The sequence below is a fragment of the Musca vetustissima genome, unplaced genomic scaffold (assembly GCF_032173495.1).
Source record: "Musca vetustissima isolate MV318-11 ecotype Yass unplaced genomic scaffold, APGP_CSIRO_Mvet_v1 utg5251, whole genome shotgun sequence".
Lineage (NCBI taxonomy): Eukaryota > Metazoa > Arthropoda > Insecta > Diptera > Muscidae > Musca > Musca vetustissima.
The window spans coordinates 187,190-259,278 of NW_026885056.1; the positions used below are offsets into that span (position 1 = coordinate 187,190).

At 32.8% G+C, this 72,089-nt stretch overlaps 6 protein-coding genes across 6 annotated transcripts in view; 3 read left to right on the forward strand and 3 right to left on the reverse strand.

Annotated features, from left to right (window-relative positions):
- LOC133332155 (probable serine/threonine-protein kinase kinX) overlaps nucleotides 1–2,247 on the forward strand; it is a 19,123-nt gene extending 16,876 nt beyond the window's left edge. Inside the window, exons 10-11 of the mRNA XM_061540533.1 lie at nucleotides 1,999–2,114; nucleotides 2,191–2,247. Of these exons, the coding sequence (XP_061396517.1) occupies nucleotides 1,999–2,114; nucleotides 2,191–2,205 (131 nt within the window). The 3' untranslated portion in view covers nucleotides 2,206–2,247. The remainder of the gene's footprint in view (nucleotides 1–1,998; nucleotides 2,115–2,190) is intronic.
- Nucleotides 2,248–12,253: 10,006 nt separating this feature from the next.
- Nucleotides 12,254–14,619, forward strand: LOC133332156 (thioredoxin domain-containing protein). The gene is made up of 5 exons (XM_061540535.1): nucleotides 12,254–12,389; nucleotides 12,481–12,805; nucleotides 12,925–13,086; nucleotides 14,244–14,372; nucleotides 14,442–14,619. Exons 1-5 carry the CDS (start codon nucleotides 12,254–12,256, stop codon nucleotides 14,617–14,619), a joined length of 930 nt encoding a protein of 309 aa, XP_061396519.1.
- A 437-nt stretch (nucleotides 14,620–15,056) lies between these two features.
- On the reverse strand, nucleotides 15,057–20,825 carry LOC133332157 (juvenile hormone esterase-like). Its single transcript, XM_061540536.1, is given in 5 exon segments — nucleotides 15,057–15,243; nucleotides 15,303–15,601; nucleotides 19,463–20,342; nucleotides 20,417–20,565; nucleotides 20,622–20,825. Coding segments are annotated over 5 exon segments (1,719 nt in total).
- Nucleotides 20,826–23,795: 2,970 nt separating this feature from the next.
- On the forward strand, nucleotides 23,796–53,105 carry LOC133332158 (juvenile hormone esterase-like). The gene is made up of 6 exons (XM_061540537.1): nucleotides 23,796–23,822; nucleotides 45,939–46,139; nucleotides 48,246–48,389; nucleotides 48,459–49,349; nucleotides 52,568–52,866; nucleotides 52,928–53,105. Exons 1-6 carry the CDS (start codon nucleotides 23,796–23,798, stop codon nucleotides 53,103–53,105), a joined length of 1,740 nt encoding a protein of 579 aa, XP_061396521.1.
- A 432-nt stretch (nucleotides 53,106–53,537) lies between these two features.
- LOC133332159 (uncharacterized) lies at nucleotides 53,538–58,976 on the reverse strand. The gene is made up of 3 exons (XM_061540538.1): nucleotides 58,721–58,976; nucleotides 58,470–58,637; nucleotides 53,538–53,788 (listed from the first exon to the last, which is right to left on the reverse strand). Exons 1-3 carry the CDS (start codon nucleotides 58,974–58,976, stop codon nucleotides 53,538–53,540), a joined length of 675 nt encoding a protein of 224 aa, XP_061396522.1.
- Nucleotides 58,977–66,887: 7,911 nt separating this feature from the next.
- Nucleotides 66,888–72,089, reverse strand: part of LOC133332168 (leucine-rich repeat-containing protein 40) — a 9,703-nt gene continuing 4,501 nt past the window's right edge. Inside the window, exons 2-6 of the mRNA XM_061540548.1 lie at nucleotides 71,312–71,455; nucleotides 70,730–70,940; nucleotides 70,479–70,664; nucleotides 67,162–67,317; nucleotides 66,888–67,058 (exon numbers count right to left, since the gene is read on the reverse strand). Of these exons, the coding sequence (XP_061396532.1) occupies nucleotides 66,889–67,058; nucleotides 67,162–67,317; nucleotides 70,479–70,664; nucleotides 70,730–70,940; nucleotides 71,312–71,455 (867 nt within the window). The 3' untranslated portion in view covers nucleotide 66,888. The remainder of the gene's footprint in view (nucleotides 67,059–67,161; nucleotides 67,318–70,478; nucleotides 70,665–70,729; nucleotides 70,941–71,311; nucleotides 71,456–72,089) is intronic.

Below are 72,089 nucleotides of genomic sequence, written 5' to 3' on the forward strand. Positions count from 1 at the left end.
AAAAAAATCACTTTTATTTTTTCTTAAATCAACATCTTTTTTTATTAAACACCTACAAACGAAATAATAATTTGTAATTGTTGCCTTTTCATCCTTTTGTTTGATTTGCAATTGAAATATTTTCTTCCAACAATGTGTTTCATTCAAACAGCTGATTTCCTTATGTTTCACATACGAAAATAGAGCGCGTCCTATTCGGAAAAAAATACATATGTAATTGCATATCGTTTTGACACATTGAAATTTCCGTATGTTTCACATGACGAGTTCGATTTCCATATGCAAAAAAGTGACAGCACATATGTAAAATACATATCGTTTAAAAACACCATTACAAGGAAAATTTTGACATATAATCGAGACAAAAACAAAGGTTTTTGTTTGAAATTTTAGGGTTGTATTTTTGTTGAAAAATTATTAGGTTTCATAATTAAAAAAATTTAAAACTTTTTCGGGATGTTGTTTATTTGGTAAATGAGAATGAATTATGAAAATAGATTTGCCTGTTGCCTTAATTCTTACTAGTCAAATTTACTGAGTAAAGATTTTCATGTTTAATCAGCTGATTATTTAAATGAGAGATATATAGATTGTAGATCATGTGTTGCCTTGCTGAAAGTCGTTTTCCTCCAAGATAAGAAAATGTTTTATCCTAATATGTCAAAATCGCTATTAGAATACAAAACAAAATATTTATTGTGCCATGGTCCAAATGTTTGACATTATGCTTATGAAAAACAGCTGTAAGGCCTATTAATCAGGCAATTCAGGATATCAGCTGTTTCTCAAGTTTATGAAATTATGAAAATGTAAACATTTTTGACATTAGACTTGAGGAATAAAACAGCCGACTTTCGTTTGCTTTTTAATAAATCTTGAACAGCTGTTTTCTGCTTCTTGAGTTAAGTTGTAAAGTTTTCGAAGAGAGCGTCATTTTGCTTCTCTTCTCTTAAATTTAATGGAACGTTTTACTAGTTTTGTGGGTGCAGAAATGGTTCTATAGCATAAATTTGCTGAACTGGTACAAAAGTAAAGAGCGGGACTAAAATATTTATTCAAAAAACTGGTAGACCTGATTAACATTAGGCAAATTTACATATGACAATTCTCATGGTACAATTATAAAAGGTAACAGCAAATCCCAGCTGATTTGATTCCAACGTAATACTAGTGTCAATATGAATTTGACAAATTATGCTTTTAAAAATCACCCAACAGGAAAATTGGGAACGCATACAATTTGAAATTGTTCTTTATTAATGTGCTCCCACATTCAATTTACTCAATCTGCCTGCTGGGAAAGTTTGAGGAAGCAAATCTTTCTTGAAGGAATTACTCGCTATTCCAAGCATTGGCATATGTGTTACACATACATATGGCAATGGCTCAATTAAAGGAAAGATGTGGAAGCGATAGAAATATAAATTTGATAGATTTTCATTCATGTTTTTCAATTTTTATTTTGAGGATTCGAAAATATTCCATTTTCAAAATAAAAATAATTTGATGATAATTTGTTTGTTTGTTTACATTTTTCTGTCAAATCAGTTGACACTAGTAGAACTTACAACAACAAATTTCCATGTGGTTGTTGTATCGTTTTTTGTACAACAACACTTGCTGTTACCTTTTATTATTATACCATGGACAATTCTCAGCTTCTCACTAGAAAATTGAGTCAAATAAAATAACTAAAGGGGGGAACACATAAGAGGATTCAGGCCTGGCATATTACGTTGACTTTGTATGAAATGTCAATTTATAAAGGCATATCAGAGTCCAACTTAAATTTGGACGCCGTAACCCTTTATTCTTTTATAATAAATGAAGCTAACCTAACAAGCCAATCTTGAAGGCCTCTTATGTGTTTCCCCCTTAAATTTGGATGTCAAATTAGTTACATTTTTGTCATCATTTATACATAAAGAAATCATATTTTAAACAATTTAAATAAAAGCTAAAATAATTTATAATAAATCCTCATTATTTTTAATACAGAAATAAAACCAAAGTCTGGCGGCGGTGGTGGTGGTCCACAATCGTTTGAAGCTGGTGATGATGATGAGTTTTTTGAAGAAGAATTACGAAGAGCCAATAGAGAAATGATGCGAGAGGTATGATATCTATACAATAACAAAATCTATTTCTAAAATATCTTAATAATTGAAATATGTTTTTCTTTTTTTACAGTTTAATTACCATTAGAAATATCCTTAACCACTATGCATAGCTTTCAATCCATTTTATTTGTTCATATTTTTTCATATTGTCAAAATAGATTATTTATTTTTTGTGAATAGATTTTAAGTAAAATTACCTAAAACCAAAGATTTTTGTCATTTTCAATATGTTCATTTATATAGACAAATAATATTAAAAAAAAGATATAAAATGAAAAGAAAAACCGAAAACATAACCTCAAATTTTGGTCTTATGCCATGGTTTATATTATAACCTAAAATGTGTGGTATTTTTTGCTTTGCCATGAATGCCAAATGACAAGTAATAAATCACAACTTATGGAATAATGTAATTGTAGCTTGTGTGTTGCATTTAGTTATGTTTTTGTTATCAAACTTTCAAAAAATTAACTTGATATTTATTTAACTGCAATAAATTCTATATGAAAACACCCACACATTAAAATGTATAGAATTTATTTTACAATAAATAAATATCGACTTAATTTTTTTTATAATTTTTCTACTACTTTTCTTCTAAAAATTTATTTTTTTTCAAAAACCCTGCTGGAAACCTGCTATATAAAATATAAATTTATCTAAATTTGTTATCTTATATATCCGTTGTAAATTTTTTACTTTATTTACTAACTCTTAATTTAACAATAATAATGTAATTGAATAATGTACCAGACTGGACTGGATCTGCATAAAACAGAACAGAAGACTTGTCGAAAACTCTCTGATACAATATGATATTTAAGGTAGGTATTTGAAATATTATTCCGCTTATTGAAGAAACTTCAAAAGTTATTAACTTTCACTTTTTTTATTATATTTTCAGATACCTTATTCGGATTACATACAAATAAAAGCCTAAATATATTTTACTGCCTTTTAATTTCCTGCGCTTTTAAACAAAGGTATTTCACACACACACATAATTTCTATATTATTATATGTTATTTATAAATCAAAATATTTATATTTTCAGATCTATTGTCAAATTGAAGCATTTTTCGAGGAATTCAGCAGATTTATTTTTATTTTCATTGCTTATAATTTCCTAAGTTTTACTTATCTTATTTAATATTTAAACCAAAAAAAAAAACTGTATCTCAAAAAGGTATATCGAAGTATATTAAGAAAATGAAGAAGAAACAAATTAATTGTTAAATAATAATATAAAAAATCCCGACTTCTATTGTAGCAATGTACACATCATTATTATATTTTCACTTTTTTAATTAATAAATCAAGAAAGACATTTCAATAACAAAATTAGATCAAAACTTTTAATTTGAATTTTTTTTTAATTTACTGGTAAGTCCTTTCAAATATAGAAAATTGTACCAAATTTAATAGCAGTTATTACTTTTCGCGGACGTAAGTACGATTTTTCAAAACTTTCTCAATTATACACTCCAAGAGAAATTTTATTCATAAATCCGTTCACATAGATACAAATTGTACCATATTCAGTGTCATTTAGTATTTTTCGTACTTATAAGTTGGAATTTCCAACACTGTCTGAATCCTGTACTCTAACAGTCATTTTATTTTCCATTTCCACCCGTTCACTCAAATATAAATTGTGTAAAAGTTAGTACCATTTAGTACGCGGACTCCCGCTCACACAAACGAATAGTACCATATTTAGTACCATTTAGTGTTTTTCGTATCCTTAAGTGCGAAATTCCAATACTACCTTAATCCTGCAATTTTCATTTCAAATTTAAGTTTTCCATCACTATCCGTTCACACCAGAGATGGTCCGTCAGAAACAGTGACATAAATGACATACATTTCCGACGCAATTTTCATTTCAAATTTAATACATACGTCAGAAACAGTGACATAAATGACATACATTTCCGACGTATAATACAACGTCCCCCCCCCCCAAAACCATTAGGTATTTGACAAGATAGCTATTCCCATTAATCAATTCGAAAATTACGCATGTTTTACTCAAATCCATATAAAATGTCAAAATTTCTTCTCAAAAAAGTTCAGAATTTTTTATCAGCATTAGTAAGGAATAGTCAGATGTACGTAAAAATAATATATATTCTTGAAAATAACTGTATATGGTTATAATATTGAAGTAAATGACGTTTACTACATTTATTACATTTTATACAAGTATATGACGTTTTCGACGTTTACAACTTTTTGACAGTCGATAACCTAAAAATTCGTCAAACGGACCATCCCTGGTTCACACAAATCTAAATTGTACCAAATTTAGTACCATTTAATACACATAATAACGAATTTACAAAACTACCAACATATCTCAATCCAATCGTACTCCAACTGTAATTTTAATTCAAAATTTCAGGACTTTTTGGTACCATTTAGTACGTTTTGTTTTCTATAATTAGGAATTTCCTAAACAACCTCAATCCTACACTTCAACAGTAATTTTAATTTCAAAACTCTGGAATCCAGCTCTATCCGTTCACAAATAATCCAGATGTACAAAATATAGTACCATTTAGCACACATAATTAAGTGCTTCCACAACTCAATACTATATTCCAACAGCAACCATTATTCCAACATTTTTTATTTATTTAATGTTTTGTAATAAAAAGCCGAAAGGCCCAGTTCTCTCCGTTCGCCCAAATATAAAATGGTACCAAATCTAGTGCCGTTGAGTACATTTGGTACACATAAATACGAATTTCCAATGATGTCTCTGTAGCTCAATCTTCAAGAGTAATCTTAATTCCAAATTTCAGGTTTTTAGCTCTATCCGTTGAAGCAAAATCCAAATTGTACTAAATTTAGTACCATTATGTGCAAATTTCCTAAAATATCTCAATCCTACACTCCATCAATTATTTTAATTCCCAATTTGAAAACTCCAGCTGTATCTGTTCACCTAAATCCAACTTGAACCAAATTTAGTATCATTTAGTACTTTTCGAACACATAAGTACGATTTTTTTAAAGCTACCTCAATCCTATACTACAATAGTTCTAATTCCGATTTTCAGGCTTCCATCTCTATACATTCATTAATATGCAAATAGTACCAAATTTAGTACCATTTTGTATTTTTTATATACATAAGTACAAATTTCTTAAACCATTTCCATACATTAAACCCCCTTCCCAAACTGTATTCCATAAAAAATTTCAAGATTGTAGTTATATGTGTTCAATATATATACAATTGGAACTAAATTTAGTAATGTTTAGTACTTTTCGTACACTTATAGGATGAATTTCCAAGAAACATTTTGTACACCTTTCTAGCTTTCCATCAGTGACCCACATTCCAAATTTTAGAATTCTAGCTCACTTCCCGTTTGCTTATTACAAAGAGTACCATATTTAGGACATTTTGGTATTTTTTGTACCCTTCCAGTTCGAATTTCCAACCTCTTGACAGCCTTTATAATCCATAAAAACATAAATTTTAAATTTGTTAGTTATTTTTATTTATAGCAAAGTAAAAGACGATTGCAGAACATAATTATTTTATTAAATTTATCAACATCCAAGAAAAGCGGTCTCCGGTAATGTCCGCCAAACGCATTTCTGAAAATAAAAGCAAAATTCAATAATTAATATAAATTTTAAATAAATAATACTATGGTTTAAAAGTTTTTGTCAGACATCTAAGGAAGGAGATATAGTCGACACCATTTGTTCGGTAGCAATAAAAAGTCGTCATCATTAAAACGTCATACAAAAGGTTGAGGATTTTATCCTAAACTTACCTTGGAAAAAGCATATTCAGCAAGTTATAAATCGAATTTCTTGAAGTATAGACTGTTTGTTTTCCATGTGATGCCTGAAAATATAAAAGAAAATATCATTAGTATGCTGAAGAACTTAAAAAGTTTCAATAAAATTGTGAATTTTTATCAGACATCTAAGGAAGGAGAAATAGTCGACATCGTATGTTTGGTAACACAAAAAGTTATCATCATGAAAAATAAAGATGTCTTAATTTATTTAATTGGGATAAACCTACCTAAGGTAAGGGATGAGTTTTCATTGCCAACAACTCTACGTGAGGTCTATGATCCGAAATAACCAATTGTATCACTCGGCCAATAACTGTCACACCACAATCCATTGTGTAAAAACAGCTACGGCCATACCAATTTTTATAGGGAAGTATGTGGGTCCATGGTCACAGATTCGCTGACGTCAGTCAGAGAAATCAGTTATCTGTAAACAAACATAAAAAATAATTTATTATTAATCAGTTTTACTTTTCTTTGCTGTAGTACGTGTCGTATTAATATATATTGTTGTAATTATCAGTATTAGCTATATCAACAAAAAATAATGCTTTGGTGAAGCTTCAGAATGGTGCAAGGCCAATTGAATATCATCAGAGAGTTACAACAAAAATATTTTTTAAATACTATAATGGATAAAATAATGCTTACCTTATGACATCAGGATCCATTTTCATCATAATTTTTATTTCCAAATTACCAGTTTTCTAAAAGTATATAAAAAAAGACATATTCTTAGTAAATGAGATATAAAAAATGCTTATATTTATGTTATGAACTATTTTGTCAGGATTAGCAAATATCAACATTAGATACTTTGGTGAAGCTTCTGAGTGGTGCAAAGCCAATGGATAACTCATCATTTGAATTGAATATCAATCAACACATCAATGTATGTCTTGGAGTTTGAAAGTAAATTAAAATCTCAAATTGAGAGAATTAAATCTGCTTACCTAACTCCAATACATGCTTGAATATGTATATACATTTTAAAAATTTGAATATTTAACTTACCACGTGGCTTAAATCATTTTTCCATTCTCTCAACAGAGGTTAAATTCCCACCATTTTTGTTTCAGCTGCAATAACAAAGAAAACACACATTAGAATATTATAAAAATACAAAAAATTTAAAAAAAAACAAGTTTATTTTAAATTATCAGATTTTAATAACCAATCAGCACTGTTTATTCAGACTGGGGCGGTATAACTAAACATCATGTTAAATCTTGATATTTCTTTTTATTACAATTCTTTGTAAACTTACATTACACGTGGTCTCGTGCACTAGTAGATCCATTACAAGATGCAATTTTTATGAAGAATGCAGTCTAGATTGGAGAAATTCAACCTTCCAATACTAAATCACAAAGTTTAAGAAATGTTCGTAGCGGAAACGCCAGCCAGCTGATTTCATGGCACATTTCGTTCCACTGAACAGTAATTAGGAAGTGAACAGAAAGAAATAAGAAATAAATACAACTCTGGTTAGTGTTATGTGTATGACTGCGTTAGTGAACAACGTAACGTTGTGTAAACATGGCCCTTGTATACAAATTAAATCGATTTTTGCGAGTAAATTGGTAAAAAATGATTGAATATTGAAAATAAAGAAGAAAAATACGAATTTTAAATATATCTATTTTTAATGTAACTGATTGTTACATATAAAAAACAAATTCAATAAAACAACAATGCAGAGTATGGATCAAATTGGATATTCCATTTGCCTAATATTGGATTTATAAATATCGAACATGTTGACACATTTGGCCAGTTTTAGAACCTGCAAGAAAGTACAATTTTTTACTACGATAACATTTTTTCCTTTATGATATCGGAAAAATAGTAAAAATTAGTAGATTCTTGTAGTACGGGAACAAACCAATTGTGGGGCCGATCAGGACTTATTAGAGGTCTTTTAAGGTCTTCTGTTGAAAAAAAGTTCTATAAAGAATGTCTCCTCCGACCCTTCTATGGAAAGAAAATTCCTCCATATTTTCTATAGATAGAAGATCTGCTTTAGATTTTCTATGGATAGGTCTTCTGTAGAAAAAAGTTCTATAAAAAATGTCTCCTCCGACCCTTCTATGGAAAGAAGACCTCCTCCATATTTTCTATAGATAGAAGAGCTGCTTTAGATTTTCTATGGATAGGATAATTATTATTATTTGTTTTTGTTAATAGAATACCTCCCTCGGAAATTTTCTAGATTAAAGTTCTTCTATACACAGAAGATCAGCCTTCGGGTTATGGTCCCTTGCCAAAAGACAGTTTCTACAAATAAACAACCTTCGTCAGATATTCAATTCAATGGTTAGAAGACATTATTTTAGGTTTCCCTTCAGATCACATAAAGGTTTAATTCATTGATAGTCTCTTCTAGGCCTTGAATATAAAAAATGACTCCTCCAAGCCTTTTTAGATAGAAGACCTTCTTTAGATTTTGTATATATATGGATTGCTTAATTTATTCTATGGTTTGGTTAATTATATAGAATCATCTTTACATAGAAGACCTCCATTTGATATTTGCTAAATAAAAGCTCTCCAATAGACAGAAGACAACCACCATGTTTTCTTTAGATAAAATACCGCCTCTGTGTTTTCTAAAGTCAGAAGACAGTTTTTTCTAATGAAAAGATTATTTGAGTTTTCCCTCCAGACCAGAGGTCAGCAGAAATAATACTCATTTTAGGACTAAGATCCTGCAGATTTTCTGTAGAAAAATTCCTCCTGCAGGTATTAAATATATTGGCTCCTTTAAGCATTTTATAGAAAAAAGGCCGCCTCAAAATTGTCAATGGTTGAAAGATTTTCCTTGGTTTTGTAGGGTTCTAAGGCCCATATCTTTTGATCCACAACAGTTACAGCCACATATCGCACCATTTTGGAAAGGGCAAATTGGTCTTTGGTCTTGAGTCAGGTCAGGTTGGTCTTTGAGTCAGGATTGGAGAGGGACTATAATGGACCCATGTTCGACTTTTAGGAGGTCAAAAAAAAAAATTGGGGTCCAAAAACCAGTTTTTTGACTGTACCTCCAAAACGGTTTGAGAAAACCCCATCATATCACTCAATGGAAAGGTATTTTAATAACCATTAAAATGATACCTATATAACCGGGATCCCGTAACCAAACTTCCAGGTCAAATAACCGGGTAGTCCCCCAAGAAAAAAAAATATCCCCTTAATTAGGGTAAAAATTCCTACCTCTGGAAAAAAAATCAGAAAAATCTCATCGTTTTTACTAAACTAGAGTTAAGCCGAATTTTTTGCGAAAAATTTCGCACAAAATGTCATCACATTCTCCCACTGCCTGTAATCCAGAATACCTAATTTTTCCACAAAGCGGATTTTTTCGCTTTCGAACTTTATTCAAAATAAGGCGACAGCGAGAATGCGAAAAAAAATCACTGGTAAATGTTGTTCAGAATAAGTCGAAGGGGAAGAGCGAGTAGATTCACGTGGTATTGACATTCAGAATAAGGCTGCAAGTATTTAAAGGAAAATCGAAAGTCGATTTTGAGATTTCGTCAAAAATTAAAAGTCGACTTCGACTTTTAAATGAAAACACAATGTAAATAGTGAAAAACCGCGAAAAAGCCTTTCAATTTATAAACGTAAGAAGGGAATATATATTCAATACTTATTTCAATCAACTTAATAAAAATCTGGATACTATGAAGAGACTTTGAAGACCGCGAAAAAGAAAATCGGTTCAGATTTAAGATTTAAGGTAAATGGGGCACCAAAGTCCCTTCATATATTTCGATTTGCACGAAATTTGGCACTTTGGCAATTAGGTCCAGAATGATATGTGCTTAGTTTCGAGAAAATCGATTCAGATTTAATATAGCTCTCATATATAGTTTTGTCAGATTTTATGTAAAAGGTGCACCAAAGCCCCCTATTCTCGGTTTCATATTTTTTTTTATTCCGATCTACTCTTGAAGATATAGCCAATTGATTGAGTCAGCATCAAGTGACGGCAAGAGTGATTCTTAAACGCATTTCTCGAAGCAGCGTTTCGCGAATGGCGGGCACGATAACTCATAAACTAATAATCCAATCGGTTTGTTAGTACCCAATTATTAATAATAAAACATTTTTTATAATTTTGTTGTTGTTGTATAATTAATTTATTTATTGCCATAAACTTAATAATTTTGTGTGTTTTTATTTTTTTGGGAAGATTTTTTTTTGAAGCGGAAATAAAAATTTTGAAGTGACGGAGGATATTTTAGTCATAAGTAAAAAAAAAATAGATTGAAAACCAGTGAGCCGAGCAGTATAGTCGAACGGGGCCGACCATATGATACCCTACACAACTTCAACGAAAATTTGACTTCCTGTAGTTCTTTATTCTGAGCTTGAGCAATATTTCGCAATATTTGCAACCTCTTGACCGACTAGAGGTAAACAAATATTACAGATATTCAGTACAGCCCTTCTAAGTGCTTGTCCAGATTCCCTTCACCGTGGGTTGTGCTGTGCTATTCGGCCTGTGGCCTATAAATCGACTCGTAAAAACACAACAAAATAAGTTTTTGGTCCACTTCAGCCCAAAATTATTATCTGATCATCACCGAAAATTATAGGCGTTGTCCTTGACCATAACTGCAACCTCATGGAACATTTCAAAGCGATCACCGTGTGGTAATGGTTTACTAAATTATATTTGAATAACCTAAACACCTCTTAATACTTAAGTGTAACTCCCGCAGCCGAGTACATACGACAATATTGGTATTGGTATCAATTTAAAGGTCAACCACTCTATTCCGTATAGAACAAAAATTTTTAATTTTTCACACAAAAGTCAGGGTCCATTTGACACGCTAAATATTGACCGATCTTTATTTAAAACTGGCATGTTTATTCTTTGCCCTGATCCCATTCTCCGTGTAAAAATTCGCAATGTTGGGGTCAGAATTGCGGCCTCTGGAGCGACCAGAAAACCGACAAAAATAAAGTATTTGGTCCATTTCATCCCCTTAATATCAACTGATCTTTACCAAAAATCATAGGGATCTTCATTGGCCAGAAGAACAAATAATAATGGACAGACGGACGGCCACACATGTCTAGATCGATTCAGCTAGTCGAGATATGACGATCGGTATACTTAACGGTGGGTCTAGGACCAACACGTCGCGGCGTTACAAACTCTTGGGGCTGCACAGAGCTATAATACCCTGGCATACCCTAAAATCATTGTTGTTTTAGTATTCATGGGTCATTATTTGAATCCGCATCGTAATCTTCAGGCATCCACATCAATAAACATATTGCAAACAAATTAAAAATTTATAAACAATTTATAAAATTTGGAAAAGTTTCTCCAGTTCAACCATTAGAGACCAATCAGCCTTAATCAAATCATCACGGATGTAATCCTTGCAAGCATCGAGACCTTGGCCAACTTATCATCAGCTTCAAAATGACGGCCAAACATTTTTGGTGATCACCGGGTATGGGTTCAATTTTAACCCAAATATTTTTGATTCGATTGAGGTGACAATGCCAATATCGACAAACTCCTTGCTCGGCACACAAATCGGTGTACCAACTTTCACAATACCATTTTCGACCATTACACCCATGACAAAGGGGGTCACGACTGTTAAAGATGAACTGTGGCAGGGGAACACGGCAATTGATTTAAATTCTTCAAATAAAGCACGCAAAAAAATAATAATTTAATTTCATACAATCTCAAACTTCACTTTGGTTACCATATTTTTCAAAATAATTAACATTGCTGTTAAGTATTTTTTGGTGAGAGAACATCAAAAAGTGCATTTTCCCAAGGTAGATATACAAGGTAGCCGCATCGGCGAATTTCTACAACAAACATCGGTTGTTGTATTTTGATATGTCAAAAATATTTTGCCAAAACAAACAGATTGGCAAGATTTTTTACACAAATTCTTGTAGAAAATGTTTAAAAGTATTGCCAAAAAAGCTCTTCGAAATTCGGAGATTTTCATTCATAATTTTGTTTTTTAATTTTTTGGTTCAACATTACAACAACATTTTTGACATTTATTTGTCCAACAGCTGGGCCGATGCGGCTACCTTATTAAATATACCTTGCATTTTCCATTAAAATGTGTAGCCCTCTATAGCACAAATTTGACACTAATATTGGAAAATGCGTCTTGTCAAGTCTTTACGATTGTATGTCTTTGTTGTTGTGTCTTGGAGTTAGAAGTAGTTTGTTCTCCTCCGGGTCCATTTATCGGACACTTGCCCCAGATTTGTTTTAGCTGATCATCCATCCGTCCGTAACTACACAAACACAAAAAAATGTCTGTTCTACTTGGCAAATTATTGCCACTGCTCATTGTGGCCATGGTCTGTGGAGCTGCAGTCATTGAACAGGTGGACGACACCGATTTAATTCATATGCTTACCGGTGAAGATAACGTCATCGTTTTGTTTAGTGAGTATCAACAAGTGATGATGATGATGTGACCTTTCAACATTTACCGTTGTTGTTATTTTGTTGTTGTTGTTCTGTTCTTGTTGTATAGCAAAAAACAATTGCCCCAAATGCGATGAGCTGGAACAAACCTTGGAAAATGTTGAAAAAGAACTAAAGGAAAATGTTGGAGCCATAGTGGTGAAGGCTATGAATAGCCACATGGTCAACTTGTATGATCCGACAAAGGAGCCAGCTTTGATCTATTTTAGACGTGGCGTACCTCTACTCTATTACGGGGAAAATAATGCCGAAGATATTGTTCGAATGTTCAGTGAAAATCCTGAACCGGCCGTTAAAGAATTGGCTGATGATAATTTTGAACATTTGACTCAGGCTTCGACGGGTGCCACCACCGGGGATTGGCTTGTATTTTTGTAAGTTTTTTTTTGTTAAATATACACCTACGTGGTATTAGTATATCTGTGTGCATGTGTGTATGTTAAAGGGTGATGATGATTAACTATTTGTTAATGTTTATTTTTTCTTCTATTAGCTATTCTGCCGATTGTGTATTTTGCTTACGTTTACATGCTACATGGGAAGCTGTGGGAGCCCACCTAAAACATCGTCTTAATGTGGCTCGTATTAATCGTTTGGAAGCTGGTATTTCAACGGCAAAACGTTTTGGCATTGTCGAATCGCCAGAGTTTATATTGTAAGTAAAGAAGAAAACCAAAATTTATTTTCGATTTAAAAAATATTTGTTTATAGATCAGATTCAGAAGTGTAGATTTTTAAAGAAGATTTTTCGAAGCATTATCGGAGTCATAAGCGTTGATTTGTAGAGATTATTTTTGGAGGATTACTTTTTGAAGGATTATCAAAGACAGAGGCGTAGATTTTTAAAGAATATATTTCTTAAGGATTGTCATAGTCACAAGAGTAGATTTTTAAAGATTTTTTTTTGAAGGTTTATCAGAGTCAGATGTGTGGATTTTTAAAGAATATTTTTTAAAGATTGCCAGAATTAGAAGCGTAGATTTTTAAAGATTTTTTTTGAAGGTTTGCCAGAATTAGAATCGTGTTTTTTAAAGAATATTTTTCGAAGTATTATCCGACTCGGAAGCGTGGACTATCAGACTTAGAAATGTGGACTTTTTTTGAGGGATTATCAGAGTCAGAAGAGTGGATTTTTAAAGAATATTTTTTAAGGAATGTCAGAGTCAGAAACGTGGTTTTTTAAAGGTTATTTTTTGAAGGATTATCAGGGCCAGAAGCGTGGATTTTTTTTAAGGATTATCAGAGTCAGAATGTAGATTTTTAAAGAATATTTTTTTAAGAATTATCAGAGTCAGAAGCGTGGATTTTTAATGATTATTTTTTGAAGGATTATCAGAGCCAGAAGCGTGGATTTTTAATGATTATTTTTTGAAGGTCCTCAATTAGAAGACATTCTGTTCCTCTATGAGAAGACCTTCTAGTCTACAATAAGAAGACATTTTGGTATTCGACAAAATTAATTTTTTGACCTTTCGGTCTTCTTTATTAAGACGACATTTTAGTTTTCTATAAGAAAACCTTTTTGTCTTCCTTAAGAATGAGAACATCTTTTGTTTTTTTTATAAGAAGACCTTCTGGTTTTATATGAGAAGTCCCGCTGGTCTTCGATCAGAGTAACTTCTGATTTCCTATGAGAATATATTCTGGTTTATCTGCTGGTCTTCTATAAAAATACCTTTTGGTCTTCCATCAGAAGACCTTTATGTCCTCTATTAGAATACCTATTGATTTCTATGAGTAAATTTTCCATTGTAATAGGAGTATATATTTTTTATTCTTATAATAATATTTCCTTTTTTTCATTATTTTCAGACTACGCCAAGGCAAAGTATATCGTTATAAATCGAAACTGTATACTGCTCAGCAATTCATTGATTTCGCCACCAAGGACTTTGCCAAACAAACAAATCCTGAAGCAGTGCCACCCGAAGTTAATAACATGTGAGTATAAACTATTTAACAACAATATTAGAAAAAAAATAAATATTTTTTTCTCTCTCCCCTCCACAGGAATAATTTCATCACAGAACAATTAAAAACTATGGGTGACAATCAACAGATTGTATTTATTGTTGGCGGAGTTGTTGTGCTGGTTATTTTGGCTGCATTGCTCATCAAATGTAAGGCCTCAAAAAACCCAACACCAGCAACAGTTAAAAAGTCGAATAAAGCTAAAAAGGCAAAATAAACAAAACTGTTGCTGAAGACGAACAAACAAAAACAAATGATGAGTGGGTTGTCAAAACATGTACTTCCAAAAACCGTATGAATGAATGTGTGACACAAGAAAACAAAAATCATTCCATTTATAGACAATAGCTTTTAATGAAATCATTCCATGGCTTTTTTACATACATATGCATTTATGTATTATACGATATGTTGTCAATTAAAATAATGTTCTCATATATAAATAATTTGTATAAAAAGAGGTTGTATGATATTTAAAAACAATTTGTTTAATTAAAATATAAAGTTTTTGTATTTTTTGTAATATTTAATATCTTTTTCATTGTAATAAAATAGGATAAAAATTTAGTATTGATTTATATAAGGGATTTTCAATTGCGATAATTCAGTAGTTCAATATTGGAGGTATGTTTATTTAAACTCGTATATTCCAATTTATTTCCTTAGTTTATATTGGAAAATCTCTTCCAAAACTTTGATTCGTCTCACATTAAAATAATTATTAGTTTCCATAATATATGAATCCTTCCCATCATTATGGAAATATGTATAATCACATATTTTATCTTGCGAATCAAGTGGATAATTTTCTTTGTTACATTTTGGTGTTGAAGGTGAATTTCTGTTGAAGAGGTAATTTATGAAATACCTTCGATATTGGTTTAATTTTTTACTACTCACCGATTAACAGCAAAATCAACAAAATATCGCACAAATTCCTGACTCACGTTGGCATCTGTGGAATTTGCCGGATAGTCGGGAAAATATGCTGGCGATCGAAATAGGTATAATAATTCATCGGAATGAATGACACCATATTTTAAATTGCTTAAACCTCCTGAAAATATTGAGGCATAACTATAGGGTCCTTTGTAATTGAATATGTACAATTGTAGTGGATATTTCTGGGTATCGATGGTATTCGCAAATGTCAACGTATCGTGATAGAACGAATGCAGAAATACACGATCGGAAAATAACTGAAATGGGAGAAATAAGAAATTTAAATTTATTAAAAGGGAACATACGTGTCTTTTTGATATAGTTTTTGAAGGATTATCAGGGCCAGAGGCGTGGATTTTTAAAGAACATTTTTTGAAGCATTATCAGAGCCAAAGGCGTGGATTTTTAAAGAACATTTTTTGAAGCATTATCAGAGCCAAAGGCGTGGATTTTTAAAGAACATTTCTTAGAGAACCCTCACACCCATAGGCGTGGATTTTTAAAGAACATTTCTTAGAGAACCCTCACACCCATAGGCGTGGATTTTTAAAGAACATTTTTTGAAGCATTATCAGAGCCAAAGGCGTGGATTTTTAAAGAACATTTTTTGAAGGATTGTCTGTGTCAGAAGCGTGGATTTTTAAAGAATATTTTTTGGAGAATTATCAGAGCTAGAGGCGTGGATTTTTAAAGAATATTTTTTGGAGAATTATCAGAGCTAGAGGCGTGGATTTTTAAAGAATATTTTTTGGAGAATTATCAGAGCTAGAGGCGTGGATTTTTAAAGAATATTTTTTGGAGAATTATCAGAGCTAGAGGCGTGGATTTTTAAAGAATATTTTTTGGAGAATTATCAGAGCTAGAGGCGTGGATTTTTAAAGAATATTTTTTGGAGAATTATCAGAGCTAGAGGCGTGGATTTTTAAAGAATATTTTTTGGAGAATTATCAGAGCTAGAGGCGTGGATTTTTAAAGAATATTTTTTGGAGAATTATCAGAGCTAGAGGCGTGGATTTTTAAAGAATATTTTTTGGAGAATTATCAGAGCTAGAGGCGTGGATTTTTAAAGAATATTTTTTGGAGAATTATCAGAGCTAGAGGCGTGGATTTTTAAAGAATATTTTTTGGAGAATTATCAGAGCTAGAGGCGTGGATTTTTAAAGAATATTTTTTGGAGAATTATCAGAGCTAGAGGCGTGGATTTTTAAAGAATATTTTTTGGAGAATTATCAGAGCTAGAGGCGTGGATTTTTAAAGAATATTTTTTGGAGAATTATCAGAGCTAGAGGCGTGGATTTTTAAAGAATATTTTTTGGAGAATTATCAGAGCTAGAGGCGTGGATTTTTAAAGAATATTTTTTGGAAAATTATCAGAGCTAGAGGCGTGGATTTTTAAAGAATATTTTTTGGAGAATTATCAGAGCTAGAGGCGTGGATTTTTAAAGAATATTTTTTGGAGAATTATCAGAGCTAGAGGCGTGGATTTTTAAAGAATATTTTTTGGAGAATTATCAGAGCTAGAGGCGTGGATTTTTAAAGAATATTTTTTGGAGAATTATCAGAGCTAGATGCGTGGATTTTTAAAGAATATTTTTTGGAGAATTATCAGAGCTAGAGGCGTGGATTTTTAAAGAATATTTTTTGGAGAATTATCAGAGCTAGAGGCGTGGATTTTTAAAGAATATTTTTTGGAGAATTATCAGAGCTAGAGGCGTGGATTTTTAAAGAATATTTTTTGGAGAATTATCAGAGCTAGAGGCGTGGATTTTTAAAGAATATTTTTTGGAGAATTATCAGAGCTAGAGGCGTGGATTTTTAAAGAATATTTTTTGGAGAATTATCAGAGCTAGAGGCGTGGATTTTTAAAGAATATTTTTTGGAGAATTATCAGAGCTAGAGGCGTGGATTTTTAAAGAATATTTTTTGGAGAATTATCAGAGCTAGAGGCGTGGATTTTTAAAGAATATTTTTTGGAGAATTATCAGAGCTAGAGGCGTGGATTTTTAAAGAATATTTTTTGGAGAATTATCAGAGCTAGAGGCGTGGATTTTTAAAGAATATTTTTTGGAGAATTATCAGAGCTAGAGGCGTGGATTTTTAAAGAATATTTTTTGGAGAATTATCAGAGCTAGAGGCGTGGATTTTTAAAGAATATTTTTTGGAGAATTATCAGAGCTAGAGGCGTGGATTTTTAAAGAATATTTTTTGGAGAATTATCAGAGCTAGAGGCGTGGATTTTTAAAGAATATTTTTTGGAGAATTATCAGAGCTAGAGGCGTGGATTTTTAAAGAATATTTTTTGGAGAATTATCAGAGCTAGAGGCGTGGATTTTTAAAGAATATTTTTTGGAGAATTATCAGAGCTAGAGGCGTGGATTTTTAAATAATATTTTTTTGAGAAATATAAGAGCTAGAGGCGTGGATTTTTAAAGAATATTTTTTGGAGAATTATCAGAGCTAGAGGCGTGGATTTTTAAAGAATATTTTTTGGAGAATTATCAGAGCTAGAGGCGTGGATTTTTAAAGAATATTTTTTGGAGAATTATCAGAGCTAGAGGCGTGGATTTTTAAAGAATATTTTTTGGAGAATTATCAGAGCTAGAGGCGTGGATTTTTAAAGAATATTTTTTGGAGAATTATCAGAGCTAGAGGCGTGGATTTTTAAAGAATATTTTTTGGAGAATTATCAGAGCTAGAGGCGTGGATTTTTAAAGAATATTTTTTGGAGAATTATCAGAGCTAGAGGCGTGGATTTTTAAAGAATATTTTTTGGAGAATTATCAGAGCTAGAGGCGTGGATTTTTAAAGAATATTTTTTGGAGAATTATCAGAGCTAGAGGCGTGGATTTTTAAAGAATATTTTTTGGAGAATTATCAGAGCTAGAGGCGTGGATTTTTAAAGAATATTTTTTGGAGAATTATCAGAGCTAGAGGCGTGGATTTTTAAAGAATATTTTTTTAAGGATTATCTTTAAAGAATATTTTTTGAAGGATTATCAGAGTCAGAGGGGGGATCTTTAAAGAATGTGTTTTGAAGGATTATCAGATTCAGAAGCGTGGATTTTTAAAGAATATTTTTTGAAGGTTTATCAGAGCCAGAAGCGGGGATCTTTAACGAATATTTTTTGAAGGTTTATCAGAGTCAGAAGCGGGGATCTTTAACGAATATTTTTTGAAGGATTATCACAGTCAGGAGCGTTGATTTTTAATGAACATTTTTTGCGTATAATTTGAGTCGGAAGGTTCGATTAAAGAAAACATGTTTAGAGGTGTGATTTGATCTGAATCGTGAATATTTTATACATATTTTTTGAGGCATAAAATGAGTATGAATCTTGAATATTTCAAACCTATTTTTTAAGGTATAAAATGAGTATGAATCTTGAATATTTTAAATATATCTATTATACCTCAATAAATATGTTTTTTTAGAAGTAGGATATCTGGATTTTTTATTATTTTGTATTTTGAAGATTTATCAGAGCTAGAAGCTTTGAAACTTAAATATTTCAAACCTATTTTTTGAGGTATAAAATGAGTATAAATCTTGAATATTTCAAACATATTTATTGAGGTATAATAGAAGTAGGATATGTGGATTTTTTATTATTTTGGATTTTGAAGATTTATCAGAGCTAGAAGCTTTGATGAGAGAATGTCTTCTATGATAAGTTATTCTGCTCTTTTTGGGATATTAGTCTGATATTCTATGTGAAACCTTTCTTGCCTTTCTTTGAGATAACACTTTCATTTTCAATATCTGCAAGTCTTGTATGAGAAGTTCTTCTGATCTTCTTTGAGAAGGACTATTGGTCTGATTAATAAATAAAAATGCTTGTCTCCTGAGAAATGACCTTCTGATCTTCTATAAGATGACCTGCTGGTATTCCATTGACCTTCTAGACTTTAGTGAATCTTTTCATGAAAAGACCATCGGGTCTTCTTTGAGAAAAAATTTCGGTCTTCCATGAAAAAGCCCTATGGTCTTCTACGAGCAGATCTCATGGTATTCTATGAATTTTGATATTTTGTGAGAACACATTCTGGGTTTTAATTAGAAGAACTTCTGGGTTTTTTCTTATTTAATTTAATCAGTATATCATCTATTTCATACTTACATTCAGTGTCCCCTCCTTATTCAAAACGGCTTGACCTTGAAAATATTCCTCAATAATTTTATCCATGGCTGCATCAATTTGTTCACGCCCGAAACTCAAAGGAAATATAAGTAACCGTTCTAAGAGGTTTCTAAAATTTCGATTAAGCGACTTGCGTAAATTTTCGAAATTCCATATTGGAATAGAAAATACGGCACCTTCCTGTGGAACAAAACCGGCCATAAAGCGTGTTGGTTTATACTTAGCTTTATGCATAATTTCCAAAGGGTGTTCCGTGAGAAAAGCATCTGGAGATTTGAAATTTTCCACAACAATTGAAAATATGGTGTCACGATAAGTGTGCCAATATTTTAATTTATCAACAGCTTCCAATAGAGTACGGGCATCCAGGGAACGTAAAATGTCCAATATTTGTGTGGATTTTAGAGTATTTACATTGGAAATATTTAAATATTTCAGAATGTCCAAGGTAACCCGTAGTGGATCTTCCTGTAAGGTGGCTGCTATACTAGCTGTACCACTTTGTGCTATAATACTTTCAAATAATCCTTCGGAGTGAGGGCTAAGCATGTGCATGTGTGCGGCAATACCTCCTGCACTTTGTCAAAATAATGTTACACGTTTTGGATCACCGCCAAAGGCTTGAATATTTTCTTGTATCCATTTGAGAGCCAAGGTTTGATCTTTCAAACCAAAATTGCCGCTTATAACGGAATCATGTGTCGATAAAAATCCAAATATTCCTAGACGATGGGCTGGTATAACCAAAATCACTTCTTGGGTATCCATAAAATATTCCGGCCCATAGACATTGGGATTGGTGGTACCAGAATAAAAACCACCACCATGAAAATAAACCATAACAGGCAAAAGTTTGGATTTGCTGAGAGATGGCTGCAACAGAAATGTGGGTGTGTTATTTAAAATTATAGAGTCTTCCATGTAAGCATGCTACTTACCTTCGGCCGATAGATATTGAGATAAAGGCAATCCTCTTCTCCTGTCACATTCGAATTGGGCACTAAAACATTTTTCTGTATACAATCGGATTTTGGACTTGTGGCATTTAATATACCCTGCCATTTGGGATGGGGTTGGGGATGCTGTAATAAAAGATTTTGCTTTAATTGTATCCAATAAAAATTTTTAAATTACATACCGCAAATCGTAAATTTCCAATCGGTGGCCGGGCATATGGTATACCTAGAAATGCTTCAAAACTCGGAATTCTATAACCAGGCATTTGTGTGCCCAAAACACAGCCAGCATGTATGGAGCATACAGTTGGTTGGATTAGTTTTTCTGTGGCGTGTGTTGTGACCCAAAACAAATTTATCAGGAGTATACAAATTTTACAAGTCATTATTATGTTTTGAACCTCTTCGTACAATTATTTTCGAAATACTGAAACATGACTGAGATTTTCTTCGAAATAAATAACCACATTCACTGACTTAACTGATAAATGGATACGAACCTGTTTTATTTAGCTGGTAATTAAATAATTAACCTCATAAGATAAATAAATCCTAATTGCATTTTTTGAAATAATACAACAACAAATAATCAAACATTTATACACTTTTTTACAAAAAATTGTAATATTTTTTTAATGTATTTCAGAAGTAGTTTTTTATGTTACATGCATTGAAGAAATTCGAAGTGCGTTTAGACTATAAAATCCAATCGATTTCAAATATTTATCAACTCTATTTGAGATCGAGTGGATTTCGTAAATCTAAATGCACTTTAAGAGTGAATATAAAAAAAATCCAAGGAACAATATTTGACTTAAAAAATATTTTTATTGACCATGCATTTTTTTTAGAATATTTTCATTAAGGACTTCCTGACCTATAAGAGTGGCTATTTTAGGAATACTTTTCAAGGACTAAATATTTATTTAGTCCTGAACGATTGGAACAACTGGAACTAGCTGAACAAAATAATCGGGTCTAGTACCGATCGTTCCTTTTGCGAACAGTTCCTTTGAACTGTATCGTTTCGGAAAGATCAGCAGGTTGCATTACCAACTCTGTCCAACTGGGCATATGCGAATGGTCTTGGCGCAAACTGCACGAAGTGAGAAATGGTACTTTTCACTATAAAACGTAAGATCCTTAGCCCATTCTTTAGAAGCAAACTATCTTGGTGCAGTCCTTGACCATAAACTAACGTGGAAAATGAATGTTGAGGGACGCACTAAGAAAGGTCTAATAACCACTCTACTTCCGCAAGAACTCTATACGTAAGAGTTGGGCACTAAAACCAGAAATCATACACTCGCTGTATGCAACGGATGTACTCACCATTTTTACATATGGTTGCCTTGTAGGGTGGCAAGGGGTAAACATGAAGATACTGCCGGCTAAAATGAGTACCGACAGCGATCGGCGTCGATCCTGCCTACCAGAATCTTCAACCGCTCATAAAGACTTTAACGACATCAGAGTAGAGTTTCCTAGTAGGGAATCCTGGGCAAGTGGATTTTTACCTCTGACCGGTCTGTCGATTTTTACAGTCAGGTCGAAGATGGAGGAAGGTACTGGTGCAGGTGTTTACTGGAAGGAACTAGCCATTTACAACTCATATAAACATAACGATCATTGCAGCTTTTTCAGGAAGAAATACTGGCTATCACGAAAGCAGCTGATATAGTGAAAACATTTACTGCCGACAACATAGGACCGGTGACTATATATGTCGATAGTCAGGCGGCGCTTAAGCCACTCAGTATCCTTAGCTCGACTCCAGTTTGTGATTTTATAGAGAGGAGTATTCACATCAGTAACTGTATTCCCGCTCATAACGACATTAACGACATCAGAGCAGAGTTTCCTAGTAGGGAATCCTGGTCTGTCTATTTTTACAGACGGGTCGAAGATGGAGGTGCAGGCGTTTACTACAGGCGTTTACTACAATAAACTAGCCATTTACAACTCATATAAACTTAACGATCTTTGCAGCGTTTTTTCAGGAAGAAGTGGTGGCAATCACGAAAGCAGTTGAAATAGTCAAAATACTGCTGACAACATAGGACCCGTGACTACATATGTCGATAGCCAGGCAACCCTTAAGGCACACAAGTCTTGTACTATTCACTCAAAAGGGGTTCGTGATTGCAATGATGTTCTTCATGATATACGACGGATAGTTAAATGCTGTTGGGTTCCAGAACATAGCAACATAGAAGAGAATGATATATAGCTGATGAACTTGAACGAGGGGGTTCTACCGATCAAGTAGCCAATAGGAGGTTGCCACTGCTATAATAGGAGGCAAAAACCGCATGAACTACTGCGTGGTAGTCAGCAAAAGATGGTCAACCTCAGAACATGAATGCAGGATTTCAAAAACCATATGGCCAGAATTCTCTCGCCGTAGAACTTCTTCGCTATTGGCTCATAGTAAGAGGGAGATTAAAGTCGTTGTAGGAATCATAGCACGTCACTGCAGGATCGGATTTTTCACTTCCAAATGGGACATTAACGGAGTGGATTATTGCCGTCTATGTGAGGATGAGGAAGAGCTGCAAAACAATTGAATACATACTCTGTAGGTATACATAGCACAGACAGTTCGTCAAATATGGAATTGATAACCTATTACGAGGGCAGTTCGGAAAGTTCTTAGCCTAGCACAAAAAGCTCGGTATAAACAGAAAAAAGTGTTTTCAAAATGAAAAAATGTGTTCAAAAATGAAACACCTGTTTCTATTTTTTTACAATGGAAAATTTAGAAATGCTTGCTTTCATTGTAAAAAAATTGCAGATGCGTCTTTTTTGAACACCTGTTTCTATATGAAGGAGTTACCAGATCGAAGTAAAATTTAACATGTGTTCATAATAGAGAGAAGTTTCCAAAAAATTAACTTTTTTCTCTTTATACCGCGCTTTTTGTGCTAGGCCATGAACTTTCCGAACTGCTCTCCTTTTCTTCTCCGGAATAGACCCCAAGCAGTTCCTATGCTTTGTTAAGATTTTGACATGGGTAAAATAAGCAATTTTCCACACTATCTAAACTTTCACTATGATGTAATTTCATCGGAAGTTAACAGCTCGATATGGACTCCAGGAAATCTGTAGATCAACAGATGCACTAAAGTCCTAATCCAAAATCATCTTGCAATTTCGGAGTTTGAGAGGCCTTTTTCGAAGCAATGTCGTTCTATTCTGACACAACTAAGGTCTGGATAATTATTATCGAATGTACATTCCTTCATAATTGGAGCTGAGTTATAGAACTGCGGGGTATGAACAATCCAACCTTCAAGGCGGCGAGTCCGAGTTGGAAAATGAAAATGAAACCTATAAGAAGGATGAAAGAAGTGAACATGGATATTGCCAAGCCCTCGACTAAAGTAAGATAAGCAATAAACTGGGACACGATGTCGAAAACTGGAAAGGTTGAACCGACAAAAAAGAACGTACAGCATGCGGATGCTTAAAAAAGAATAATGTCTTCAGAAGAGCAGACATATGTCAAATCTGTGAAAAAGAGAAGAGTTTTTCGACATCTGGTACGAAAAGGGCTTATTATCAGTCAACTCAAAAGAAAATTGACATGATAATCCATCGAAGATATGGGATATGTTTTCATGGATTAGTGGAGCTTTTATTATTGATGTTTTGTGCGTATTTCTTCCAATCTACATACATGTTTACATAGTATATTTTCAAGGACAACCTTTTTAACTAAAAGCTTAGATTTTTTGGTATTGAACATTTTTTCAAGGCTGAAACTTTGAATCAAAAATACATATATAAGGACCAACAGATCTATATATTCAAGAATATTTTAAATAATAATTTTTTCATTAGATAAGAACATTCGCCGATAAAATCTATACGAAAGAAGAACCCACTTCATCATCGGGTATGGACTTTGTCCTTACCTTTTATCTATTCCGCTTACTAGCAATCATAAATTATAGATTTCCAAGAAAAAAAAAAGAAAACGAAAATCTAACATAATTACTTTTGGGTACTTAAGTAGCGCACTTCTAAATTTATTATTATCACAGCCCTCAAAACGAAAATAACTCGAACCACATATGTACATCCAATCAAAAGTACGCAATACAATCTACCACGATAACATCAAATAGAATTTTAGGCCTCCCAATAGCCCCTAACATGCGTATTCATAATTTGATTGTTTGTAATTATTTAATAACAATAATCGTCGAATCTTCGTTCCAAATGCCCACAATCGTAACTTTGCACTGCCTTTGTGTTTGGCCAAGACGTTTCTCTTCATTGTTTTCAAAATCATGGCATAATTTGTTGGCTTACTATATAGTAGATATTTATGGTAGGCATATAATTGATAAATCTAAAAAAATTAAACTTGAAATTTTGTCTATCCGATTTCTTGGAAACTATTTACAACCGCACTAATAAAAGCTCCGACATTTTCCGATATTGTGTGGAATTAATTTTGTTTGTTTGTCAAACAAACAAACAAAATTACCAGGGCACGTGTATTTAAATTAATCAATTTTTCCATTGGTAGTTATCGTGATTTGGTGTTAAATATCCGGACCGTTTAATTGACAGTTAACGTTTAATAAACAGAAGATATTGAAAACATCATACTACCATCACCTAAAAAATATTCTTAAAAAAAATTCACGCTTATGGACCACCTTGAAAAAAAAATTCTTTTAAAAATTCACGCTTTTGGAACACCTTGAAAAATTTTCTTTTAAAAATCCACGCTTATGGAACACCTTGAAAAAATATTCTGCAAAAACCACGCCTAGAGGTCTCTCAAATAATATTCTGTAAAAAGATCGGTGCATTTGGTAGACCCTTGAAAAAATATTTTTTAAAAAATCCACGCTGATGGAACACCTTGAAAAAATATTCTGCAAAAAACCACGAAAGAGGTCTCTCAAATAATATTCTGTAAAAAATCCGTGCCTTTGGTAGACCTGGAAAAATTTCTTTTAAAAATACACGCTTATGGACGACCTGGAAAAAATATTTTGTAAAAACCACGCCTAGAGGTCTCTCAAATAATATTCTGTAAAAAATCCGTGCCTTTGGTAGTCCTGGAAAAATTTCTTTTAAAAATCCACGCTTATGGACGACCTGGAAAAAATATTTTGTAAAAACCACGCCTAGAGGTCTCTCAAATAATATTCAGTAAAAAAATCGATGCCTTTGGTAGACCCTTGAAAAAATATTTTTAAAAAATCCACGCTTATGGAACACCTTGAAAAAATATTCTGCAAAAACCACGCCTAGAGGTCTCTCAAATAATATTCAGTAAAAAAATCGATGCCTTTGGTAGACCCTTGAAAAAATATTTTTAAAAAATCCACGCTTATGGAACACCTTGAAAAAATATTCTGCAAAAACCACGAATAGAGGTCTCTCAAATAATATTCTGTAAAAAATCCGTGCCTTTGGTAGACCCTTGAAAAAATATTCTTTAAAAAATCCACGCTTATGGACGACCTGGAAAAAAATATTCTTTAAAAAATCCACGCTTATGGACGACCTGGAAAAATATTCTTTAAAAAATCCACGCTTAGAGGTCCTCTGAAAGATCCTTTAAAAAATCCACGCTTAGAGGTCCTCCAAAAGATCCTTCTTTAAAAAATCCACGCTTAGACATGCTTAGAGGTTCTCCAAAAAATTATTCTTTAAAAAATCCACGCTTAGACATGCTTAGAGGTTCTCCAAAAAATTATTCTTTAAAAAATCCACGCTTAGACATGCTTAGAGGTTCTCCAAAAAATTATTCTTTAAAAAATCCACGCTTAGAGTTGCTTCAAAAAATTATTTTTTAAAAAATCCACGCTTAGACACGCTTAGAGGTCCTCCAAAATTTTTTTCTGTAAAAAATCCACTCTTAGACACGCTTAGAGGTCCTCCAGAAAATTATTCTTTAAAAAATCCACGCTTAGACACGCTTAGTGGTTCTGCAAAAAGTTATACTTTAAAAAATCCACTCTTAGAGTTGCTTCAAACAATTATTTTTTAAAAATTCCACGCTTAGAGGTCCTCCAAAAAATTATTTTTTAAAAAATCCACTCTTATAGGTCCTTCAAAAATGATTCGATTATATTTAAAAAAAAAAAATACATTTTGATCACTTAATTAATAACCCTATTATTTTTTCGTTAAGTATTAAAATAGAATAATAATTTATTTAAAATTATCTTTTTACAGGCCTATCTACCCCTCCCCTTTTTGAGTTGATCTGATTTCCGTTCGTAAAAAAAATTCAATGCAAATGAAATGCAGTACCAATTTGCAATTGGAGCTGAGCAGTTGATAATAATCGGTGTTCGCTTGAGTTTTTTTTAATATCTAGGTCAATTGTTAATTATGATCCGATTTTTTGCACAGCCTTCAATTTTTTTTGTGTATTGAAGTAATAAAAAAAAAAGAATTATTTTTGCATTCCACTTTCGATTTCGTTCGTTCATTCGTCCATTTATTGAGTTCAAAGCCAATTAATGCAAATATGGAAATACAAAAAAAGGAACGTTTAGCCAAGGGTCTCGTGAATTTGGAACGAAGCTGCTGTTGCTGTCTGTGGTATTGAAAAGATGCGCGTGTGACCTATATTTGTTGGTGGTGATTGATTGCAATTGGGATGAAGTGAGAATTATGTTAATGATGATGATCGGATGCAAGTAATAATTTTTTTTATTACTGCCGACCATGGGAAATAGGTTATGTGAGAATGGGGAAGGGGATGGATCTCAGATCTCTCCAAATGCAATCAATATTTTATAAATATGCTATTCAGGATCATAGAAATGTAGGCAGGGAAATAAAATTGATAATTATATATTAACGAGATTTAAATTATTTTAAATAAATGTTATTTTTCTACAACTAATTTGGAACCAAATTTGAAAAAAAACTAATATTGAATATAAAAAAAATCCAATATCCATTAAAAAACATCAAAATAATAACATGTGTTTGAAGGGAATATTTATTCAATCAAATTGTTTGCAATGGAAAGTGTTGAAGTTTTTGATCAAATATTGAGATAATTTTTTTTTTAATGTTTTTAAAAAACAAACACCTTGACGCTTTTTTAGTATCATTTCTCAATTTGCGATTAATTAATGTTTGATAAGTTTTGTCTGTGATGGCAAACAAAATTTGTTTTTTTTTTAAGTCAAACATCTGTTTGATAGATAATTAAACTTTATCAAAATTTGCAATTAATTAACGGTTAAGGTAGTTTTCCATTGTGATTAGATTGGCGATATAAAAAAGTAAAAAAATGCACTTTAATAGGTTATTCAAAAAAAAAAAAATTATTTAAAAAATCGAAGCTTTTTAGGTCCTGGGAAAATGTATTCATTAAAAAAATCGAAGCACACCATGCCTTGTATTGACCCTTGAAAAAATTTTCTTTAACAAATCCACGCCTTGTATTGACCCTTGAAAAAATTTTCTTTAACAAATCCACGCCTTGTATTGACCCTTGAAAAAATTTTCTTTAACAAATCCACGCCTTGTATTGACCCTTGAAAAAAATTTCTTTAACAAATCCAAGCCTTGAAAAAATTTTCTTTAACAAATCCACGCCTTGAAAAAATTTTCTTTAACAAATCCACGCCTTGTATTGATCCTTGAAAAAATTTTCTTTAACAAATCCACGCCTTGAAAAAATTTTCTTTAACAAATTGATCCTTGAAAAAATTTTCTTTAACAAATCCACGCCTTGAAAAAATTTTCTTTAACAAATCCACGCCTTGAAAAAATTTTCTTTAACAAATCCACGCCTTGAAAAAATTTTCTTTAACAAATCCACGCCTTGAAAAAATTTTCTTTAACAAATCCACGCCTTGAAAAAATTTTCTTTAACAAATCCACGCCTTGAAAAATTTTCTTTAACAAATCCACGCCTTGAAAAAATTTTCTTTAACAAATCCACGCCTTGAAAAAATTTTCTTTAACAAATCCACGCCTTGAAAAAATTTTCTTTAACAAATCCACGCCTTGAAAAAATTTTCTTTAACAAATCCACGCCTTGAAAAAATTTTGTTTAACAAATCCACGCCTTGAAAAAATTTTCTTTAACAAATCCACGCCTTGAAAAAATTTTCTTTAACAAATCCACGCCTTGAAAAAATTTTCTTTAACAAATCCACGCCTTGAAAAAATTTTCTTTAACAAATCCACGCCTTGAAAAAATTTTCTTTAACAAATCCACGCCTTGTATTGACCCTTGAAAATTTTTCTTTAACAAATCCACGCCTTGTATTGACCCTGAAAACATTTTCTTTAACAAATCCACGCCTTGTATTGACCCTTGAAAAATTTTTCTTTAAAAAATCCCACGCCTTGTATTGACCCTTGAAAAAATATTCTTTAAAAAATTCACGTCTTGGATAGATCTTGAAAAAAAATTCTTTAAAAAAATCCACGCCTCTGGTGGTCCTTGAAAAGTAATCTTTAAAAAAACACGCCTCTGGTGGACCTTGAAAATATATTCCAATATATACCACGCCTCTGGTTGACCTTGCTTTTACTCATCTTTAATACCTAACATTTCCCAAGTAGCTGCAGATACATAGAATCGCAGAGATTTACACACATAGACAATTCCTTGGCAGATTTTACTTTACCACCACCACAATCGCATTCAACACTAACACCACCACCATCACGATTAATATCCACAGTGTAAACTTATTGGCGACTTCGTCTAAAGTAAATGTTTAATAAATATTTCCCATCGAATCAGATCGTTCACAACGATGTTGCTGGTTATCTACGATGGATACGATACGATGTTATAAAAATCACAGCTTTTCAAAAGGGAAATTCAGTTATTTTGTAACGCCTGTTGTTAAAAGTCTTCTAGTAGTTCGGGTAATTTTTTTTACGAAGTAATATAAATCATCGATCAATATTATTCAAAAGTAGAAAAAATGTTTCTATTGTGTTGTATTTGTGTGTTGGTGGTTTTCATAATTTCATTAAATTTATGTATAATATATTTAAAAACAATATCGGAAAGAGGTTATTTGGATTTTTTTTTTAATTATGAAATACTAACTTCATTGGTTTATTACTAACAAATATAAGTATATTTAATGGGAAACCGATAGGTGTTCTATAGTAAGGTATAAAGGTCTTCAAAATATCATATATGGGATGCCATGCCTCTGTCATACCTTGAAAAATATTTCCTAAAAAATCCACTCCTCTGAAATGCTTAAAAATAATAATAATAATAACAATAATAATAATAATAATTCAAATTCAAGCCTCTGATCGACCTCGAAAAATATTCTCTAAAAAATCTACGCCTGGTAGACATCGAAAATATAATTTAATAATTATTATAGGTTCATTAAAAAACATCTGTGATACACTTGAAAAAATATTCTTTAAAATACTGAAAATCAAAAATTTTTCATTAAAAAAAACGTCTCTGATAGACCTTGAAAAAAGTCTTTAAAATAATTCACGCTTCTGATAGACCTTGAATAAATATTCTAAAAAAATCCAAGCCTCTGCTGGACCTTTAAAAATATTCTTTAAAAAAATCCATTGATATTCTTTAGAAATCCACGTGTCTAGACCACGGGGTCCTTAAAAAAATGGTTATTAGAAATCCACGCTTATAGAAATCCACGCTTATATGATTTTTAGAAATCCGCGCTTATACCACTGAAGGCACTCGACAAAAAAATATTCCGAAAGAATCAAATCTTTATGCTCTGAAAGTCATCGAAATATTCTTTAAAAATATTTTTTTTAAAAATCCTAGCTTTTAGTTCTGAAGGATCTTGAAAATTGTATTCTTTAAAAATCCAAGCTTTTAGTTCTGAAGGATCTTGAACATATTTTCTTTAAAAGTCCACGCTTTTAGCTCTGAAAGTCATCAAAAAATAATCTGAAGGTCCTCAAAAAAAAAAAAAACAATATTCTTTAAAAATCCACGCTTTAAGCCCTGAAGGTCCTCGAAAAAATATTCTTTAAAAATCCACGCTTTAAGCCCTGAAGGTCCTCGAAAAAATATTCTTTAAAAATCCACGCTTTAAGCCCTGAAGGTCCTCGAAAAAATATTCTTTAAAAATCCACGCTTTAAGCCCTGAAGGTCCTCGAAAAAATATTCTTTAAAAATCCACGCTTTAAGCCCTGAAGGTCCTCGAAAAAGTATTCTTTAAAAATCCACGCTTTAAGCCCTGAAGGTCCTCGAAAAAATATTCTTTAAAAATCCACGCTTTAAGCCCTGAAGGTCCTCGAAAAAATATTCTTTAAAAATCCACGCTTTAAGCCCTGAAGGTCCTCGAAAAAGTATTCTTTAAAAATCCACGCTTTAAGCCCTGAAGGTCCTCGAAAAAATATTCTTTAAAAATCCACGCTTTAAGCCCTGAAGGTCCTCGAAAAAATATTCTTTAAAAATCCACGCTTTAAGCCCTGAAGGTCCTCGAAAAAATATTCTTTAAAAATCCACGCTTTAAGCCCTGAAGGTCCTCGAAAAAATATTCTTTAAAAATCCACGCTTTAAGCCCTGAAGGTCCTCGAAAAAATATTCTTTAAAAATCCACGCTTTAAGCCCTGAAGGTCCTCGAAAAAATATTCTTTAAAAATCCACGCTTTAAGCCCTGAAGGTCCTCGAAAAAATATTCTTTAAAAATCCACGCTTACAGCCCTGAAGGTCCTCGAAAAAATATTCTTTAAAAATCCACGCTTACAGCCCTGAAGGTCCTCGAAAAAATGTTCTTTAAAACTCCACGCTTTAAGCCCTGAAGGTCCTCGAAAAAATATTCTTTAAAAATCCACGCTTTAAGCCCTGAAGGTTCTCGAAAAAATATTCTTTAAAAATCCACGCTTACAGCCCTGAAGGTCCTCGAAAAAATATTCTTTAAAAATCCACGCTTACAGCCCTGAAGGTCCTCGAAAAAATGTTCTTTAAAAATCCACGCTTTAAGCCCTGAAGGTCCTCGAAAAAATATTCTTTAAAACTCCACGCTTTAAGCCCTGAAGGTCCTCGAAAAAATATTCTTTAAAAATCCACGCTTTAAGCCCTGAAGATCCTCGAAAAAATATTCCTTAAAAATCCACGCTTTAAGCCCTGAAGGTCCTCGAAAAAATATTCTTTAAAAATCCACGCTTACAGCCCTGAAGGTCCTCGAAAAAATATTCTTTAAAAATCCACGCTTACAGCCCTGAAGGTCCTCGAAAAAATGTTCTTTAAAAATCCACGCTTTAAGCCCTGAAGGTCCTCGAAAAAATATTCTTTAAAAATCCACGCTTTAAGCCCTGAAGGTCCTCGAAAAAATATTCTTTAAAAATCCACGCTTTAAGCCCTGAAGATCCTCGAAAAAATATTCCTTAAAAATCCACGCTTTACGCCCTGAAGGTCCTCGAAAAAATATTCTTTAAAGATCCACGCTTACAGCCCTGAAGGTCCTCGAAAAAATATTCTTTAAAAATCCACGCTTACAGCCCTGAAGGTCCTCGAAAAAATGTTCTTTAAAAATCCACGCTTTAAGCCCTGAAGGTCCTCGAAAAAATATTCTTTAAAAACTCCACGCCTTGTAGCCCTGAAGGTCCTCGAAAAAATATTCTTTAAAAATCCACGCTTTAAGCCCTGAAGGTCCTCGAAAAAATATTCTTTAAAAATCCACGCTTACAGCCCTGAAGGTCCTCGAAAAAATATTCTTTAAAAATCCACGCTTATAGCTCAGGTGATCCCCGAAAATATATTGTGTAGAAAAATCACTTGAAAAATTTCTTTAAACTCCTTGTTTTTAGCATAGAAGGTCCTCGAAAAACAGTGTAAAAATCGACGCTTAAACCTCAGCTATACCTCGAAAAATCCACGCATATAACTCATGAGGTCTTCGTTAAAATATTCTTTAACGATTCTTAATTTTTGCTTATAGCTCTGTAGGTTCACTACAAAATGTTGCTTAAAATATTATTTCCCCCCACCCACTTTCTTTAATTCCACTTAACCTATAAATTTCAAATTTCCTGCTACTTGACCTTTGACCCCCGTCTCTATTTTTTAACACAAAGAATAACAAATATTTATTTTTAAATTGATGTTGACATTCTAAACCGTTATTTTAACTTGGTTATAATTTCCGATCTAATCGAAAATAAACAAATCAATAATGAATAAATTAAATAATCGTAAAGGTTGTCGGAAAAAACGATTATAAAATCCGATAATAACTGACATTTATTAATTATAAGATTTAAATGTATTCACCTTATCAATGACCGGACTAAGTGTTTTTGTTGGATTGTTGTTGTTATTATTTTTTGTTTTTGTTATTATTATTGGTTAGTTGTCAAATGATTTTGTTGTTATTTATGTCTGCCTTAATACGGCTCGTGGGCTTAATAGTTTTGTGGTTGTTGTTGTCGTTGTTGTTGTTGACGTTGTTGTTGTAAGACACACTTAGCACGTGCTTTCAATAGCTTGGATTCTAGCCAATTCCGAAAGCGAATATTGGTTAGCTGACTCGTGTCGCCGTTGTTGTTATTTAATAGATAATCTGGGTTAGTTAATTGTAATTGAATCGAGAGGAGGGAGGCTGGTGAGGTAGGGATTTTTGAAATGGATTGAAACGTAGTAATATTGCCGTTGAAGTATTAATTACAAAAAAATAATACAAATTGATGGCGCTAAATGTCATGAACATAACAAATTAATTAACAAAAACAACAATCAAAAGAACAACAACAACTTATAATAAAACAAAAAAGCAAGTTTTGTCGCCAAATCGGCTAGAAGAACTACATTTATAAGTGGCGGCATATCCAGTGTGGTTTTGAAAACAAATATTTAAAATAATAAAAGACTATCCCGGCCAAAAACTTGTGATTTTATAACGAATATTTATTGAAGCATCAGCAGAAGGGTGGATGCGTTAAGGAATATTTTTCAAGCATACCTGCGTTGAGTTATAAAAGTGCATGTTTTCAAGCATCTGCATAGCTTGTGTAATATTTTTCGATGAGTATGAGAGCCAGCATTTTGGATTTTTGTTTAAATATTTCTTAAAGTTTGTCGTACTTAGAGTTGCGGATTTTTATTTTGGAATATCTTCTCAACCATTGCCAATGCTTTAAGTTTGGATTTTTTAAAGGATATTTTAAGGACTATCCAAACGTCGAGGTTTTAAAGATTTTTTTTGGGAACTATGAATATGGGTTTTAAATAATAAGGGGTTTAAAGAATTATAAGGCCTAGAAGGGTGTAGGTTTTTTAAAGAACAATTTTATAGCTACACAACTATGTTGTCAGAGTATTAGAGCTTTGTGCAGCCCCAAGAGTTTGTGCCGCGAAATATTGGTCCTAGACCCACCTTTAAGTATACTGATCGTCATATCTTGATTAGCTGAGTCGAGATAAACGCGATACAGACCACAGTTATGTACCAAACCCAATGAAGACCCCTTTAGGGGTCGATTTTTCTGGTCGTTCCAGAGGCAGCAACTATGACCCAAACAGGTGTTTACGTCTTCATATATTATGTAGTAATCCATTATCACACTAGCGGGCAGAAATATAGCGCTGATCGCTTTGAAATTTTCCATGAGGATCTAGGTATGGTCAAGGACAACGCCTATAATTTTCGGTGATGATCAGATAGTAACATTGGGGTAAAGTGGATCGAAAACTTATTTTTTGTGTTTTTTCGAGTCGATCTATAGGCCACAATTGAAAGCCAAACATCACAACACACCCCACAGTGAAGGGAATCTGGACAAGTAATTAGAAGAGCTGTACTGAATATTAGTAAGATTTGTTGATATCTAGTCGGCCAAGAGGGTGAAAATATCGCGAAATATTGCCCAAGTTCAGAATGTAGTACCGCAGAAAGTTAGATTTTCGTGAAAGTTGGGTAGGGTATAATATGGTCGGCCTAGGATCTAGGTATGGTCAATGACAACGTCTATAATTTTCGGTGATGATCAGATAATAACATTGGGATGAAGTGAAGCGAAAACCTAATTTTTTGTGTTTTGTTCGAGTCGATCTTTTGGCCACAATGATAGCTGAACATCACAGCACAACCCACGGTGAAGGGAATCTGGACAAGTATTTAGAAGAGCTGTACTGAATATTAGTAATATTTGTTGACCTCTAGTCGGTCAAGAGGGTGCAAATATCGCGAAATATTGCCCAAGCTCAGAATGTAGTACCACAGAAAGCAGATATTCGTGGAAGTTGTATAGGGTATCATATGATCGTCCCCGTCCGACTATACTGCTCCGCTCACTGGTTTAAAACATTATTTGTTGATAATTGAAGATTCACTCAGTAGGCTTCAAAAAAAAAAAAAAAAAAAAAAATTATTCCTCAGGTGGTCCTCGAAAAAAAAATTTTAATTTCGAGCTTAGTGCTTAGGAGATCATTGAAAATATATTCCATAAAATCTGGAATTTTATCTTGGAGAATATGTTTTAATTCTCCACGCTGAAGCCTCAGAAAATATTTTTTAAAAATCCACGCTTATGAATCTGCAGATGTCTTAGAAAATATTCTTTAAAAATCCACGCTTACGAATCTGCAGATACCTTAGAAAATATTCTTTAAAAATCCACGCTTACGAATCTGCAGATGCCTTAGAAAATATTCTTTAAAAATCATAAATAAAAAAACTGATTCTGAAATATCCCTTAAAAATCAAGGCTAAACCTCAAGGGGGTCCTCTAAAAGCCATTTTTTTAATGCTCTGTTATAGCTCAGAAGGTCTTCGAAAAATATTCTTGAAAAACTCAACTTGTAAATCTGCAGATTACCCAGAAAATTTTATTTAAAAATCCACGTTTGTAGTTCAGGTGATCGTCGTAAAAATGTTCTTTAAAAAATCCTTGCTTTGAACTCAGGATGTCATCAAAAAATATTTTCTAAAAAATAGAGCAATCCTCGATTTTGTTTTCTTTTAAAATCCTTGCTTTGAGCTCAGGTTGTACTCGAAAAAATCACTCTTATAGACCAGGAAAAAATATTTTTCAAAAAAAAAAAAACAGGACAAGCGATCGTCGAAAATGTTTTGTTTTGAGATCAGTTCTTCCCCAAAAAATGCTCTTTAAAAAATAAAGAATTTCACCTCTGGTAATTCTCAAAAAAATATTCTTTACAAAAAAAAAAATCGTTAAAAATATTTTCTTTAAAAAATTTGCTTTGAGCTCAGGTAAACCCAAAAAAATATTCTTTTGATATCCACGTTTGTAGACAACGGAAGTATTCTTCAAATATCAAATGTCAATAGCTCCGGCGATCCTAAAAATATTATTTAAAAAATCCAAAATACCACCTCGAGTAATATCCTTTACAAATACTCGCCCTGAGCCCATTGTATAGGTCTGCAAAAAATATTCTTTAAAATATCCATGGTTGTATAGATCTAGAAAAAAATATTCTTCAAAAAATCCACGTCTTGTATAGGTCTGGAAAAAAATGTCTTTGAAAATCCATGCCTTGTATAGGTCTGACAACAATTTTCTTTGAAAATCCACATCCAAAATCTACGCCTTTTATAGGTTCGGAAAACGTTTTTTTTTTTTGAAGAATCCACTCATTGTATTGGTTTGGAAATAATATTCTTTGAAAAAAGCATCGAATTTATTGATTTTTGTTTTATGCTCCATATATGGTTGACATTTTGAAAAATAATTATTTCAAGGATAATCTAAGAGAACATATTTTAAAGTTTATTTTTTCAAGGACCGCGTAACTTTGATTTTTAATGAATATTTTTCAGTATCGCCCAGACATTGATTATTTTAAAGAATAATAAGCGCTGATTCTTTAACAAATATTTTTTTCAGTAACAAATAAAATGATGGTCTTCTATTTGTAGAAAACCATTAGAAGTTTTCTAGCTTTAGGGAATCTGCGGGCATACTCTACATATTAAAGAAATATATTACTATCCTTAATATATAATATTCCGATTAATTTTCAAGATGGTGTAGCTGGTGATCTAGTCGTTGTTTGCCAACATTTCCCAACGTTTGTGGTTAAAGTCTACACGAGTTAAGCTTTTGTTGTTGTCGTTGTTAATTTGTTAACATGAAATTGAAAACCATTTTAATTTGTTGCAATGCAATTTGATATCGACAACAAATTATTCGACGATATACAATGTATTGGTTACCACAAAACATCGATCGCATTGACCGATTATTTTATTCCGCAATTTACAATGTAAGCAATTATTTGGGAAAATATTTTATATAGAGACCCACAAAATGTTTCGGAGGGGGAAAATTGAGAGCCCAGAGAAATGTTACTAGACACATGTTACTGAGTAATTGACCCGATTCTGTCTGGCATGTTCAAATGGAATGTCGATATCTACGTGATTTTCTTGTCGATTTTTTGTTCTGCATTGTTAGCACTTTTTTTTGTAAAACGTTCTTATTTTTAAAATTCGTAGTTAATTTTAATTAAAATCAATGACAAATTCTGACGCCAGTCACTGAACAATTTATTGAATGAAAGAATAATAATTATTTAAAAAAATCCACGCCTATTTTATGCCTTGAAAAATATTTTTTAAAAAAATCCACGCCTATTTTATGCCTTGAAAAATATTTTTTAAAAAATCCACGCCTATTTTATGCCTTGAAAAATATTTTTTTAAAAAATCCACGCCTATTTTATGCCTTGAAAAATATTTTTTAAAAAATCCACGCCTATTTTATGCCTTGAAAAATATTTTTTAAAAAATCCACGCCTATTTTATGCCTTGAAAAATATTTTTTAAAAAAATCCACGCCTATTTTATGCCTTGAAAAATCCTTTTTTAAAAAATAATTTTTTATGCCAGAAAATTATAAAAAATCACGCCTATTTTATGCCTTGAAAAATATTTTTTAAAAAATCCACGCCATTTGTGGGTCCCTTGAAAAATATTTTTTAAAAAAATATTTTTCATAAAAATATTTTTTAAAAAATCCACGCCTATTTTAGTCCTTGAAATAAACGTCCCTTAAAAAAATCCTTAGTCCTTGAAAAAAATATTCTTTAAAAAAATCCACGCCTATTTTATATTTAGTAAATTTTTCTTTAAAAAATCCACGCCTATTTTATGCCTTGAAAAATATTTTTTAAAAAATCCACGTCTCTTGATCACCTTGAAAAATATTCTTTAAAAAATCCACGTCTCTTGATCACATTGAAAAATATTCTTTAAAAAATCCGCGTGAAAAAATATATTTTTAAAAAATCCACGCCTATTTTATACCTTGAAAAATATTTTTTAAAAAATCCACGCCTATTTTATACCTTGAAAAATATTTTTTAAAAAATCCACGCCTATTTTATGCCTTGAAAAATGTTTTTTGAAAAATCCACGCCTATTTTATGCTTTGAAAAATATTTTTCAAAAAATCCTCGCCTATTTTATGCCTTGAAAAATATTTTTTAAAAAATCCACGCCTATTTTATGCCTTGAAAAATATTTTTTAAAAAATCCACGCCACTTGATCACCTTGAAAAATATTCTTTAAAAAATCCGCGTGAAAAAAATATATTTTTTAAAAAAACACGCCTTGTATAGGCCTGGAAAAAACCACGCCTTGTATAGGCCTGGAAAAAATCCACGTTTTTTATAGGCCCGGAAAAAACCCACGCTTTTTATAGACCCGGAAAAAATCCACGCCTTTTATAGGCCTGGACAAAGTCCACGCGTAATATAGGCCCGGGAAAAAATCCACGCCTTTTATAGGCCTGGAAAAAATCCTATTTTGGGCCTGGAAAACATATTCTTTAAAAAATCCACGCCTATTTTAGACCTGGAAAATATTCTTTAGAGGTATTTCGCGTGCAAACAAAATATATTTTGTAAAAAACCACGCCTTGTATAGGCCTGGAAAAAATCCACGCCTTTTATAGGTCTGGAAAAAAATACACGCCTTTTATAGGCCTGGAAAAAGTCCACGCCTTGTATAGCCCGGGAAAAATCCACGCCTTTTATAGGCCTGGAAAAAATCCACGCCTTGTATAGGCCTGGTAAAAAATCCACGCCTTGTATAGGCCTGGAAAAAAATCCACGCCTTGTATAGGCCTGGAAAAAAATCCACGCCTATTTTAGGCCTTGGAAAATATATTTTTTAAAAAACCCACGCATGTGTGGGAGCACACAAAATGTTCTTCAAAAAAAATCCACACCTATTTTAGGACTAGAAAATATTCTTTAAAAAATTTTCTTCTTTTTTTTACGAAAAAAATTTGAATATTGAAAAAATATTCTCCCTGTTTTCTTTCTGTGTAGTAAATATTTGCAAAAAAATGTTTTTATTTTTTCACTAAAAAATTAAAAAAAAAACAAAAAGAAAAAACGCTGTTTTTGTCTCGTTGACAGATATTTTTTTGAACCGTTTATTTATGCTCTCTAACTGCTTAGCGAAAAAAGAGAGTTATTTATTTTTTTGTTGTTATTTGTCAAAAAGAAAACGGGACGACGATCGTTCGTCCAAATACTACGGTCGAAGAAAAGGTGTTGATCACTCTGTTAGTAGAAGTCGGCCGATATACTCGTGCTTATAGATCTCGTCCGAAGTCCGTTTGTTTGTCGTTAAGCTACGGCGTTTTGTTTTTTTGCGAACATTTTTGTCCCGTGCCGTTAATACGCTGTTTTTCTATTCACCCGAAATAAAAAGTTCGGTGTTAGGTGAAGTTAACAAAAATAAAAAAAAAAAAAAATATTTAACCGTCGGCAATTAAAAAAAAATATATTTGAAAACGCTTTAATATATTAATGTAAATAAAACGTGGGCCAAGTGATATATTTAAATAACGCCCGCCATACAATTGTAATATAAAAATATTATTAAAATTAATTTGAAAATAAGTTGTAAAGCGATAATTATTGCGGTAATGAAATTGTACAAAGTCAAATTCTAAAGGGATTTAAAAAATAATTGAATATATAATAAAAAAATAAATATATATAAGTGTTTTTGTAATTAAAATTGTTAAAAGGTGAGAATTTGCTATTAAAATTTAAAAAAAGAGTGATTTGAAATCTGAATCGACTAAAAAATAAAATCGGTTCTTTTTGAAGGCGCATATATTCAAATTCTACATAGATCGATCTCCTTTTAATTTGGAATAACAAAGACAAACATATACATATATTATTGGAAACAAATTTGAAATTAATGTGCACAAAAAAACTATTAGCAATATTTAGTGCAAAAGACCAATGTAAGTCCGTCGGATTTAACAAATAAATTTTTATGTAAATAATTAATATTTTTCTAAAGTCTAAAATGAAGAATAAATATCTTTTGAATCTGAGAAAAACTATATATTTTTCGAATATACAAAAAAAATATATTTTTTAATATAGAAAAAAAAAAATATATTTTTAAATGAGACTCAAGAATTTGATTTATTTTTTTTTCAAAACATTTACAAGCCTTGGATTAAAAAATATATTTTTTTATTTTAAAAATGTTTTGTAAAGGAACAAAAAATGATTTTTTAATATTATTTTGTGAATTTTATATTTTTTTTTCAACACAGCAACAATGTGTGGTTTTTGTGAAAATATATTTTTCGAAGTAAAAGGTTTGGATTTCGTAAAAAATATTTTTCAAGCACAAGACATGAATTTTCAAAAATATATATTTTTTTCATAGATTTTTGTGCGGATTTTTGTAAATTGTTTTATGAAGCAATGACAAGACCTTTCAAAGCAAACACAGATGTGACTTTGTAAAAAAAACTTTGGATTAAAAAAAATATTTTTCAAAGCATCCTCTAACAAGGGATGAAGTTAAAAAATAATTTTTTAAATAAATAAATATATAAATATTGGGAAAAAAGAAATCCATTATTTTTCGCCAAATGGCTGTACTGATAGATTTCTTGTAAAGTATCGATCAAACAATTTCAGATTTATGCTCGTTGGAAGGGTGACATTTTGCAGTAAAAAAAATATTGTGCTGTTTTTTGTTTGGTGCATTAAGTTGTGATTTACAGGATTTTTAAAATGGAAGTGAACAAAGAGAAAATTCGGTACATTTTACAATTTTTTTGATAAAGCCAAAAATGCAAGCCAAGCGGCTAAAATTGTGAATGGTGTTTATGGTTCCGATACTGTAACAGCCAATTATGTGCAATTTTGGTTTCGTAGATTCCGTTCAGGAATTTTTGATGTTAAAGATGCACCCCGCACAGGAAGGCGATCGTCGAAAATGTCGATAAATCGGAGAAATGAAGTTGACCGGCATGCCGTAACATGTCGTAACATCGCCCAGGAGCTAAAAATCGACCATAACTGTTTTAAATCATTTACAACAAAACGGATTTCTTTTTCCCCAACCTAATATATCGAAGCAACCTCAAGGAGTGGATTAATTTTTTTCAAAGCAAATAAAAAATATGTTTTTTTCAAGGCAACCGCAAGGAGTATATAAAAAAAAAACGGCATTCTTCACAGCAACCACAAGGAGTGTAATAAAAAAATATACAATTTTCAGAGCAACTTCATCGAGCAAAGCGTGGACTGTATAAAATTTTTTGTTTGTTTTCAATGTAACCACTCAACATAGTTTTTTAAAACAATATTTAAAAAATTCATGAATTTCTAATGCAAGCAGCCTGGTAAAAAAAATAAATATATTTTAAAGCAAAATATTTTTTTAACAAAAGTGGTGTATTTAAAAAAAAGTTAATTAACCTCAAAAAGGGCGCGGATTTTATGAAAATATTTTGTTCAAAGAAATTACAAGAATTCAAATTTTTAAAATATTTTTTCTTAAAGCAATCTCCACTAAATATTTAGTTAAAAAAAAACTTTTAAGGCGTGAAATTTAAAAACAATATTTTTTTACAAATGCCTGATATTTTTAAAATATTCTTTGTGAATTTTTGAAAAATATTATTATAGATGTTATTATCAATATAATATTATTTTTCCATGGACCCACAAGCCGCTGTTTTTACAAATTTAATATTTTATCAAAATATCCAGGAGTCAAAGTAAGCACAGAGACTTTTTTTAATATTTTTTTAAACAATCACAAGAGGATATCCATTTTTTCTCACATTTTCAACGATGACAGTTAATATTCTCATGACACATAAATATGACACACGTGCTGTCTGACTTTTTGATGATCAAATCTAGATCACTGTTTGAATTATTGAAAAACAAAACACTGAATTTATAATTTTCATGAATTGAATATTCCAAATAATGACGTCAATAGAATATATTAATTTGTCATAAAACAAAAATATAATTTTGAAATAAAAATTAAGTGATTTAAAAAGTTGTATTTCCTTGCACGGCTGGATTTTATTTAGGGTAGAAATGTTTGAAATATTTCCCAGAAGTTGTTATAGAAATTCTTAAAAATAGACCAAGTCTTTGATATTTTTAAAAATACACATTTTTATACAATTTTCTTAAGGGGAGTTTACCCGATTAAAAATAATCTCTCCTATCAATGATATTTTTTATTGATGTATTCTCAGTATTCGAAATAGTTTATGAGCACTGAGATTATCATCAGTCCATGCGGATTTTCGGTAGTCAAAGAAGAAGTTTTATGACCTGTAGATATTTTGCCTTTGTTCAAAAAATAACAACAAATACATTTGCGTATAACAGCATGTCCTAGCTGTGTGGTCGAACGATCTATTTGTTGATAACTCCAATGTGAGAAACACTGGGACTTATTTTAGATTTCCAAAATGATATTTCAATGAATGCGCAATAACATTTGGCCAATTCAAAATAGAAATAATGATTGATTATAAGTAGTACCGAAATTTTCAAGATTATTGATTTTTTTTGTGAATTTTCTATACAATGTTGAATTTTTGATAAGATAACCTAATACTTGCTAGTCCAAAATTAAAAAAATATATTCTAATAAAAAAATAAGCAAACTTGAAGAGATAATTGTTTCATATTTAAGGAAGTAAAATGACGGAATTTTGATTCCGATTATGCTGTTCGGGGGGTAGTGGTAATTTATGTTTGTCATCGAATCATCAAATAATATACCTTACAATGTTTTGAACACAACCAAAATCTATTTAAAATTTGTTTAATCCTTGTCCTGTATAGGTCCATGATAAATATTTAGGCCTTGAAAAATATTCTTTAAAATATCCAAGTCTATTTTATACCTTGAAAAAGTATTTTTAACAAATTCACGCCTGTTTTAGGCCGTGATACGTCTTAAAAAATATTCTTCACAAAATCCACGCCTATTTTAGGCCTTGATACGCCTTATAAAATATTCTTCACAAAATCCTCGTCTATTTTAGGCCTTGAAAAAATATTCTTTTATAAAATCCACGCCTATTTTAGGCCTTGAAAAAATATTCTTCACAAAATCCTCGTCTATTTTAGGCCTTGAAAAAATATTCTTTTATAAAATCCACGCCTGGTATAGGTCTGGAAATATTATTCCTTTAAAAATCCACGCCTGGTATAGGTCTGGAAATATTATTCCTTTAAAAATCCACGCCTGGTAAAGGTCTGGAAATATTATTCCTTTAAAAATCCACGCCTTTGGTAGACCCTTGAAAAAATATTCTTTAAAAAATCCACGCCTTTGGTAGACCCTAGAAAAAATATTCTTTAAAACATTCACGCCTTTGGTAGACCCTTAAGAAAATATTTTTTAAAAAATCCACGACTTTGGTAGAGACCCCTGAAAAAATATTCTTTAAAAAATCCACGCCTTTGGTAGACCCTTAAAAATTAGTCTTTAAAAAATCTACGCCTTTGGCCGACCCTTGAAAAAATATTCTTTGAAAAATCCTTTGGAAATATTATTCCTTTAAAAATCCACGCCTGGTAAAGGTCTGGAAATATTATTCCTTTAAAAATCCACGCCTGGTAAAGGTCTGGAAATATTATTCCTTTAAAAATCCACGCCTTTGGTAGACCCTTGAAAAAATATTCTTTAAAAAATCCACGCCTTTGGTAAACCCTAGAAAAAATATTCTTTAAAACATTCACGCCTTTGGTAGACCCTTGAGAAAATATTTTTTAAAAAATCCACGACTTTGGTAGAGACCCCTGAAAAAATATTCTTTAAAAAATCCACGCCTTTGGTAGACCCTTAAAAATTAGTCTTTAAAAAATCTACGCCTTTGGCCGACCCTTGAAAAAATATTCTTTTAAAAATCCTTTGGTAGACCCTTGAAAAAATATTCTTTTAAAAATCCACGCCTTTGGTAGACCCTTGAAAAAATATTCTTTAAAAAATCCACGCCCTTGATAAACCCTTGAAAAAATATTCTTTAAAAAATCCACGCCTTTGGTAGACCCTTGAAAAAATATTCTTTAAAAAATCCACGCCTTGTATAAGTCGTTTGAAAAAAGATTCTTTAAAAAAATCCATGCCTTGTATAGGTCCTTGAAAAAATATTCGTAAAAAAAACTCGCCTTGTATAGGTCGTTGACAAAATATTCTTAAAAAAATCCAGACCTTGTATAAGTCGTTTGAAAAAATATTCTTAATAAAATCCACGCCTTGTATAAGTCGTTTGAAAAAAGATTCTTTAAAAAAATCCATGCCTTGTATAGGTCCTTGAAAAAATATTCGTAAAAAAAACTCGCCTTGTATAGGTCGTTGACAAAATATTCTTAAAAAAATCCAGACCTTGTATAAGTCGTTTGAAAAAATATTCTTAATAAAATCCACGCCTTGTATAAGTCGTTTGAAAAAAGATTCTTTAAAAAAATCCATGCCTTGTATAGGTCCTTGAAAAAATATTCGTAAAAAAAACTCGCCTTGTATAGGTCGTTGACAAAATATTCTTTAAAAAATCCAGACCTTGTATAGGTCCTTGAAAAAATATTCTTTAAAAAATCGACGCCTTGTATAGGTTCTTCAAAAAATATTTTTTAAAAAATCCACGCCTTGTATAGATCCTTGAAAAAATTTTCTTTAAAAAATCTACGCCTTTGGTAGACCCTTGAAAAAAAATCCACGCCTTGTATAGGTCCTTCAAAAAATATTCTTTAAAAAAGGTCCTTAAAAAAGTATTCTTTAAAAAATCCACGCCTTTATAGGTCCTTGAAAAAATATTCGTAAAAAAACCTTGCCTTGTTATAGGTCGTTAAAAAAATATTCTTAAAAAAATCCACACCTTGTATAGGTCCTTAAAAAGTATTCTTTAAAAAATCCAAGCTTTTGGTAGACCCTTGAAAAAATATTCTTTAAAAAATCCACGCCTTTGGTAGACCCTTGAAAAAATATTCTTTAAAAAATCCACGCCTTCTATAGGCATTAAAAAATATTTTTAAAAAATCCACGCCTTTGTTAGACCCTTGAAAAAATATTCTTTAAAAAATCCACGCCTTTGGTAGACCCTTGAAAAAATATTCTTTAAAAAATCCACGCCTTCTATAGGCATTAAAAAATATTTTTAAAAAATCCACGCCTATTTTAGACCTTGAAAAAAAATATTTTTAAAAAATCCCCGCTTGTTTTAAATTCCCATTAACAATATTACGGCAATAGAAAAATCGTGTATGTTCGAAATTATCATGAAAATGAATATATATTTCAATTTTTCTCTCTATCCTCTCACTCTCATTAAATTCTAGCAAAGAGTCAAGCATAACCAATAACTGACCTATCACAAAATGAAAACACTGTTATTGGCTACTATCAGACCTCCAGTCAATTCACGATTTTGTGTTATCAATTATTAAAAAAAAAACGATCTTCACTTCGGCTAACACACGTTCGCTTGGCTAAATTTAGATCTGTTATCACAGTAGCTAAATTTGCTATGTGTGTGTGTGTGCGCGAGCCTAAAAGAATAAATTTAGCGCCATTCCAAAAATAGATATGACGCTCAGCAACGTTTTGGGGTCCATGGAACCGGATTTTCTCCATAGGTACGATTGCCGAAAAAACCAACTGGATTTGATTGTTTTTTAATAGATGTTGACATCATGCCTAACATAATGGCGTTTGGATGGGAGAAAAATCCCCGCCAATAAATATATCTGTCAAATCGAAACAAGAACAACTTATCGACCGACCAACCAACCAACCAACTTGTCCTACCAACCAATGATCGGCCACCGTTTGGATACAGCCATTAAATCGCAACAATGTTTGGACCCATTAAATTATTCACAAAGATAGATGGCGCTTAGAAATCGCTAATCTGTCCGGCGCATATAAATTAGCCAGCTCACATTTAATTATGTTGATTAGTTTTGAAATGTGTGTTGTATTGGCATTTTGTTGTTTTTATTGCTGTACTAATTAATTAAATGTGTTAAAAGTTCCATGGCAGAAGCAAATATAAATCAATTCGCTGGATTTTGCTGATTTTTAATTAATTAATAAATTTGTTGTTGTTGATATTTGTTGTTCGATTTTATTATTTATAGCATTGTTTTGTATTTTTATTTATTTTATTTTTAGATTTCGAACTTTCCCATAGAAACATGTTGTGTTTTTTCTTTAAATGTCTAATTGCTGCGATAACTCCTTTGGTGTTCACTGTGTCGCAGGTCATAACCTCATCACCACCGGCGATCCAGCAAAATGTTGAAGGAAGTTATGATTACCGGTTACCAGCTCAACCCAAGGTCTGTGCACCATTTGCCGGCTGTATGATAGGCACCGTGATGCCTGGTTATCGGATATCCAGTTTTGAGGCATTTATGGGAATACCATATGCCCTGCCACCGGTTGGGGATTTACGATTTAGTGTAAGTATTGAAAATCAACACCCAATTGAGCCTCCTTAAAAAATCCAAGTTTATTTTAGACCATGGAAAAAGAATTCTAAAATAATTCAAGTCTATTTTAGGCCTTGAAAAAATATTCCTTAACCAGGAAGGAAAGTACCTACTGAACCGTTTTTCACGAAACTTTGCGCACATCATTCTATACTCAATTCAGTACGCTATGTAAAATATCGTTCAAATCGAATGATATATGGGGACATTGGTACATCATTTACATAAAATCGGACGAAAATATATATGGGAGCTATATCTAAATCTGGACCGATTTTCACGAAATTTAACACACATCGTTTTAGACTCTATTCAGTACGCTATGCCAAATTTTGTGGAAATCGAATGATATATAGGGACTTTGGTACACTATTTACCTAAAATCGGACGAAAATATATATGAGAGCTATATCTAAATCTGTACCGATTTTCATGATACTTTCCACACATCATTCTAAGCTCAATTCAGTACGGTATGCCAAATTTCCTGCAAATCGAGCAATATATAGGGTCTTTGGTGCACCATTTACATAAAATCAGACGAAAATATATACGGGACCTATATCTAAATCTGAACCGATTTTCATGAAATTTAACACACATCGTTTTAGACTTAATTCAGTACGCTATGCCAAATTCCGTGCAAATAGAAGAATATATAGGGTCTTTGGTGGACCATTTACGTAAAATCGGACGAAAATATATATGGGAGCTATATCTAAATCTGGACCGATTTTCACGAAACTTTACACACATCATTCTTGGCTCAATTCAGTACGCTATGTCAAATTTCGTGCAAATCGAAGGATATATAGGGTCTTTAGAGCCTTATTTACATAAAATCGGACGAATATATATAAGGGAGCTATATCTAAATCTGAACCGATTTTCACGAAACTTTGCACACATCATTCTAGACTCAATTCAGTACGCTGTGCCGAATTTCGTGCAAATCGAAGGATATATAGGGTCTTTGGTGCACCATTTACTGAAAATCGGACGAAACTATATATGGAGCTATATCTAAATCTGAACCGATTTTCACAAAATTTAACACACATCGTTTTAGACTCAATTCAGTACGCTATGCCAAATTTTGTGGAAATCGAATGACATTGGTGCACTATTTACCTAAAATCGGACAAAAATATATATGGGAGCTATATCTAAATCTGGGCCGATTTTCACGAAACTTTGCACACATCCTTCTAGACTCAATTCAGAACGCTATGCCAAATTTCGTTCAAATCGAAGGATATATAGGGACTTTGGTGCACTATTTATCAAAAATCGGACGAAAATATATATGGGTGCTATATCTAAATCTGAACCGATTTTCATGATACTTTGTACACACCATTCTAGACTCAGTTCAGTACGCTGTGCCAAATTTCGTGCAAATCGAAGGATATATAGGGACATTGGTGCACCATTTACATAAAATCGGACGAAAATATATATGGGAGCTATATCTAAATCTGGACCGATATTCACGAAATTTAACACACATCGTTTTAGACTTAATTCAGTACGCTATGCCAAATTTCCTGCAAATCGAAGAATATATAGGGTCTTTGGTCCACCATTTACTGAAAATCGGACAAAACTATATATGGGAGCTACATCTAAATTTGAACCGATTTTCCCAAATTTCAATAGGGTTCGTCCCTGGGCCAAATATGTGACCTATGCCAACTTTCACCCAATTCGGGTCATATATGCGACCTGTACTTTGTTTACAACTAAACATGGATAGACAGATAGACGGACAGACGGACGGACGAACATGCATAAATCGACTTAGAAAGTGATTCTATGCATATTCTCAAAAGGAATCCATCTCGTTTCCTTTTGCTTGTTGAAAACATATGTACAAAGACATAATACCTGTACCACAGTGTGGTGAAGGCATCCACGCCTATTTTAGGCCTTAAAAAATATATTTTTTTAAACTCACGTCTATAAAACCCCATTAAAAACCATACCAGCCCTGAAAATTTGTCACTCTACTATGGTCTCTGAAAATCGTCTTTAACAAATTCAACCAATTGCTTCTTTCTTTTATTCTCCTTACAGCACCCCAAAGCCTATCCCCGTTCGAATGATGTAATTAATGCCACAGTGCCCAAATCGGATTGCATACAGAAAAATAGTCTAATCCCGAATCCCCAATCAAGTGGCACGGAAGATTGCCTTTACCTAAATGTGTACCGGCCCATTGTAAGTTGTAAACAGTTATTTAATAGCTATCCTCTCTCCTAACCCTCATTCCAAACAACTTTCTCCCAGAAACGCAACACTGCAGAAAAATTACCCGTTATGGTGTACATTCATCAGGGTGGTTGGTTTACCGGTTCGGTGAATCCAACAATTGTGGGTCCCGAATATTTTATGGATACGGAAGATGTGATTTTAGTAACCTTCAATTATCGTCTAGGTGTTTTTGGTTTCCTATCCACCGAGGACGCCATAGTGCCGGGAAATTTCGGCCTCAAAGATCAAACGCTGGCATTGAAATGGGTACAGCGGAATATCGCCGCCTTTGGTGGCAATCCCAAACAGGTAACACTGTTTGGACAAAGTGCTGGTGGGGTGTCGGCCCACATGCATATGTTGAGCAAACATTCAGAGGGCCTCTTTCATGGCGTGATATCAATGAGCGGAACGGCAAATGTACCCTTTGGCATAAAACAGAATTCATTGCGATTGGCCCAGGCCACAGCCAAACATTGTAACATCACAAATGCCGAGCATTTGAGTACGGCGAAGTTGTTGAAGGCCCTCCGATCGGTTGATGCTGAGACATTGTTGCAAGCAGCAGATGCCATTAAATATTGGGATGTTGATCCGTTGACGTTGTATCGGCCTGTGGTGGAAAATTTCGATAGCCCCGATGCATTTTTTACAGAAAATCCGGAAGAGATATTAAAGCGGGGTGATTATAAGGCAGTGCCATTTATAACTGGTGTTGTACCGGATGAGGGCGCGGTACGTGCTGTGGCCATACTTGAATCACAGGCTCTGCGAAAAACATTCAATGAAGATTTTGATAATTTATTGGAGGAGTTTTTGGAATTGCCAAAAAGTCTGGGTGGTCAGAGGCGGAAAGCTTCGATGGACAGCATTGTAAGAGAGTATTTTGAGGGGAAGCATGAGTTGTCGAATCGTGGTTTTATTGATGTAAGTATGCAGTTTTGAGTTTTATTTGAAATTGATTTAAATTAAAATTGAAAAAAAATATTCCTTGAAATTATCGCCTCTACACCATTAAAAATTTGTACCCTTGAAAATTTACGCTTCTAGACCACATTGATTGGTCTTTTACAATTTATTTTAATCATCAACTCTTCCTTAGACCTTCTCCCAATTTTGCTGTGGACCTCCATTGCGTATGAGTAATCGGTTGTTTTCAATGGTAGTGTATACGCACCAGTGAACGGGTAGTTAGTGCATTGGCATTTCACTAGACGTTAATTTTAATTTTAAAAAATATCTTTTAAGGGAACCCCCCCCCCATTCTCGATTTTAATTTTTCAAGATTTTCAATGGGCTAGTAAATCAATGCCTATGCTTGTTAAGGTTTGTAATTTTGCTCATATATATTTGAAGATTTAAAAAAGAAGAAAAATAATTTCCAAAAAAAAAAATGTAATTGCTTTGTTGTTGTTTTTTTATTAAAGAGAAGTTCATATTTTTGATGGCGGGCATGATAACTCCTCACTGGAACATCGGAATCCGAATATTCCAACGGTGTTCGAAAGAGTACATGTCTGGCTCTCGTATGAACTAGGATTACTGTCTTCGCTCTAAAATTAACAAAATGGCGGACCTTTGAAAAAAATATTTTTGGAAAATCGCCGATTTTTGACCAAAAACCAAGTTAAAAAAGAAAGAAATTCACCGATTGGCTTAATCCTAGTTCATACAATAGCTATACACTCACAGAGAAACGTGTAAAAATTTGGAATCGATTGGGTTATTAGTTTTTGAGTTATCGTGCCCGCCATTCGCAAAAGAGAAAAACGCGTTTAAAGTTTGAGAAGCCCTTCAGCCGTCACTTGATGCTGACACAATAAATCGACTATATCTTCAAGAGTTCTTGAGATTTTCACTTGAAATTTTGTAGGGACATTCTTGAAGTAGTGTAGATTCTAATTAAATAAAAAAATTTAATTTTGACGCCGAGAATGGGGGGGATGTCCCATTAAGTCGATTTATGCATGTCCGTCCGTCTATCTGTTCATGTTAAATTGTAAACAAAGTACAGGTCGCATTTTTGATTCGAATTAGATGAAATTTGGCACAAGTCACTTATTCGGCCCAAGGACGAACCCTATTGAAATTGGGAAAAATTGGTTAAGATTTAGATATAACTCCCACATATATTATACTTCGATTTTATGTAAATGGTGCACCAAAGTCCCTATATATCTTTCGATATGCACGAAATCTGACACAGCGTACGGAATTAAGTCTAGAATGATGTGTGTTAAGTTTCGTGAAAATCGGTTCAGATTTAGATATAGCTCCCATTAATTTATCGTTCGATTTTATGTAAATGGTGCACCAAAGTTCCTATATTTGCACGAAATTTGCACGATTTGCCATAGCGTACTGAATTGAGCCTAGAATGATGAGTGGGAAGTTTCGGGAAAATTGGTTAGTATTTCGATATAGCTCCCATATATATTTTGGTCCGATTTGAGGTAAATGGTGCACCAAAGTCCCTTTCTATCCTTCGATTGCCACGAACTTTGGCATAGAGTACTGAATTAAGTCTAGAACGATGTGTGTTAAATTTCGTGAAAATCGGTTCATATTTCGATATAGCTCCCATATATATTTTCGTCCGATTTTTTGTAAATGGTGCACCAAAGTGCCTTTCTATCCATCGATTGCCATGAAATTTGGCATAGTGTAAAGAATAAAGTCTAGAAGGATTTGTGTTAAATTTTGTGAAAATCGGTTCAGATTTAAATATAGCTCCCATATATATTCGTCCGATTTTAGGTAAATGGTGCATGAAAGTCCCTTTCTATCCTTCGATTGCCATGAAATTTGGCATAGCGTATTGAATTGAGCCTAGAATGGTGGGTGGTAAGTTTCGGGAAAATCGGTCCAGATTTAAATATAGCTCCCATATATATTTTCGTCCGATTTTAGATAAATGGTGCACCAAAGTCCCTATGTAACTTTCGATTTGCACGAAATTTGTCATAGCGTACTGAATTAAGTCTAGAAGGATGTGTGTTAAATTTCGTGAAAATCGGTCCAGATTTAAATATAGCTCCCATATATTTGTTTTCGTCCGATTTTAAATAAATGGTGCACCAAAATCCCTATGTAACCTTAGATTTGCTCGAAATTCGGCATAGAGTACTGAATGGATTCTAAAATGAGGTGCGGTAAGTTTCGGGAAAATCGGTACGAATTTCGATATAGCTCCCATATATATTTTTGTCCGATTTTTTGTAAATGGTGCACCAAAGTCCCTATATAACTTTCGATTTGTACGAAATTTGGCATAGACTAGAAGGATGTGTGTTTAATTTTGTGTAAATCGGTTCAGATTTAAATATAGCTCCCATATATATTTTCGTCCGATTTTAGGTAAATGGTGCATCAAAGTCCCTTTCTATCCATCGATTGCCACCAAATTTAGCATAGCGTACTGAATTGAGTCTAGGACGATCTGTGTTAAATTTCGTAAAAATCGGTTCATATTTCGATATAGCTCCCATATATATTTTTGACCGATTTTTTGTAAATGGTGCACCAAAGTTCCTCTATATCCTTCGATTTGCACAAAATTTGGCATAGAGTACTGAATGGAGTTTAGAATGATGTGTGGTAAGTTTCGAGAAAATCGGTTCGGATTTCGATATAGCTCCCACAAATACATATATATATATACATATATTCGACCGATTTTACCTAACACCAAACTCCTAATGTTTGTCCGATTAACACGAAATTTTGGTCAATGTATCAAATTGAGACTTGAATGATGGTATTGGGTTTTGTTGAAATTTGTGCGGGTGCAGCGATAGCTTCCATATGTATTTCGGCGCTTACCGAATGCGTTTATCAATTTTGCTATAAATGGTTGTCCATGAATTTGTCCCATGGTACGCGGACGACTCTAAATCTGCCCGAATGAAATTAAAGACATGAGTGTGTTCCTTCGAGGGAACATTGGCATGCAGTTGTAAGGATACATATGTATAATATACCCAAAGTGGTGAAGGGTATCATATAGTCGGCCCAGTCTGAAATCTATTTTTAAAGACTAATAAAAAAATCATTTAATCTTGTAATCTATATTTTTTATTTGTGCCTTTTTAATATGAAAATGTGATGATATGTAATAATAATAAAAAATTCTATTTATTTTTCAGGTCGTCACCGATCGTGGTTTCCATTATCCATTCTATAATACGATCAAGACCTATATCAGTACCGTTAATACTGCCAAATCTCCTCTGTATCTCTACTATTTCAATTATAAAGGACCCCACTCGTATAGCACCATCTATTCGGGAGGTATGACCAGCTACGATTATGGTGTGGTGCATTGTGATGATTTAATCTATTTATTCCGATCGCCATTGCTGTTTCCTGATTTCGAGAAAAATTCAACACATGCCAAAGTCAGCAGTGCTTTTGTTCGGCATTTTGTGGAATTTGCCAAGAATCGGTGAGTTTTCCTGGAAAAAAATCGGAAATTTATTTTTTTAATTTCAATATTTTTTTTACAGTAAACCTTACCCCTCCACGGAATGCAGTGCTGAGACCTTCCCCTATGATTCGGAAAATGCCATTTGTGATTATGTCGCATTTGAAAATGCGCCAAATAATTCGTTTCATATTAGCAAGCAGCAGAAGTTCAATGTTTCACGAATGCAGTTTTGGGATGAAATTTTACGAAGGGAGTAATCAAAACTTGGCAGGCGGGACGAGATGAGATGATTTGAAAAGCGAAGCAAGTGTTCAATATAGCTAAGACACCAAAAAAAAATGATATGTATACAAATTTATATTTCTTCCTTTCTCTCCGATGGTCCTTTGGATCAAGCCCCCTCCCGATAGATATTTGGAACCATAACCATACCAAATTTCGTTGTTACCTTTATTGTTTTTAATTTTTAGTAGAAATATATATTTTTTTTATATATTTTATATATTTAAGATTTTTTATACCTAATTTTTAGTTTGTATATAAATTTTTGATATGTATGTATGCATTTTATTACTTAAGACACACACACACACACCCATGTACTCATATACATAATAAATACTATATTAGTAAATCCATTAGATATTAAAATAGAATTAGAAAAAAGATTTGTGAAAAATATAGAATTTTCATTCAATATCCATTTCATCTAAACGTGAACGAACACGATTTTTTCGTTTATTTTTCTTGGTCGGCGGTGGTAGGAAATTCTCCAGAAATTCAATGGTGTTACGTATAGTTTCAGCACTTATATTTCCAATATGATCACGATCGAAATAGACAACGGGTACGGGAGCTTCAGTTGAGACGAGATGGGCGCACTGGCAGCGTTGTGGCGATACGGTGATCACTTCCAGATTTACCGGTGTGGTTGTGGGTGCTGAAAATTAGATGAGAATATTTGTGAAAATAATAATTCAAAATAATTTTTGAACATTTTTAAGCAACAACATAAGGCGTGGAATTAAAAAAAATATTTTTCAAGGACAAGACTTTATTTTTTCAAGGAACCACATAGGGGCGGATTTAAAAAAAAAATGTTCAAAAAGCAACATATGCGTAGATTTTTAAAAAATATTTTACCAAGAAGCCACATATGCGTGGATTAAAAAAAATACTTTTACCAAGAAGCCACATATGCGTGGATTTTTAAAAAAATATTTTTTAAAAAACCACATAGGCGTGGATTTTTTTAAAAAAAATATTTTTACCAAGAAGCCACATAGGCGTGGATTTTTTTAAAAAAAAATTTCACGAAACCACATAGGCGTGGATTTTTAAAAAAAATATTTTTTCACGAAGCCACATAGGCGTGGATTTTTTAAAAAATATTTTTTTCACGAAGCCACATAGGCGTGGATTTAAAAAAAATATATTTTTTCAAGAAGCCACATAGGCGTGGATTTAAAAAAATATTTTTTCAAGAAGCCACATAGACGTGGATTAAAAAAATATTTTTTCAAAAAGCCACATAGGTGTGGATTTTATAAAAGAATATTTTTTCAAGAAGCCACATAGGCGTGAATTTTTTAAAAAAAATATTTTTTTCACGAAGCCACATAGGCGTGGATTTAAAAAAAATATTTTTTCAAGAAGCCACATAGGCGTGGATTTTTTAAAAAATATTTTTTTCAAGAAGCCACATAGGCGTGGTATTTTAAAAAATATTTTTTTTTTTCAAGAAGCCACATAGGCGTGGATTTAAAAAAATATTTTTTCAAGAAGCCACATAGGCGTGGATTTAAAAAAATATTTTTTCAAGGAGCCACATAGGCGTGGATTTTTTTAAAAAATATTTTTTTTTCAAGAAGCCACATAGGCGTGGTATTTTAAAAAATATTTGTTTTCAAGAAGCCACATAGGCGTGGATTTAAAAAAATATTTTTTCAAGAAGCCACATAGGCGTGGATTTTTTAAAAAAATATTTTTTTTTTCAAGAAGCCACATAGACGTGGATTTAAAAAATACTTTTTTTCAAGAAGCCACATAGACGTGGATTTAAAAAAAAATATTTTTTTCAAGAAGCCACATAGGCGTGGATTTAAAAAAATATTTTTTTCAAGAAGCCACATAGGCGTGGATTTAAAAAAAATATTTTTTTCAAGAAGCCACATAGGCGTGGATTTAAAAAAATATTTTTTTCAAGAAGCCACATAGGCGTGGATTTTTTAAAAATATTTTTTTCAAGAAGCCACATAGGCGTGGTATTTTAAAAAATATTTTTTTTAAGAAGCCACATAGTCGTGGATTTTATAAAAGAATATTTTTTGAAGAAGCCACATAGACGTGGATTTTATAAAAGAATATTTTTTCCAGGCCTGAAATAGGTGTGGATTTTTTAAGAAATATTTTTTCAAAGCCTACATTTTTTTCAGGGTATATTTTTGAAGACCTAAAGTGGGCGTACGTTTTTCAGGGTATATTTTTGAAGACCTAAAATGGGCGTACGTTTTTCAGGGTATATTTTTGAAGGCCTAAAATAGGCGTGGTATAGAGTGTATACCACCTAGCCAAGATGAAGTCAGAATAACAATCAATCGGCTGAAGAATTATAACGCAGCAGGTGCCGATGGGTTACAAGCCGATCTATTCAAGACTGGTGGTCAGATGCTGGTCGGGAGCATGCACCAGCTGATTAGTACAATTTGGCTAGAAGAATACATGCCCAATGATTGGAACCTCAGCATCCTGTGTCCCGTGCACACAAAAGGAGACAAGACGATATGTGTCAACTATAGAGGAATTAGCCTTCTTCCCATCGCATATAAAGTGCTATCCAGCGTACTGTGTGAACGACTGAAGCCAATGGTCAATGACATTATTGGACCATACCAACGCGGCTTCAGACCTGGCAAATCCACCATTGTCCAGATTTTCACTCTGCGCCAAATCCTGGAAAAACCCCACGAAAAACACATCGACACATTCCACCTATTCGTCGACTATAAAGACGCATTTGACAGCCCTAGCCGTTCAGAGGTTATAAAGCCATGTCTGCGTTTGGCATTCCTGCAGGATAACTTTAACTGGCACAAGATCAGCAGTTAAAGTCGGAAAGGACCAATCGAAGCCCTTCAATACCGAACGAGGATTCAGACAAGGTAATAGTTTGTCGTGTGACATTTTTAACATCCTGCTGGAAAAGGTCATACGAGAGGCAAAAGTGAACAGAAATGGCACTCTGTACACCAAACAACACATGTTACTCGCCTACATCGATGACATCGACATAATGGGTCCAACATTGACAGCGGTAACAGGCACCTTTGAACAAATTGAGAAGGAGTCTGTCAAAGTGGGTCTGGCAGTAAACAACGAGAAGAACAAGCTGATGGTATCAACGCGCAAGACGTCCAACATTGAACCAACTGTGGAACTTGAGTACTACAGCTTCCAGGTAGTCAAAGATTTTATATACCTTGGGACCGCCATAAATAAAACGAATGACACCAGTTTTGAAATTCGGAGAAGGATAGTGATGGCCAACCGATGCTACTATGGTCTGAGCAAACAACTCAAAAGCAAGGCCACCTCCTGCCAGACCAAACTCACACTCTACACGACGCTGATACTACCCGTGCTGTTATACGGATCTGAGGCATGGGTACTTACGCAAGTTCTCCGAAAGATCTATGGGCCGATCTGCGTTGACGGTGAATATCCCCGTCGAATGAACCATGAATTGTATCAGCTATTCTCGGACATCGACATTGTTAGACGTATTGAGCTGCAGCGACTACGTTGGCTAGGTCATGTTGTGAGAATGGATGAAGATGTCGCAGCCTAGAAGGCATATAAAAGCGAACCAGCTAATGGTACACGCAGAAGGGAAATGCCACGAATAAGATGGAAAGATCAAGTCGAATACAATAACGCCGAAAATGGTCTTTCAAATTTGAAAAACTGCGCAAAAGACCGATGCACCTGGAAATCTTTTCTAAGCTCGGCTTATGCAACAAAAGTTCTGTCACAAGCTAGCTAAGTAAGTGAGTAAAATAGGCGTGGATTTTTTAGACAATATTTTTTTCAAGGCCTAAATTAGGCGTGGGTTTTACAAAAGAATATTTTTTCAAGGCCTAAAATAGGCGTGGATTTTACAAAAGAATATTTTTTCAAGACCTAAAATAGGCGTGGATTTTTTTAAAGAATATTTTTTTTCAAGGGTTTACCAAAGGCGTGGATTTTTTAAAGAATATTTTTTCAAGGGTCTACCAAAGGCGTGGATTTTTTAAAGAATATTTTTTCAAGGGTCTACCAAAGGCGTGGATTTTTTAAAGAATATTTTTTCAAGGGTCTACCAAAGGCGTGGATTTTTTAAGGAATATTTTTTCAAGGGTCTTCCAAGGGTCTACGAATATTTATTCGAGGGTCTACCAAAGGCGTGGATTTTTTAGCGAATATTTTTTCAAGGTATTTTTTAACGAATATTTTTTCAAGGGTCAACCAAAGGCGTGGATTTTTTAAAGAATATTTTTTCAAGGGTCTACCAAAGGCGTGGATTTTTTAAAGAATATTTTTTCAAGGGTCTACCAAAGGCGTGGATTTTTTAAAGAATATTTTTTCAAGGGTCTACCAAAGGCGTGGATTTTTTAAAGAATATTTTTTCGAAGGTCTACCAAAGGCGTGGATTTTTTAAAGAATATTTTTTCAAGGGTCTACCAAAGGCGTGGATTTTTTAAAGAATATTTTTTCAAGGGTCTACCAAAGGCGTGGATTTTTTAAAGAATATTTTTTCAAGGGTCTACCGAAGGCGTGGATTTTTTAAAGAATATTTTTTCAAGGGTCTACCAAAGGCGTGGATTTTTTAAAGAATATTTTTTCAAGGGTCTACCAAAGGCGTGGATTTTTTAAAGAATATTTTTTCAAGGGTCTTCCAAGGGTCTACGAATATTTATTCGAAGGTCTACCAAAGGCGTGGATTTTTTAGCGAATATTTTTTCAAGGTATTTTTTAACGAATATTTTTTCAAGGGTCAACCAAAGGCGTGGATTTTTTAAAGAATATTTTTTCAAGGGTCTACCAAAGGCGTGGATTTTTTAATGAATATTTTTTCAAGGGTCTACCAAAGTCGTGGATTTTTTAACGAATATTTTTTCAAGGGTCTACCAAAGGCGTGGATTTTTTCAGGAACCAAGAAAGGACTGATTTTTATAAGTATTTTTCCGAAGAGCAGAAAGGAGTGAATTTCTTAAAAAAAATATTTTTCTACGGACCAAAACGAGGCGTGGGTTTTTTTAAAGAATATTTTTCTAAGGCCTAATTTTACTTAAGATTTGTGGATCCTTAGGTTGACCCTGACAACGATAGAACTTCACTACTTCAACCTTAGATAAATCCACTCTATCATATGGTCGACCCCTTGAGTAGCATAACGGCGGCGAAGTTTTCGTAGAGTGAGCATTAATTCCTTGTTTTTCTTTTTTTCTGGACTATCGACATTTTTTTCAAATATTTTTTTTCAATTTTTTTTCGAATCTCCACATTAACATCTTACAAATACCTTATACTAAACACACAACACCGAATTACAATAAGAAACAAAACTTCAAATGACTACTTACAAAATATCGGACGAAAACATTCTTTAATTTGTATCCATTTCTGACAGAACTGTTTTATCGAACTATCGTTTTGATTGAAAAATGTCCGCGCGGCAGCATTGACCTGAGTTTGCATAAATGGCGGTATAAACGGCCATTTGCCTTTGGCAGCAAAAAAGCAAATTATATCTAAACGAAGACATAAACGATAGTAGACGGCAGTGACCAATTTGTTCCGTTATCTCTCCCGCGATGCAACGAGAGATACTTACATGGAATATTGAAAATCTTCAAAAATCCCTTATGTTGATCCAAACGCTTCAGGGCATATATATTTCGCCTCTCCTCCTGGGGTCGCTTGAGGGCACTTTGACTACGATTACGACTGTGACGCATTGTTGTCAACGCAAAGGGTATCTCTTCGATGCGTACGCTGTTCATGTAGGCCTCCGTATAGAGTAGTTCATCCAAAACGGCCAGCAGATAGAGGGGAACAATTAGCCACAGGAGTTTTGCTTTTAAAATCATTTTCGTTTTTCGAATATCCGTTCCGTGTTTTTTTTCAATTCTAAACAGGTTAAGGACTTCCAGTGAACTAAATGTCGATTTCATTTCATTTTCATCAACTACATTTTTCCTGTGGGATAGCACCAAATTCGTCGGGATTCCATGTTCGGTTCGTTTATGTGCAAGTGCACGCAACCGTTTGTTTATGTGGGTATGTATACATGTTTGTCGGGATAGTGTATCGGGATACGTGTAATATGGAATTGACACATTACAACATGTTAGGGAATGGTGGACAGAGGCGTGGCAGAGATGGGAGAATTGGATTCGAAAAAATATTTTTGAATTTGAAAAAAAAAATATATTTTTTTGGAGGACTTTTTTAAGGAGTGTATTTATACCCTACGCAACTATGTTGTCAGGATATTTTAGCTTTGCGCAGCCCCAAGAGTTTGTAACGCCGCGAAATATTGGTCCTTTAAGTATACCGACTAGCTGAGTCGATCTAGACATGTGTGTCCGTCCGTCTGTTCATTATAATTTGTAAGCACGATACAGGCCACAGTTATGGACCAATCTTCATGAAATTTTGCATGTAGGATGGGTTCTGGCCAATGAAGACCCCTATTGTTTTTGGTAAAGGTCGGTTAATATTTAGCGAGTCAAATGGACCAAATACTTAATTTTTGTCGGTTCTTCTCGTCCTTCCAGAGGCCCAAACATCACGATTTTTTACATGGAGATGCAGATCGCGTCAAAGAATAAACATGCCTGTTTTGATAAAGATTGGTACATATTTAGTGGGTCAAGTGGTCCCTGACCCTGAAAAATTACAAAAATTATAGCTTTGCGCAGCCCCATGAGTTTGTAACGCCGCGAAATATTGGTCCTTTAAGTATACCGACTAGCTGAGTCGATCTAGACATGTGTGTCCGTCCGTCTGTCCCTGAAGGACATAGACCCAAGAAGTTGATAGTATATCCAAGAGGAGTGGTTGACATTTTAATTGATACCAATTATATATTGTCGTACGTACTCGGATGTGGAAGTTACACTGATCGCTTTAAAATTTTTTATGAGGATCCAGGTATGGTCAAGGACAACGCCTATAATTTTCGGTGTTGATCAGATAATAATATTGGGATGAAGTGGACCGACAACTTATTTTTTGTGTTTTTTTCGAGTCGATTTATAGGCCACAATTGAAAGTCGAACATCAAAACACAACCCACGGTGAAGGGAGCCTGGACAAGTAATTAGAAGGGCTGTGCTGAATATTAGTCAAATTCGTAAAAATGTCTATGTAAGGAAGAGGTGCCGTTGAACTCTAATCGGCAAGAGGTTGCAACTATCACGAAATATTGGCCAGGCTCAGAATAAACATCTGCAAAAAGTCCCATGGTAGTTGTGTAGGGTATCGTATGGTCGGCCCGGTCCGACTATACTGCTCACTGGTTTTATAAAAAAGTTTTGAATAAATTTGCTGGTGTGGATTTAAAAGTGAGTGTGGATTGTTGTAGGTGTGTAGGCGTGATATAAGGCTGGGTTTTTGGAAATTCGAACTAGAAGGGTACGAAAAGTACTAAAATTTACTTTATATGGAATACAGGCTGGGACGTGGTGTTGATGTATGGAAATGGTTTAAGAAATTCATATTTAAGTGTATAAAATACAAAATGGTACTAAATTCGGTAACTATTTGCATTTAGTTGAGTGTATAGAGATGGAATCCTTAAAATCGGTATTAGGACTATTATTGGAGTACAGGATTGATGTAGCTTTAAAAAAATCGTACTTATGTGTACGAAAAGTACTAAATGGTACTAAATTTGATGTAAATTGGATTTAGGTGAACAGATAAAGCTGGAGTCTTCAAATTGAGAATTAAAATAACTGTTGGAGTGTAGTTTGGAAAATTCGTAGTTACGTAGGCACGAAAAGTACTATATGGTACTAAATTTAGTGCAATTTGGACTTTGCTTGAAAGGAAGGGGCTGAAAACCTGAAATTTGGAATTAAGATTACTGTTGAAGATTCAGATGTAGAGACATTTTTGAAAATTCGTATTTATGTGTACGAAAAGTACTAAACGGCACTAGATTTGGTACAATTTGGATTTGGGTGAATGTGCAAAGAGCTGGATACCTAAAATTTGGAATAGTAGTTGCTGTTAGAAAAATAATTGAGATATGGAAGCATAGGACTTATATGTACTAAATGGTACTATATTTGGTACAAGTTCATTATGTGTGAACGGATAGAGCTGGACACCAGAATTTTGGAATTAAAATTACTGTTGGAAATTTGGAATGCGAATTAAGGTTGAGAAGTAGGGTCGATATGAGCAGATGGTTTTAAAAACGTGTACTCATATTTACAAAAAGTACTATATGGTACTATATTTGGTAAGATTTGAATTTGGAGCTACAAATGGGGGGCTGGAATCCTGATCCGGGGTGTAATATAGTGATATGTAGGAAATAAGGAAATAAAACTGGATTGACGAATTGAAGTATGTTGGTAGTTGGGGAAATTCGTACTTATGTGTACTTATGAATCCTGAAATTTGTATTTAGGATCACTGTTGGGGTGTAGGATTGGGGGATACGTAGGAATTTTAGAAATTACTACTAACGTGTTCTAAATGTTACGACACTTGGTACAATTCGAAATTAAGAATGGAGGTATGTGGTAGTTTGGGAAATTTGTACTTATGTGTACTAAATTTGGTACACTTTAAATTTTGGTTGAATCAATAGAGCTAGAATCTTGAAATTGGGAGTTAGGATCACTGTTGACGTGTAGGATTGGGATATGTAGGAAATTCTGAAAATTGGTACTAAATGGTACAAAATTTGAATTTGGGTGAAACGATAGAGCTGGAATCTTGAATTTTGGAGTTATAATCACTGTTGGGCTATGTAACGTTTTGAAATTCGTACTTATGTGTACTAAACTTGGTACAATTTGAATTTTTGGTGGACCAATTTTTACTAACGTGTACCAAATTTGGTACAATTTGGATTTAGATGAATCGGAAGAGGTGGAACACTGAAATTTAGACATAAGATTACTACTGCATTGCAGAATGAACGTATGTTGGTAGTTTGGGAAATTCGTACTTATGTATACTAAATTTGGTACAATTCGAATTTAAGGTGAACCATAGAGCTGGAATCCTGAAATTTGGATTAAGGTTCACTGTTGGATTGTAGGATTGGGATATGTAGGTAGATTTGGAAATATGTACTAAAGTGTACTAAATTTAGTACAATTTGAATTCGATAGTGCTGGAAACCTGTAAATTTGGAGTTAGGGTCACTGTTGGGGTGCAGAATTGGGGTATATATGAAATTCTGAAAATTGGTACTAAAGCAATCAATCTCCTTAAATTCGTATTTTTAAGTGTATAAAAACATCTATAACATGATCATGCTGAATATTCTTTTTCGATCATGGTGACACCTACCGTTCAATAGCAGAACCAATATTTCTACTTTTAAACGTTTTTACGGCAAATCTAACAATGGTTTGGAACTTTACTAAAACCTATGAACATGATATATTTGAATTGAAGTCAATATACGAACCACTATTTTAAATAAGTGATGTCAAGTTTACCATTTTACCCATATTATTCCCTTAAACTTTTAAGAGTTCCCCGCAATTTTAAATAATGCTGATTATTAAAAAAAAGTGTTAATCAGTCGGAGATAAGTCCCATCTTCCAACATTATGCAAGCATGGTTGTGCAATGATTTGTTCAAATCAGATAGTCCGTTCTCATGATATTATAGAATTAATTTTGAGCAAAATATTGACAATTTAGTGGGGGTGGTTGACAAGAAGAAGGAGCCGACCGATGGGGTCCCATCTTGGAACGTGATTAAATTTAAAAAAAAAAAAATATGATGTGATCTAATCGGTTACTCGGTTATCTTGCACACCAGCCAGACAGACGACTCTAAATTGCCTGAAAGGAATATGATCCAAAGAAACTTAGGGTTTAACAATAATATTTCAATGAGGTTGATTGCATAAAAAACGAGTAGCAAATTGTTTCGAAATGCGAAAATAAAATATGAAAGAGAAATAGAATTCAAAAATAGTAATAGCGGAGCAGTATAGTCGGACGGAGTCGACTATAAGAAACCCTAAACAACTACCACGGAACTCTAATTTTTTGCGAATGTATATTTCGAACCTAGGCAATATTCCGTGATATTTTCGCTCTCTTGCTCGATTAGTGGTCTTTAGCAGCTCTTCCCTACACTGGCATATTTTCCAAATATTATCAATATTAAGTACAGCTCTTCTAATTATTTGTCCAGATTCCCTTCACCGTGGGTTGCGCTGTGATGTTCCGCTTATAACTGCGATTCAAAAAATACAAAAAATTAAAATTTCGGTCCATTTCATCCCAACATTATCTGATCATGATTGGCGTTGTCCTTGTCCATAACTGGAACTTCGTAGATAATTTCAAAGCGATCAGCGCTAAATTTCCGCTCTTTAGCATGGGTAATGGTTACTAAGTAACATCTCAATACATCTGTAAATATGTAAGTGTAACTCCCACATCCGAGCACATACAGCATTATAATTGATATAAAATTAAAAGGTCAACTAATCCTCTTCGATATATTATCAAAGTTTCGGGTTTATGTCCTTCAGGAATAAATATATACGACATAGAATCCAAATTATTTTTCACACGAATGTCAGGATCCATTTGTCCCACTAAATATTGTACTATCTTTATCAAAACAGTCATGCTTATTCCTTACCCGTTCTCCATGGAAAATTTCAAGCCATAATTGCGGCCTCTGTAGATACCAGAAAAACTTTAAATATTTGGTCCAGCTCATCCCCGAAATATTAACCGATCTGTCCTACGTGCAGAATTGCATTAAAATTGGTACATAACTGTGTTTACAAATTATAATGAACAGACGGACGGACACACATGGGTAGATTGACTCAGCTAGTCGAAATATGACGATTGCTATACTCAAAGTGGGTCTAGGTGCAACATTTACAAACTTTTGGGGCTGCACAAAGCTGTAATACCCTGACAACATAGTTCTGCTGCATCTGCACCAATTAAAAAAACGTCATTCTTGTCTCAATTTTATAGGTTTCGTGTAAACCGGTACAACATTTACCTAAAATCCATCGAAAATACAAATGGGAGCTATATCTAAATGTGAACCGATATTCAGGAAATTTAGCACACATCATTCTACACTCAATTCGGTACCCTGTGCCAAATTTCGTGCAAATCGAAAGATATATATGGACTTTGATGCACCATTAACCTAAAATCGGACGAAACTATATATGGAAGCTATATCTAAATCTGAACCGATTTTTACGAAAGTTAGCACACATCACTCTAGACTTAATTCCGTACGCTGTGTCAAATTTCGTGCAAATCGAAAGATATCTAGGGACTTTGCTACATAATTCCTATAAAATCGGACGAAAATATATATGGGAGCTATATCTAAATCTGAACCGATTTTCACGAAACTTAGCACACATCATTATACACTCAATTCAGTACCCTATGCCAAATTTTGTGCAAATCGAAATATATATAGGGTCTTTGATGCACCATTTACATAAAATCGGACGGAACTATATATGGGAGCTATATCTACATCTGCACCGATTTTCACGAAAATTAGCACACATCATTTTAGACTTAGTTCCGTACGTTGTGCCATATTTCGTGCAAATCTAAAGATATTTAGAGTCTTTGGTGCACCGTTTACATCAAATCGGATGCAAATATATATGGGAGCTATATCTGAATCTGAACCGACTTTCACGAAACTTTGCACACATAATTTTAAACTTAATTCCGTACGCTGTGTTAAATTTCGTGCAAATCGAAGGATATTTAGGGACTTTGTTTACAACATTTACATAAAATCGGACGAAATTATATATGGGAGCTATATCTATATCTGACCCGATTTCCACGAAACTTAGTGCACATTATTCTAGCATTAATTCAGTACGCAGTGTCAAATTTGGAGCAAATCGAAAGATATATATAGGGACTTTGATGCACCATTTACCTAAAATCGGACGAAACTATATATGGGAGCTATATCTAAATCTAAACCAATTTTCACGAAACTTTGACTTAATTCCGTATGTTGTGCCAAATTTCGTGCAAATCAAAATATATTTAGGAACTTTTGTGCACCATTTACCTTAAATCGGAAGAAAATATATATGGGAGCTATATCTAAATCTGAACCGATTTTTTCCCAAATAGGGTTCGTCCTTGGGCCAAACAAATGAGCTGTACCAAATTTCATCCAAATCGGATTATAAATGCGACCTGTCCTTTGTTTGCAAGTTAACACCAGCAGATGGGCGGACAGACGGACGGACTTGCATAAATCGACTCAGAAAGTGATTATATGCATATTCTCAAAGGGAACCATGGGTCTATCTCGTTTCCTTTTGCCTGTTACAAACATATGTACAAAGACATAATACCCTGTACAACAGTGTGGTGAAGGGTATAAAAATACTCTCATATGACTCATGGTATGTCTTAAACAAATATTTTTTTAATATTTTTTTTGTTAAATTTTTTTTATTAAAGTCTACGATTCTTTAAAAAGAATTCTTATTGAAGTCCCTGAATAAATATGTTGGTCGTAAAAAATCTCTAAAAAAATCTTCGTTTATACTGTTAACCCCCTCCCCTCTATCCTCCGCCTCTGTATTCTGGAATATTCCGGTATATTCTGTTCGGTTATTAAATTGGCATAATGCATTAAGGACATTGAACTGTTTATGACACATTGACTTCGCTATGGACATGCCATCAACGACATGTCCACCCAGCGCTCGCTCATACATAGCGTCCCACTTCAATCCAACCCTCCAATAAAATAAAAAATAGAATACAAAAAGGAAAGTTTTAGAAAAAAATTAAATATATTCAGTTGTATTTTATTAAGTCGTTTTCTTTTCAGTTTTCTAACAAAACAAAATTAAAATTAAAAAAAAATAGTAGTTGTGGTGGTTGCAATTGTGGTGGGGGGATTTCACTAAACTTACAAAAAATGGATAAATTAAAATATTAATGTATGTATATGTATATGTTTGTAGGTATGTGTAGTAGTAATAATAGTAGTTTGGTTTTCTCACATTTTGAACTACAAAAAAATAAAATTAAAACTAATAAAAAAATTGCAGTTACTTAAAAAAATATGTTTGTATAACTTAGTTTAGATAAGGCACCTTTGCGATTGGCTTTTTTTTCTTGGCTTGCATTTCATCAAGTTATATAATACAAAGACACAATTTAAAATAAAATTAGCTTAATTATAAATTAATTAATAAAAATTATTGTCATATTTATTATTATGGTTTTTGCTACAGGGTGTTCCAATAAATACCTACTATTTTTTAATTATGCATTTAGTTGTGTTAAACTTATTTTGTAACACCCTGTATTTGTCTGGCACTTGGTATATATATTTTTTTTAATACTACAAACAAATATTACTAATTATTACTATACAAAAAATTGGTACAGTCTACCCAGAAAATGTTTGCAAAAATAAAAATAATTTCCAAGAAAAAAAAAATTATTTACACAAAAAAAAAATTCAGTTTTGTCTTACAAAATAATTTATGTAAACTAAAAAAAAAATGATTCCATGCAAACATTTTCTTAACAGACTGTCAGTCAGCAAAAACGAAAAAACAGAAAATAAATTAAAAAATATTTTTTTTTTACAACTAAAAACTATTTATAAATATATTTGAGGCACTTATTGTCTGGAGGCACATGTCCTTGATTTATTCACTAAGCAGTTTTGTGGATTGTTTTTTTTTCTGGTCTCCTTTTTTTGTTCTTATATCTATCGTATTTGTGTATATATGTGTGTGTTTGTTATCCTTAGGCAGTATCACAGCACAACAGCTCATCGTTGTGATTACAATGGAATTCCATTTCTTTTTTATTGATGGCATTTTTCGGTGAAATCACCAAACTTTTGCGATGCAATTGGGCGGCACGTAATTTCTTGTTGCGTCGCTTACGTTTACGGTGTATGCAATACCAGACCACTGTGCAGAGAAAAAGAAGACGAAAAAATCGATTAGTTACACCTTTCATTCTAACCCTAATAATAATAACAATAATTTTATTTAGTTTTTTTTTATTACTTACATAGAATTACGACCAGAATGCCACCACAACAGCCGGCCACAAACATCCAAAGATTACGAGCTTCCGCTTTCGCCACCGATGTCTTGCATGTGTGAAATGTTTCCGAATCGATGGTAAAATTATATGGCAGTGGACAGACGGAGGGATCCAAGGTGTCTGGAAGTGAGAGGAAAAAACAACAATAAAAATAAATTATTTATGAATAAATTAAAAAAAATAGAATTTATTAAATAAAACGGAACCAACAAAGGCATTAATCGGATCACTGATACCCTACAACCCACCAAAAAGGTAAAAAATAAAAAAATTAGTTTAATTCTGATTGGATTTTTGAAATATATTTTTTGAGGGTTTTTGAAAGGGAAGAAGAAGATTTTTTTAAATATTATTTAAGGTTTTTGAAGGGTGTCGATATTTAAAAAAATATTTTTTAAGAGTATCTGAAAATGCGTGCATCCCTGAAAAGGCGCGGATTTTTAACATTTTTTGGATTTGGGAGACTCTGAAAGTCGTGGATTTTTTTGAAAATATTTTTGACATTTCAGAGGTTTTAAAAGGCGTGGATTTTTTTAAATTTGTTTTTGGATTTGAGAGACTCTCAAAGGCGTGGATTTTTTTTTTAAATATTTTTTGAGAGACTTTAAAAGGCGTGGATTTTTTTTTTAAATATTTTTTGAGAGACTCTCAAAGACGTGGATTTTTTTTTTAAATATTTTTTGAGAGACTCTCAAAGGCGTGGATTTTTTAAAAATATTTTTTGGATTTGAGAGACTCTCAAAGGAGTGGATTTTTTTAAAAATATTTTTTGAGAGACTCTCAAAGACGTGGATTTTTTTAAATAGTTTTTGAGAGACTATCAAAAGCGTGGATTTTTTCAAAATATTTTTTGGATTTGAGAGACTCTCAAAGGCGTGGATTTTTTTAAAAAATATTTTTGGGCGACTCTCAAAGTCGTGGATTATTTCAAAATATTTTTTGGGAGACTCTGAAAGGGTGGATCTTTTAAAAATAATTTTTGGGAGACTCTCAAAGGCGTAATTTTTTTTTTAATTTTTTTTTAGATTTGAGAGACTTTCAAAAGCAGGATTTTTTTTTAAATATTTTTTGAGAGACTTTCAAAGGTGTGAATTTTTTAAAAACGTGAATTTTTTGAAAAAAATACCCTTCACCACACTGTGGTACAGAGTATTATGTCGTTGTGCATATGTTTGTAACAGGCAAATGAAAACGAGATAGACACATGGTTCCTTTTGAGAATATGCATAGAATCACTTTCTGAGTCGATTTACGCATGTCCGTCCGTCCGTCGGTCCATGTATTTTTGTGAACAAAGTACAGGTCGCATTTATGATCCGATTGGGATGAAATTTGGCATAGGTCACTTATTTGGCCCAAGGACGAACCCAATTGAAATTGGGAAAAATCGGTTCAGATTTAGATATAGCTTCCATAAATATTTTCCTTCGATATCGGCACCAAAGTCCCTATATATCTCCCCATTTGCACGAAATTTGGCATAGCGTACTAAATTAAGTCTAGAATGATGTGTGTTAAGTTTCGAGAAAATCGGGCCAGATTTAGATATAGCTCCCATATATATTTTCGTCCGATTTTAAGTAAATGGTGCATCAAACTCCCTTAATATCTTTCGGTTGGCACGAAATTTGGCACAGCGTAATGAATAAGGTCTAGAATGATGTATGTTAAGTTTCCTGAAAATCGGCCCAGATTTAGATATAGCTCCCATATATATTTTCGTCCGATTTAAGGTAAATAGTCAATGTCCCTATATATCTTTTGATTTGCACGAAATTGTGCATAGCGTACTGAATTAAGTCCAGAATGATATGTGCTAAGTTTCCTGAAAATCGGCCCAGATTTAGATATAGCTCCCATATACATTTTCGTCCGATTTAAGGTAAATAGTCAATGTCCCTATATATCTTTCGATTTGCACGAAATTTGGCATAGCGTACTAAATTAAGTCTAGAATGATGTGTGTTAAGTTTCCTGAAAATCGGCCCAGATTTAGATATAGCTCCCATATATATTTTCGTTCTATTTAATGTAAATGGTGCACCAAAGTCCCTTAATATCTTTCGGTTGGCACGGAATTTGGCACAGCGTAATGAATTAGGCCTAGAATGATGTGTGTTAAGTTTCCTGGAAATCGGTTCAGATTTAGATATAGCTTCTATGTCTGACCAAATGAAAAATTTAGTATCGGTTGCAGAATGACATGTTTATGGATCTAATTTCATTTTACTGGTCCTTTAAAAATACGACGCCTGTTAGGATTCATCTGTTGATGTCGGCCCCGTCCGACTTTACTCTTTTCCTTACTGGTTTTATAAAATAATTTAAGGAATGAATTTAAAAAAATAAAGGCGTGGATTTAAAAAAATCAGGCGTAGATTTAAAAAAATCAGGCGTAGATTTAAAAAAAATCAGGCGTAGATTTTTTTTAAATTTATTTTAGGTCGTGGATTTTTTAGAAAATATTTTCAGTCGTGGATTGAAAAAAAAATCAGGCGTGGATTTTTTAAAAACTATTTTTTGAGGTTCGTGATTTTTTTTAGAAAATATTTTCAGTCGTGTATTTTTTTAAATATTTAGGCTTTGTTTTAAAAAAAAAATTTTTTGAGGGTCATGGATCTTTTAGAAATTTTTTTCAGACGTGGACTGTTTTTAAAAATAATTTTTGAGGGTCGTAGATTTTTCTTAAAAATATTTTCAAGTATATTTTCAAATTAGATTTTTTAAACAATACATTTCATGCGTGGATTTAAAAAATATATATTTTTTGAGGGTCGTGGATTTTTTTAGAAAAATTTTTCAGGATTTTTTAAAAATGAAATGAAAAAAAATGTATTTTTGAGGGTCTATGAGAGGCATGGTTTTTAGAGGTATTAGAATTAATGGATTTTCTACAATTTTTTGAGGGATTTTCAAGGCATGGATTTAAAAAAAATAATGTTGACAAATTTTTAATGGCACGGATTTTCAAACATAATTTTTTTGATGAGAGACTTTTTTAAAAATTTAATTTTTTTTGGGGACTTGTCTTCAAAAATGGAACTTGGCTTTTTGAGGGATTTTCAATAACTGGGATTTAAAAAAAGCCTTTTGGACATTTAAAGACATGGATTTACAAATAATTTTTGAGGGACTTTAAAAACTGTTTATTATTTTTTTTTTTTTTTGAGAACTTGGGTTGAATTTTTGTGTGGTATTTTCCCATTTCCCATTTTTTTAATATATTTTTTTTAACATTTCTTTCAAAAAAATAATCTTAAATCTATTTCTGTTGAACTTACCCACACAAACCGGGACAAATTTCGTTTTAACCGACAAGGCCCTCAGATGATTATTGGCCTGTTGACACTGGCATTGCGTCAATTTCGTCCTTGTCAAATCGATACTTTTCAAATTGCACATATTTGCAAAACGATCTATGCTGAGGTCCATCAAAGGATTCATGGAGGCATTAATGTGCCATAGTTCTGAAAAAAAAAACAAATGTTTAATTAGTTTTCAATTGTTAAAATGTCCTTAAAGGCAAACTTACTTGGCAATATACCCAAATCGGGTATATCCTGTAGACCACAATCGGCCACATTTAAATATTCCAATGGGGCCTTAATTGGCCTATCGAGAGCCTCTAGATCACGTTCCAAATGTATTAGCTCATTACTGTCTATGTACAAATTTCTCAGCGATGGCAGTTGTAATAGTTCCAGGGGTATTGTCAATAGGCCATTATTTGATAAATCAATTTCCTGTAATTTCGAAAAAAAATAAAAATTTTATTACAATTTTGTAACAAAAGTTAATTGAACTCCACATTCATGTGAGTTATTCGCAAAAAAAAATCACTCGCTGATGATGATGATTGACAAGAAGTGTCATAATTAGTTGTGTGTGTGTGGCGTGTAACAAATTTGTTAGTTTCGTTTTTTCGAAATTTTCACAATTTGACAATTGCATGTCCCCTGTGCTGATTTGTTAATGTTTATGTGAATTTTTATTCCACCTCCTCCAATTCAATTGTCTATTTTGTTTAATTAACCGTTACATTGATTTCTTAATTGACATTTTGCATTTTTGTTTTTTTTTTTTAATTTATTAGAATGCAATGCTGATCCCTTACCTGTAGTGATGTCAGATGTGAGAAGGTACCCGGTTCCACCGACTGTATCATATTGTCATAGAGCAGTAAATATTTAATGCTTTTGTATGGCTGAAATGAGCTGCGCTTTAGCTTCTTAATGCGATTGTAGGATAAATCTAAGACCTGGAAGGAAATAAACATAAATAATTCAAATTAATTAATTAACAAAAAATAATTGAAGTTAAATTTATTGCAATGGCTCACTTAGCGTGGATTTTTAAAAGAAAAGAATTGAAGGTCTGTCAGAGGCGTGTTTTTTTAAAGAATATTTTGTCGAAGTCTATCAGAGGTGTGCATTTTTAAAGAATATTCTTTTTAAGGTCCATCCGAAGCGTGAATTTTTTATAGAATATTTTTCATGGTCTATTAGAGGCGTGGATTTTTTCAAAGAATATTATTTAAATTCTATCAGAGGCGTGATTTTTAAAAAAAAATATATTTTATTTTTAGGTCAATCTAGGAGTGGTGTTTTTCTAAAAATATTTTTCAAGGTTTATCAGAGGCGTGTTTTTTTAGGAATACTTTTTCAAGGTCTATTAGAGGCGTGGATTATTTAAAGAATATTTTTCAATGTCTATTAGAGGCGTGGATTTTTTTAAAGAATATTTTTCAATGTCTATTAGAGGCATGGATTTTTTTAAAGAATATTATTTAAGGTCTATTTTTTATGGACATTTTTTCAAGGTACAAAAAAGAGACGTGGATTTTATTAAGAATATTTTTTCAAGGTCCAGTAAAGAGGCGTGGATTATTTAAG

Excerpts from the sequence above, each read along its gene's own strand:
- LOC133332156 (XM_061540535.1), top strand. The coding sequence starts at position 12,254 with ATGTCTGTTCTACTTGGCAAATTATTGCCACTGCTCATTGTGGCCATG. Across the intron at positions 13,087-14,243 it reads GAATCGCCAGAGTTTATATT|ACTACGCCAAGGCAAAGTAT; the intron begins GTAAGTAAAGAA and ends CATTATTTTCAG. Across the intron at positions 14,373-14,441 it reads CCACCCGAAGTTAATAACAT|GAATAATTTCATCACAGAAC; the intron begins GTGAGTATAAAC and ends TCCCCTCCACAG.
- LOC133332158 (XM_061540537.1), top strand. The coding sequence starts at position 23,796 with ATGGATATTGCCAAGCCCTCGACTAAA. Across the intron at positions 23,823-45,938 it reads TTGCCAAGCCCTCGACTAAA|GTCATAACCTCATCACCACC; the intron begins GTAAGATAAGCA and ends ACTGTGTCGCAG. Across the intron at positions 48,390-48,458 it reads TAAATGTGTACCGGCCCATT|AAACGCAACACTGCAGAAAA; the intron begins GTAAGTTGTAAA and ends ACTTTCTCCCAG.
- LOC133332159 (XM_061540538.1), bottom strand. The coding sequence starts at position 58,976 with ATGATTTTAAAAGCAAAACTCCTGTGGCTAATTGTTCCCCTCTATCTG. Across the intron at positions 58,638-58,720 it reads GAAGATTTTCAATATTCCAT|ATATAATTTGCTTTTTTGCT; the intron begins GTAAGTATCTCT and ends GTCTTCGTTTAG. Across the intron at positions 53,789-58,469 it reads ATGTTTTCGTCCGATATTTT|CACCCACAACCACACCGGTA; the intron begins GTAAGTAGTCAT and ends TCTAATTTTCAG.